The following is a 69,742-nucleotide window of genomic DNA, read 5'->3' as shown; positions in this document are numbered from 1 at the left end:
TTCCGCAGCACCTGCCTCATCAACGTCGACTTCTTCCCCTTCGACTGGCAGAACTGCACCCTCAGATTCAGGTGCCGGGCAGCTGGGTCAGGGCAGCAGGGTGGGCATCCCATCCCCCTGTGGTGCCTGCTGCTGCCAGCACCCTCCCCTTGCTGTTGGGGCACAGCAAGGTGGGGGTCTGCGGGTGACCCGGTGGCCTGAGTCCATCATGCTGGAGGTCAGGGTGGGTGGGTGGTGTGTGCCCAGTAGCAGCTGCAGCTCCTCACTGCCTGTGCCCTGTGGTCCAGGTCGCTGGCATACAGTGCCCTGGAGATCAACATGCACTTGAAGACAGACGCCGACCCGGACACAGGCAAGGATTATCCAGTGGAGTGGATCATCATCGACCCTGAAGGCTTCACAGGTAAGGCTTGTGCTCTCTGCCATGTCCATGTGGCAGTGGGACACCCTGTGCAGGGCTGGGGGACACTCTGGAATTGGGGCACCCTGTCATGGAGATACCCGTGTACCTGGGGCTTCTGCACCCTGGCACCCAACCCACCAGGCTTGGAGCTGCCCAGACCCTGGATGGGGAGACCAGTGCTGGTGAGGCTGGTGAGGATGGTCATGGCAGATGTCCCCCATGCCGTGTGCTGTCCCATGTGCCCTGGCAGAGAATGGGGAATGGGAAATCATCCACCGCCCAGCCCGTAAGAACATCTACCCTGACATTCCCCCTGACACCACTGAGCACCAGGACATCACCTTCTACCTCATCATCAAGCGCAAACCGCTCTTCTATGTCATCAACATCGTCATACCCTGTATCCTCATTGCCTTCATGGTCATCCTTGTCTTCTACCTGCCTGCCGACAGTGAGTGAGCCCTGTGGCATGGGAGTCACAGCTCTGGGGCACTCCATGTCCCACACCTGCACCAGGCCCTGGGACAGGGGGACACCCCAATGCTCAGCACGGGGATATCCTAGAACTGGGATATCCCCATGTAAGACACCATCATCTCAGCCAGACACCCTAGTAGAGGCATGCTTGGGGACAGGATACCCCATGTGGGATCCTGGGGTGCCCCCATAATAGAAAACCCTATACGGGGCATTGTACGGTGGGACACTGGAAGAGCAACCCTGGAACTGGGGACACTGGGAAAGGCACATGGGGCAGGGTTTTCTCTGAGCTCAACTGCTCTCCAGGTGGTGAGAAGATGACCCTGGTGATCTCAGTGCTCCTGGCCCAGTCTGTCTTCCTCCTGCTAATTTCCCAGCGCCTGCCTGCCACTTCCCACGCCGTCCCCCTCATCGGCAAGTGAGTCCTGGGCACCACTGGGTGCAGTGGGAACACTGTGGGGTCCTCGTGGTGCCAGAGGGCAGCTCTGCTGTGCCCAGCCCCTGTGGCAATGCCGGCTCCAAGTCCATGCTCCCTACCAGGTATCTGCTTTTTATCATGCTTCTGGTGACAGCTGTGGTGATCATCTCTGTTGTGGTCCTCAACTTCCACTTCCGCACCCCCAGCACCCACGTCATGTCAGACTGGGTCAAAGAGGTGAGCAGGGTGTAGGGGTACTAGCGGGTACAGGGGTGACCCCGTGCCCCACGGAGCACTCGGGACAGCACAGCCCTGGCATTGCAACAGGGTGTCCCACCTCTGCCACATGTAGTCTGTGGACAGAAAGTGGGGACAAGGTGGCATCTCACTGGGTAGGTGTCCAAGGGACCCAACAACCCCTCTTGTGTCCCAGGTCTTCCTGGAGAGCCTGCCCCGGCTGCTGCGCATGACGCAGCCGGACGAGAGCCCGGCGGGCGCCCCGTGCATCCGGCGCTGCAGCTCCGCTGGCTACATCGCCAAGGCAGAGGAGTATTACAGCGTCAAGTCCCGCAGCGAGCTCATGTTCGAGAAGCAGTCGGAGAGGCACGGGCTGGTCAGCCGCGTCACCCCTGCCCGTGAGCCACAGCCCCTCCACTGGGACAAGGGGCAGGGTGGCGGAGGGGGGATCTGCAGGGGTGGCAGCCCTTCGGAGCCCACCTCACCCTCCCCCTTGCCCCCAGGTTTGGCGCCGCAGGGCACGGTCACAGGCGACGAGCAGCTCTACGAGCACATAAAACCTGTCGTTGACAACGCCAATTACATTGTCAAGCACATGCGGGATGAAAACAGCTACAATGAGGTGGGACCATGGGCACTGGGAGGGCAGAGGGGCCTCCCTGTGCCCACTGTGCCCCCCACTGCCTGGCTCTCTGTTCTCTCCCCAGGAGATCGACAACTGGAATCGTGTGGCCCGGACCCTGGACCGCCTCTGCCTCTTCCTCATCACCCCCACGCTGGTGGTGGGCACCCTCTGGATCTTCCTCATGGGCATCTACAACCATCCACCACCACTGCCCTTCGCCGGAGACCCCTATGACTACCAGGAGGAGAACAAGCGCTTTGTCTAAGGGGTGTGTGTGGGGGTCCTATGTGCCTCTCCCCCACCTGCCTTGGCTTGGGAAAATAAAGCTGGGTGTTTCTTGCCACGGGGCACTGAACTTGTGACTTCTCTCAGTGTCCCCCGCTGGGCATGATGCCCACCCCGAGCACTGTGTGTGCTGGGGAGGGTGATGTCCACCCAGGGAATGGGTGCTGTGGGTGTCCTGAGCATGGAGAACCTCAGGTGTGGCTGGAAGGGGTGCTTTCCAGAGGAGTGTGGTGGTACCAGCCCTGCTACCCCTGTGGGCTGGGCACTGGGGGCAGGATGAGTTGGGGAAGGGGATGTATCCTTCCCTGGGGATAGTGGCACATACTGCAGTTATCAGAGACGCCATCAGTGCCCACATTACTCCCCCTGCCCTGTGATCCCCCAGCCAGACCCACAGTGTTCCCCCCCAGCACAGCCCATCCCACAGTGCAGAGCTGGGGGCCCAGAGGGCTCTCTCCTTCCGCAGCTCAGCAGTGGGATGCGAGGGCTCTGGTTTCAGGGGCACAGCTGACGTCCCCCCACCAGCCATGGCCCAGGACAGCTGTCATATCTTCTCCACTGAGCCAGGAATCTCACCACACCCCCATTCCCCCGCAGTGTGACCCCCCTAGATGTGGCTTGGCAGCATTTGAACCTCCAGGGTGGGCATTAATCTCCAGGCGTGGTGGGACTTGCCTGCCCCTTCCTCACCCTGTACCTTGCAGGCAGCCACTGCCGTGGTGGTGACAGGAGGTCCTGGCAGGGTGGCACCTGTTTTCCATAACCCATGGGTACCTGGATTTCCACTGCATGGGGATGCATCTCTCCATGGGAAACATGGGGGCACTGAGGCACAGAGCTTAATTTGTCCCCAGCCCCAATCCCAACCTCTCTGGCACAAAATGCCAGATGAGCTTCCCAGTAAACCGACATCAGTCCATCAGTGGGGGGAGGTGGGTGGTCACCCGTCCCTCCCCAGCCCCCGTGGCTGTTGGGAACAGCTGACAGTGGCAGGGGACAGCTGTCCCATCCCTCTGGGCGCCCAGCCCAGAACAGCGTCAGGCGGGCAGCGAAGCACAGCCCCAGCCCCGGCGCCCCACGGCACCGCCATGCGCTGCCACGGCCTCCTCCTCGTCCTCTGCGCCCTGGCAGGTAAGGGGTGCCTGCCCCAGGGAGAGGCCTGGGGAGGGACCTGGCCACCCCCCACCTTTGCACTGGAGGGTTTGTCCCCCCTGGGAGTACGGTGCCATGCACCCTCCCACCTGGCTGTCCTGCTAGCAGCCTGCTGTCCCTGTGTCCTGCCCTTGGAGAGGTCCCTGGAGTGAGGGGGGTGGGGGATATAGCGGGGGAAGCACCCTCCTTGCTTGCATGCGGGGCACTGACTCGACTGTCGGGCTCACAGAGCCGAGTGTGCGCACTCACAGTAACACACCTGGGCATCCCCTCCCCATGTGCACCCCCTGCCTCCCCCTCAGCATATCTGGTCTCGGGGGCATTGGTGGCCCCATTGTCCCCACCTCAGGATGTTCCCTTGGCATGTGCCCTATCCAGGAGTGGGCTGCAGGAACCAGGAGGAGAAGCTGCTCCAGGATCTCATGAGCAACTACAACCGGCAACTGCGCCCAGCCCTGCGAGGGGATGAGATCATCGATGTCTCCCTCAAGCTCACCCTCACCAACCTCATCTCCCTGGTGAGAGATGCCCCCTGGCACCCATAGTGGGAGAGGATTTGTTCCCACATGTGGGGCAGCAGGCAGGACACTAAACCCATCTCTCTCCTTCATTCCCTGCCAGAATGAGCGAGAGGAAACCCTCACCACCAACGTCTGGATCGAGATGGTGAGACCCCTCACCTCCAGGCAGGATCACCCCCTGCCATGTTTGCACCTCAGGTGGCACCCCATGGAGGGCTGGCACTGTAATCTGCATCCCCTTCTGTGGGTACCCCCAGCTGAGTCCATTTTGTGGGCAGCACAGGACAGCTCAGTCTCCCTCATCTTGGGGAGCACCATGACCCCTCCTCCTTTGCTCTCCTTCCCACAGCAATGGTCCGATTATCGCCTGCAGTGGGACCCTGAGAAATACGACAATATCCAGCAGCTGCGGGTGCCCTCCACCATGGTATGGCTGCCTGACATTGTTCTGGAGAACAAGTAGGTGACAGGGCAATGGGGACATAATCCCACACAAGGGGGGCAGCCGTCCCCCAGGCACAGTATGGGGCTGAACTCACCCTTTTCCCCCTCAGCATCGACGGGACATTTGAAATCACTCTCTACACCAATGTGCTGATATCTCCTGATGGCAGCATCTACTGGCTGCCCCCTGCCATCTACCGCAGTGTCTGCGTCATCCACGTCACCTACTTCCCCTTCGACTGGCAGAACTGCACCATGGTCTTCCAGTGAGCATGGGCTCCATGGCAGGTCCTCCTGGAACACAGGGGTTGGCATGGGATGCCCACCTTTGCCCTAGGGCATTGAGCCCAGATAAATGGCAGATAAATGCCACCTACCTGTCCCCTGCCACCTGGCAGTAGAACCACAGACAAGCCAAGCACCCCAAAGCAGAGCTGGAGGTGGTCAGCATGAGCTGGTGTCACACTGGCACCCTTTGCCCACCCAGGCTGTTGCATGCCAGCCTCTGCCACTGTCTTGTCCCTCTCCAGGTCCCAGACATACAGTGCAAATGAAATCAACCTGCTGCTGACGGTGGAGGAAGGCCAGACCGTGGAGTGGATCGTCATCGACCCCGAGGCTTTCACAGGTAACACTGCAGCCCCCCATGGCATAAGGGTGTCCCACCACGAGCGGCATCCAAGTAGCAGTCCGCTGCCGTGCTGGTGGCTGCCAAAAGCAGGGCTTCAGCGACTATTAGCAGCTCCCACCATTACATGGGCACTTAAGTTATTAGTGGAAGCGGGAGTGTAGGAGAGATTTGTTTTTCTAACCCCCCCCGGCTCAGGGCTCTTGCTGCCTGGCAGCCGCTCCTGGAGAGCAAGCTTGATTGATGCTGGGAACGTAGCTGTCATGGCCAAACAATGACGTTTTCCATCACATTTTAATTGCATATTGAAGGAACAAAATGCTTTTCGGGCAGCGAGATTTATTTTTTCATTACCGGCCTGAGTTGTGATCTTGACTGGGAAAAAATCTATCGCTCCTGTGGAGAGCAGGGGAGAGCAGTGTGCTATCACCCAGTGTCACATTCAGCTTCCCTCCGTGGCACCCTGGAGATGGGGGGACCCCAGCCCCACACTAAAGCCCTGAGAGCCCCTAGGGGACTCACGGTTCCCAGTATGTGCCCAGCTGCCCCATCCAACAGCTTTTTGGGGTATTTTGCACAGGCACCATGGCATGTTGCACAGTGCTCATCTCCCTTCCAAATGGCTCTAGCACTGTGCCCAGCCTGGTTGTCCTGTGGGGCTTGTGATAATCACCAGTCCTACCCTTCCTCCTGTACTCGGACTGGGGGGCTGGCAGCCCCAGCCCCCCCCCCCCCCCCAGGGCAATGGGGCTCACGTGGCACTGTGATGATGCAGAGAATGGCGAATGGGCCATCAAGCACCGCCCTGCTCGGAAGATCATCAACTCAGAGCACCTCACCCCAGATGACATCCAGTACCAGCAGATCGTCTTCTACCTCATCATCCAGCGCAAGCCGCTCTTCTACATCATCAATATCATCGTGCCCTGTGTCCTCATCTCTGCCATGGCCGTGCTCGTCTACTTTCTGCCTGCCAAAGGTACACACTGGTGCTGTGCCCACTGCGGGCACGGGGATGTGCAAGGGGACAGCAATACGCCAGGAAGGGCTCCTTGTCCCATCTGTGCTTGGGGACCATCAGTGTCATCTCTCACCTGCTCCTGTGATATTTGGGGGTGACCGTGTGAATTTCTGGGTACCCCTTGATTAAAGCCTCAAGGCAGGACTTGGCCAGTTCAGCTTTGGGGTGGGGGCTTTTTGCCTAAGGAGGGCAATGCCCACACCACTGTCCCATGCCAAACTCTGCCTTTCTCCCTCCTTGGCAGCGGGTGGGCAGAAATGCACCGTCTCCATCAACGTTCTTCTGGCCCAGACTGTCTTTCTCTTCCTCATTGCCCAGAAGGTGCCCGAGACCTCCCAGGCTGTGCCTCTCATTGGGAAGTAAGTGACACATGGGGACAGGGTTGCCAGCCCTGTTGTCACACTGTGCCAGCAGAGTCTCCAGGTGCTGTGCAGCAGCCAGTGCCCAGGGACAGGGACAATAAACCCCAGCCCAGGTAGGGCTATAACTTCCTAATGTCCTACTGCCAGTCCCCAACTTCCAGCCCAGAAGGGCACTGAGAAGGACCTTGCATGTCCATAGCTTGTGACCCAACATCCCCACATGAGGGTCTGTGCCCTCTCTCCAGGTACTTGACCTTCCTCATGGTGGTGACAGTGGTGATCGTGGTGAATGCTGTCATTGTCCTCAATGTCTCCCTGAGAACGCCCAACACTCACTCCATGTCCCCGAGAGTCCGCCAGGTATTTGCCATCATCCCTCTACTCTTTACACATGGGGAATGGGATGGGTATTTGCAGTTTGAGGCCAGGTCCTTCATGGAGCAGGGTGGCAGGAATGCCTTCATCTGAGTGCAAGTCCTGGCACAAAGAGGGGCCCCCCAGATGTCCCCCGTGGATCACAGAGTGCCTCCAAACCCCTCCAAGCCACTCCCAACACTGGGGAGAAGCAGGTGTCAACACACCCAACATCCCAGTAGCACAAGGGTACTCCATGGGGATGCTCCAGACAACGCCAGGGGACCCAATCGCACCCATTGGGTGTGAGTGGGTCACATCCCCACAGGGAACACTGTGTCCAGGTGTTCCTGCACCTCCTGCCTCGCTACCTGGGCATGTCCGTGTCAGAGGAGACACCAGGGCCACCACAAGCTGTCCGGAGATGCAGCTCCCTGGGGCTCATGGTGAAAGCCGACGAGTACATGCTCTGGAAAGCCCGGACTGAGCTGCTCTTCGAGAAGCAAAAGGAGAGGGATGGGCTGATGAAAACTGTGCTGGAGAAAATTGGTGAGTGCCCCCATGGGGTCAGTACCTTCCCATCAAGCTGGGAAATGTACCAGGGGGCTGAGCGCTCACAGGTGCCCGCTATGCTGCCTCTGCTGCTCGTAGGACGTGGCCTGGAGAGTGGCAGTCCCCAGGACTTCTGCCAGAGCCTGGAGGAGGCAGGTCCCGAGATCCGTGCGTGTGTGGATGCCTGCAACCACATCGCCAACGCCACGAGGGAGCAGAACGACTTCGGCAGTGTGAGTCAGGACCAGGGGGGAGAGGAACTCACGTGGGGGGCACTGGGGACAGCCCTCACCTTCCTTGTGCCACTGGCAGGAGAGCGAGGAGTGGATCATGGTAGGACAGGTTATTGACCGTGTCTGCTTCTTCATCATGGCCTCTCTCTTCGTGTGTGGCACTGTTGGCATCTTCCTCGTGGCTCACTTCAACCAGGCACCTGCCCTGCCCTTCCCTGGAGACTCCAAGCTGTACCAGCCACAGTGACGCCCGCAGGTGTCCACCAGTCCTCCTGCTGCCAGGACTGCTGGAGCCAGGGGCTGGGCACCCCTAAAGTCCCCCAGCTGGCCAAGATCCCTGTGGGCACAGCAGCTCCTGCTGCCAAGAGGGAGGGCTGGGAGTGGTGGGTCTGCCACACCCCAGCTGCGGGTGGAGATGGGGAAAATGAGAACACGAGGGGGGCAATGCTTGCTAACTGTGGAAATAAAGCCTGTGACAGTCTTGCAATCCTCAATGGGATCTTTTCTCCATGCCAAACCCTCTTGGGCAGGTTGGATGTGACACCTGTGTGGGCTGGCCACACACCTCTGGGCCACACAGTCCTGTGAGGTGAGACACAGGGGGCCCGGAGCAGAGACAGGCATCTAACGGGCAGGGCAGCAGCACTGGCAGCAAGAGCACATTTCCCCACTGCAAATTTGCAACTTCAAACCCACAGCAAATGGGGCCCTTGGAATCCCTTGCCATGGCAATGGGGCAGGAATGACAGCTACAGCCCCCCATTCTGGGGCAGCAGTGGAGCCAGGGATGGGATGAGGGGCAGCTAACTCCTCCCTCCATTTATGCCCTGGCTGTGGCTCTTGGGGACATCTGAAGTGCTGTCCTTGATCCCTAGCAAGCAGTTTGAGGTGAGAAGACCCTGGGCCCCCAGGCACTAAAACCTCCTCAGGGATGTGTACCCCTTGGCATCTATCCTGTTACGAGCATCAGCACATACCTCCCTCCCCCACCAGCCTTCCTTGCCCCATGGGATCAACTCTGTCAAGCACAGCCCCTTCCCCTCCTCCCAGCAATGCTGCATCTCCCCCAGACCCCTCAGTGACCTCTGGGGCCCCCTGGCTTTGTCCCTGCTGGTAGGGGAGATGAGAGAGGTCAGCTTGGGAATGGTGAGAAGCAGCATCTGCTCCTCTGCGATCCAGCTCATGCCACCTGTGCCTGGCTCTGGGACGTGCTGTGTCTCCATCCACCTCATGGTCCCAGTACCGGTTGTCTCTGCTGCTGCTGGGAGAAAACCAGTTGGTTACTGCCCACAACTGCTCCTGGCACTGCCTGCCAGAGGTGAGGGCACTGCAGGCATGGATGGAGGGAGGCAAATACCCAGTCGCTTTGAGATCACAAGGTGGCTTTTCCTGCCTATCCCTACAAGATGTAGTGCCCACAGCACCAAGACTGGGTGGATCCAGTGCTCCAGGCTGGCACCTTGAAGGAGGTGGGGATGGTGCTCACCAGTGTAGGCAGAGATGCCCAGAGGACCTTATCTGGATCCTGTTCCCAGCCTGGGTCACCTCCCATGGGAGCAGCCCTGTGGCCACGACCCAGGTGAGGTGACCAGTCCCGGGGCACTGTACTCCAAGCCACTGACCTTCTGCTGGTAAGTGATGGCACTGCACCGTACTCCTGTCCCACCACAGCTATGTCCTCTCAGTACCTAAAGGGACACTCTCCCAGCCAAGTGTTCCCAGCCCAGTGAGAGCCAGGAGCTGCTGTAAGCTGCCCAAACCAGAGCACCAGGCACGTCTGCAGCCCCTGGGCCCTCTGTCCCTGAGAAGGTGCAGAATTAATGAGCTCTGGTCTGTCTTTACCTGGCCATTTCCCATTGATTCCTGCATCCCCACTGCCCTTCTGCCAGTCTCTAGTTACCTAGTTCTCCCCACTCCACAGAGACGCTGCTTCTTCCAATGAGTTCAGCAAACAGCACAAGTGAAAGAGATGAGCTCTTCCAGCCTGCCAAGAGCACATGACTGAAACCACACTCTCTACCATTCCCAAGCAGCGGTTTTACCAGCCCTCAGGAGATTTCTGAGGTTTATCACCACACCAGAGATAAGAACAGAACAATAGCCAGCATGTCACAGGTCTCGAGCAGTAGATGTGCCTTGCAGGCCCCTTGGTGAGGGAATACCTTGCAGGTGCTGGGGTGAGTTGCAGTGAGAGAGGAAAAGCCTCCCCAGCCCCATATCAGCCTCACGTGCCCACACTCCATCAGGAAGCACTAAGACAACAGCATCCTCCAAGCGTTCCCCAGCTGTGCCCCTCCAAAACAGGAACTCGCTTTTCTCTGTGGGCTGGGAAGAGCCATCAGCCCCCACTTGATCAGTTGTAGCCAGAGACACCCAGGACCCGTAAGCCCACCCACAGCTCAGCATCCCCTTAGGAAAAAAGAGCCCAAGGGGATGTTCTTCTTTGGTCTCCAGGGCCTCAAGGGGTTCAAAGCCCTTCCAGTTTCCCCAAAGGCCACTTTGCAGGAATCTGAGGAAGTTTAAAGGTGTACAAAGCCTTCAGGATGAGGAAAGCAGGGAAGGTCCTGACTCACTGCAAATTTGGGGCGCCTGTGGCTAGAGGCTTCCTTCCTGAGTGAAGAGGACCTGAAATCTTTTTCTAGAGCTTGACAGAGGCTCCTTCCACTCCCAAACAACCCCATGCTTCTGTTTTCACCACTCTTATTAGCAGGACACAGCAGACCACAAACCAAAAGTCCTGCCCAAAAACCAGTTTGGCTCTCCAGGCCATAGGAGGCACCAGACCTGGTGCTTGGCACTAATCGAACACTGCTTTTCTCCTGACCTCTGGAAAAGTTGTAGCCTTAAAGAGGACAAACTCCACGCCCAGCCAGCTCTCTCCCTTCAAGGCTGAGCAACAGGAACCACTGCTGAGTTCCTCTAAGTCTCAACCACAGCGGCAGTGGGAGGAGAGGAACAGCCTCCCCGAGAAGGGCCCTTCCACAGCTCACTCGCAAAGCGTATTTGAGGGCGAGCACAGCAGGACCGCAGCACTTTCAGATTTAATAGCAAGCCTGCACTCATCAGCACCAGCTTAGATGCGGGGCATCAGAGGCGAGAAGTGGGCGAGTACATGAAATAGCAGAGGTGGATGTGACACGCAGCTGGGCACAACAACAGCACTAAAACCCCAAGTGATGTCATCTGCAAGAAGCTAAATGTGCTGTGAATAAAGGAGCCTGCAGCTAGTATTTCAGCCCTGTCTTGCAAGGCTATTTTTGCTTAGATTGCCAGAATGTAATTACAACTAAATCCCCCCTAACAAATACTGGAGAGCAGCAGGGGAGAGTTGTATTTAAAAGGAATCTTAAGTAGCAGCCATAGTAATACCTGATCACAGCAGGGAAAACAAATTGTGCCTGGAAAAGAGCATTTGGTTGAGAGCTGGTGACAAACATGTGGCAAGAGCAGGAACAGGACCGTGGGGTCTCAAGAAACACGGAGAGGGATGCCACCACAGGTTGGGGAACACAGCCAGATGCCAAGTGCCTGACCACAGGGAGCAGTTAGTTGTTGCTGTCAGAGCGCTGAACGTCTCTAGAGACAGCCTAGGACTGACACCCTCAATGCGGAAAACAAACCCTTCAGAAGACTGAATATTTTCAACTGCTTTCTCTGCCAGTCCTGGCTGTTTTCAGTCTAGACTTCAGTAGTAAGACAAGGAATTTGCAATTGGAGTCATGAGGCTGAAGGTCTCCCAGTCCCCAAGGCTGGTAATTGTCCCAGACACGGGCTGACAGTTCTGCGGTCACGACCAAATTGGCCCAAGCAGCCCCTTCTCCTGGGGGACTGTGCAGAGCACGTGGGGCAGGAGATGTGCCCCAGCACTGACTGCAGACTCCCCTCCTGGGCCCAATGCAAAGGCTCTATTAAAAATGAAAGGCAATTGTGCGATTCCCCAAGGAAAAGGGGAAAAGGCTGGAGCTGTTAATGAGTACAATTAGTGTTGTAGTCAAGCAGAATCAGAGGAAATAATTAGCTCCTATTGTTTCCGTGGCATCCAAATTGCAGCCATGCTGGCTTTCCAGGCAACAACCCCTCATTCCAACCTCACCCCAGAGGACAGGGGGTCACTCAGAGCCCCTGTTCTGGTCACAGCTGTCACGCAGCTATGAGCAGTGGCCTGGGCCATCCCCCTCTCCTGCTACACCCACTGGGGCCCAGTTTCCCAGGTGGCCAGAGACTTGGAAACCCCACTGCACCCTAGAAACAGCTTGGCCCAAATTCAGCCTTTCCTTGGATTCAACACAGGACAGCACTGCTGGCTCTCCACCACGACAGCCAGAGTCAAGGCAACTGACACCAAATGTCTGTCTTAGTTTAGGGAAGCTCAGATCCCTCTTCCCAACAAATAAGGCATTGTTAACCCAGCAGAGGCAAAGACAAAGCAAGCATCTCATTTTTTTAAGCAAGATGCTACATCTCTAATCCCTCTGCTCACAGAACTTCACAAATACAGCGAAGTTTGGCCACCACTTGCACTTGGGATGCTCTGCAGCTTCATGCAGGTGGGCAGCTGAGGGGAAGATGCTTTATGGAGCTGGCAGAAGCAGGCCTGTGTATCTGCCTACAGAAATATCACCCCACCAAATTTCAGACAGAGAAAAAAAAAAAGAGACTGAAAGAAACAAAGAGACCCAATAATTTATTGGCAGAACTGAAAAGGGGCATTTGAAAACCACAGGGCTGACTCTCAACTGGGATGCTCTGCCCAGCTGCAGAGAGATTTATAATACTGGTATCCCTCAGCAAAAGGCTCTGATGTTGAGGCAGAATCCCAGAGATCCTGCATGCCATGTAGAGAAAGAGAGGAAAGTGCTGCAAGATGCGGCCCCAAGGGCACGCTGCTAATTGAAAGGCTGGCCTCCCGCCCCACTGCTAAAAAAAGTTTGTGTAAGACAAAATCGGCCTCTATTGTCACCGCTGCTGGAGGGCTGCAGATGGATCCTTCCTCCAGGGAGGAGCGCGAGAGTGGCCCATGAGTCCCTTCAGAGGTCGAGGGCACCGGTAGAGACCCCTCAGTGCTTTCAACATGGAGAGAGGAGCTTAGTGCCAACTCTTGTTCTCACAATGTGATTTTTGTGTTTCGAAAGCTTGAATTATCCCTGGAAAACAGAGGGAAGAAAGAGGTTAGAGATGTGCATTCCTTCAGATCACAGCACCTCCCCATTCCACCCACCACAGCTACCAGTGTTGCCATCCCAGTTTGTCACTCAAATGCTTGTTAAACCTCCTGTGCAGATCTGCTTCCTAACTACAGACTTTTCACACAAGTCAACCTGTCACTCCAGAAGACTTGGAACAGCAGGAGATCCTGGTTCATCCCCACTCAATGACAAGAAAGAAGTGTCATCTCCTGTGAGCAAAGCATATAATAGAATCTGGCAACCTCCCTGATGGATTCTGTTGTTTAAACAACTTGCAAAGTCTCTTCCTTACCAAACATCTGATTTCAGGGATTCTGCTTGGAGCACAAAATACCATCAGACCGACCTCTTCCTGCCTCTGTCCCTTGTATTTTATCATACTGTCAACGAATTTAGTTCCCTGGTCTCTACTACCTTAAAAGAATATCTAATCTGACAAGGGCGTTTCTCTCAAGTTTAAATAAAAGAGTTTCTTCAGCAGCTTCTACTCACATGAGTACAGCCATGAGTCACAGGGGCTACTGACAAAGAAAGGACTGCTGGTCTACAGCCTTCCTCCGTACAGACCTGCAGCATGGGGCAGCAGTGGAAGGTGGGGTTACACAAACCTGTGTGAATGCTCACTGCCAGCCTCGGAGCAGCAGCAGCAGGCAAAGCCTATTTACACATTAACAGAGCGGTGGTGTGTTGGAAACAAAGGAGATTACAATTACTTTGAGACGATAGGTTTGGCAGCTATTCCCATAAACAGGGACAGGGCAGCAAGTTGCCCAAACCAAACACCCCTGGGATGTCCCAGCACAAACCAGACCAAACGGGCAGAGCTGGGTTGAAGAGCAAAGGCAGCAGCTTCAGTAGCAAGGTGCTCTGCAGGACTGTGCAATCCCTTAAACCCTTGAGCTAGCAGTGTGCGCTGCTGGGAGCTGCACGGCAGCTGTACCAGCACAGCACACTGCAGACTGGAACGCCTCCAGGAGTTGGGCTGGGGAGCTGGAAGTGCAGAAGGAAGTGAAAAGCACTTCGTAGAGTTAAAAAAGTTACTTTGCCATGACATGACAGCAAAAACCATGCTTAAGGTCATCTGCAGAAGACTAGGGTTCACCTTTGCACTTGCCAGCAAAGTAGGCTGTGCTGCCACTTGGGAACGTGATTCAGGATTCATTAACTGGATTCCAGTTAATTTGCAACAGTGGTTTGGCTTTCAATCCCATACTGGACTTTCACCCGTGACAGCACACTTTGGTCAGCTCTTTCTTGGACATTTCCTCTTCTTTTGCCTTAACTGGGGTGCTCCAGTCCCTCTGCTCATCCTTGCTCAGCACAGGCTACCCCATACAGCTGAGAGCTAAATCAACTTTACCACTGCTTTCCTACATCCTCGGCACATTCACTGCCTTCAGGGGCTGGTGTTTCATCAAGTGAGCTGGTTTCCTCCTCTGGAAGGTCACCTGAATGTCATCTAAGAATAGCAACACTACTAAGGGCCTGTATAACATTTTGTAACCACTGATCCTCACAAAAAGCCAAACCTGGGAAGAGAGAGATTATTTTCACCCATGACTTCGGAGCAAGCTATGGGAACACTGCTTGCCCAACACTGTTGGGGGAGGTTTTGGGATCCCAAGCGGCTCCTCAGAGCTCAGCTGTGTTGGAGCAGCTACGTACCACTGCCCAGGAATGTAAATGCTTCCTTCCAGCGGATTCCTCTGCTCTGGCACTCAGCAGTGCAATGATCCTACTTGGCTACTACCAAATGCAACTCTCATGGCCAGTCCTCTTGCTGTCCCTTTTTAAGGAAAGGGCCTGCCATTAGGGAGGTGGGCACTGGAGGGGAAAAATAATCTGAGCTGCAAGGCTCCCAACCACCCTGAGCTCACCTGGGCTATTTTCTCTGCACATCTTGGCTGCCGCTACCAGCAGTAGCTGGTGGTCTTCTCATTAGCCACAACCTTATTTCTACATATAATAGCTACTCTGTGTCCTTTCTAAACAAGCTTTTATTGACCAGCCAATTTATTCTGCTCCAGCCTACTGTTAAGAGCAAAGGCAGTATGTCAAGCTCTAGCTGTCTCTCTGTGTCCATCACCTGGATGTGCTTAGGATTCATTTACCACTCCACACCTGCTTACAATCAACCCTAGGCAACACACCCAAGCTGAAGACATACCTCTCAGCCTCCCGGGACCAGGTCTGGGATGCAAATGCCTCACACAGAGGAAGGACACATCAGCAAAATAGCACAACAGAAAATGCTGATGTCTGGTCAAAAAAAAATAAATTTAAAAAATCATTTTGACCTTTGAGAAAGAACAAATAGCAGAATGGGCCCACCATCAGGCCCATAAGGCAAGAGAACACGCAAGCCCACGGGAAGCAGGTTGGAAGCTGAGAGGTATGCCATGAAGTCACATAGGAAAAAAGATGAGGCCCTACCCTGGGTGTGACAGAGGGAGGGGGAGCGTTCGATCAGCGGCCACTGCTGTTCACCAGGCCATGAAACTCCTCCCAGGCCCTGGCAAGCCAGAGGGAAAAAAAATGAAACAAAAAACAAAAAATAGCACTTCAGATCAAAGGCTTCTTAACTTTTAAGGAGAGCAGAAACATTCAATGGCATTTGAAAGGCACTCGTCTTCAGAGAGCAAGGCAATATTCTCTGATAGCCCTAGTGGATAGAAGCATCCTTAAAACCCAGCCAAACATCTGACAGCGCGAGGCAGCTTTAGCGTTCTGCACAGACATGAAGCGTTCCCACTGGCTGCTGGTGATAAAGCCACATTAATACCCAGAGACAGGTATGACCTTCCTAGTCACAAATGGAATATCAATTTCCTATTGCTAATAAAATAGCCGACGTTACATCTTCCTGGAGGATTATCACATTCCTTGGCTGGTTAAACTCAGCCAGTTACTGGCCTCGTGCTTCACCACATACTGCATATGCAGGTAATCCCCCCAAAAGGGGCTTCTTTTAATGCCACACGGCTTAGTTATCACTAAATTCTTCAATCAGACAACAGAATTCAATTGTTATTAGAAAGTCTCATTTCCCATTGTAAACCTGCATTGTTAATGACAACCCAGTAAAAACATCACAGCCACCTGAAATGAAAACGTTTTCAGATAAAGTTGGAGGGACAGGCCTAACGCTGCATTCCCTGGTGGAGAACATTACTGATGGATGAAGTTAGTAGACTGAGAAATTGCTGTCGGTTTTACGAAGGCAGCATACTGAAAGCCCTCTCAGGGAAAGATGCTGAGGTTAATGTGAGCATGACTATTATCTTCCAGGATCAGACACATCAAAGAACCTCATAGTTCTCCATGCCCAGCAAAACAGTACTGGTGCCTACAGCACACGCCAAGGCATTTTCTGAATCCACAGAGTCCAGTGAAGCTGGAGGGACCTTCAAGGAAACCTAGGTTAACCATAAACTCGGCTCTGCAGATTTTGTTGCTGTTACTTACCTCACATTTTGTTTTGTGCATCAGGCCACTGCAACACAACAGGAGATTCCAGAAATGGAAACCCTGGGTTAGTCAGCATCTGTGCCAAAACCAGACCACCAGACTACCGGCTCTTCTCTGAGCCTCAGAATCAAGCTCCAAATCAGTATTTGCAAAAGCAGCTCAGTGTCTTATGCTCTTTCCCAGCAAACTCATAGCCCAAATAAACACAGAGACACTGTGGGTACAACCATCTCTCTCCAGAAGAAAGTTAGGGAGAAGAGAAATTCTGGATGTGAAGCTCTCTTAGCTGGAAAGCTTTGCACATCTCCAGCCTTGTCAAAAAGTCTCCACTTTCACGTCTTCCCTCCAATCTCCCAGGCTTTGTATTTCTACCACATTCCCATCATCCACAATCACATCTTCTCTTTTTCCTGTCCCACAGTCCTTCCCAAACCTGTAACTTCTGTTCTCAGCAGGACGGACACAAGGGCAGATTATCTGTCAGCATAATCGATAATTTATTACCCCTTTCAAACTGAGGAGTTCCCTGTTCCAACAACCCAATAACATCATGCACACAGCCCTTCATCTGCCAAGTCCTCACAGACACAGAGAAAAAGCTCTTCCAGTCAAGAATTTTTAAGCCAAGACCCTCATACACATTATAGTACTAATGACTATCTGCTGACTTGACTGAAAAAATCCACCAAGATGTGTCCGCCCTGATGTACCGAAGCTATGCTAGAGAGAGAACTGCTCTCCATCCCGCACCGAGCAAGGCTGTTCTGCCAGTTCATTCCGTCTGGCAGAATCTTTACGACCTGTGACATGCCAAAGGCACAGCGCCAGAGAAACTAAGAGGTTATTTTTATGTATAGACATTTTTAGTACCTTATTGCCATACTGTCTGCGCAGCGCACAGATACTCAGTGAATTATCCCCAACACTTAGATTATTCCCATTGAACAGATGGGAAACGGAAACATTAGCAGGCTAAATAAAGCCAGCCAGTGTTGTTCTTCCACACTCATTCCTGACCCACAACTGCTGAAACTTCTCACCGTCTTCCCCACCGCCAAGGGTCAGGACCCAGGCAAGGCTCCCTTTATCTTCAGCAAGTAAGTTGGAGGGGAAAAAAAAAAAAAAAAGGCAAAAAAGAGCTGCTATCTCCTCAAAAACCAAACCACCAAAAAAAAAAAAAAAAAAAAAAAAAAAAACCCCAAAAAAAAAAAAAAAAAAAAAAAGGAAGACCCCAGCAAAAAGAGGAAGAACAGAACAGTCAGAGCCACTTCAAGGGACTTTCCAAATCACTATTATGCAAGCAGCACTAGCTGTTTTCTCCAACTACCCTCAATCTGTACGTCATAGCAGTTTCCCTTCAGTATTTCCCTGTGCAGCCCTGCCCCTTACCATCTCTTTCCCCAGCTCAGAAAGGATTCAAAGAGTTCATAGTGCACTTATGCACCTCACAACAGGCACCAAGGTCTGGCCCTTCTGGCAGCCCACATGCAACTTCCCAGCACACTGACCACTCACTACGCTCCGCAGGTTTCCAGGGCAGCACAGCCTCTTCCCTGGGTGCTCCCCTTGGGATTTCTTCGCAGCCAGACAAAAACTTTGTGACTAACAGCTTTAAAAAAAAATAATCTAGGATAATCTCCTAGCCTGATATAATTCTTTCAACCTATCTGGCAGTACCTGTAGCAAAGGCAAATAGAGAAGCCATCATGACTCTCAAATGAACAAAACTGAACTGTCACTTCTTTGGTAAGAGACAGGCCCCCAAGATAAGAAAGCCTTTCTCAAAGTCATGGACACCTATAAATAAAGCATGCTATGGGTGATGGAGAACAAATCAATGAATCCATCAATTCAAAGCCCAGGTCTACGGAAGTGCTCTTAGACTTGCAGTACCTGGAAACATTACTGGAATTGGAGAATGGAGTGATAAATGAATTAAGCCAGAACTGTAGAGACTCAGGAGAAGAGGACAGCTATCAGATCTGGAACCTCATTGCTCTCCTCTAGATTTTATTCCTGCTCTCAGACTTGAAGGAACAAGGGAGTGATGCAGCTCTCCAGACTGTCATGACCCAAGGCAACCTGCCTTTCCCTGACAGGCATCAGACAGTGTGTAAGGGTCCCACTGGCCAACCACCTAACTTTAGACAAGACTAACCCTGAACACATCATTTAAGACACAGTCAAAGGCACAGGTTGACACAGGCTAAGACACAAGTAGGCCAGCAATATTCAGGAGTTCCCCCAAGGTTTTGGAAACTGGCAAGCAAATAGAAACCAGTGCTATAAACCATAATAGTTATAGAATTAGCTGTACTCTGCTGGGACAAGGGAGACCTCACAAGAACTCTACCACCAGCTGACTGTCTCACAAACACTGATCTTCTTGTCGAACACCTGCCACTTCCACGGGGATTTCTCTTTCTTCTTTGTCACCTTTTTTGTCATTTGTCACTTTTTTTGTCCTGAGAACCTCAACCTTGTGGTCTTCTTACAGACCATACCCTTACTACCTTCATAGGGTATCTGCTTGTTTATTAGCTAAAATAGTCTGAGGCCATTTCCTCCAGCTGCCTGCAGTGAAATGAACCCAGTGCCAGCTCTATTAAGATCAACTATTCTTCTCATTTACTCGAGCCATCCCATTAGTTATCAGTGGTGACTCTGAAAGGAAAGGATAGTTTTATACCCTGCTCAGCTCTCACTGCAGCAGGCACTTGCGAATAACTGAAGCTTTGTTTTCAGAAAAAGCAGCCTTGCTTTAGAGCTGACAGGACGATCCATAACGTCACACAGCAACCAACACATTTCCAGACCAGCCCTCTCAGTGGCAGCCTGCTGATGGCCACTGCTCTGCTCCCTCCTGGCACAGGAAGCAAGGCTGCTGAATTTGCCTGGGATTCCTGGATGGTACTGTGGGCGAGAGCTCTCACCACAGGAGATGCTCACTGACCACACAGTTATCAGTGTGGAAAAGAAAGGCTGATTACCCCAGGCTGGGCAAAGGTGTATGCCAGACAGGCAAGAACTTCATGCTGCAGTGCTCAAAAGTCAAATATTACAGTGTTCACTTCCCGTCCACCCCTCTCCCAACTACAGTTCACTGACTACAGATACCTGACTGTTTTCAGTGGCTTCACTGAGACATGGCCAGGCTGTGTCTGCAAATATCCTCCTTTCAAAAAAGCACAGTGTACCTCCTATGGCAGCAAAAGAGGTTGTTTTTTTTTTTTTCTTTAATTCCAAACCACAGGAAGTACCACTGTCCATTACCCACTGTCACTTCTGGACCATGTCGCCTTCAAGGTTAACAATGCTGATGAACAGAACCCATTAAGTGGTTCACTGCATCCGAGTGCACCTCTCTCAGTCCACCTCGGAGGGAACAAAGAGAAGTGATTTCTCTCCAGCTACTGAAACAATATGTTTATGAAACAAGGTAGCCCACAAAACACCACATATGTACTCTTCAGGTGCTTAGCACTGTAACGTCTAAGGTACTATAAATCCCTTGGAATTAAACAGAGTCCAAGAGATTGTTCTAGCTCTCCTAGCAAGATTGGAAATTCATACAGACTAAGCTGACCCTTCCACTCGCTGGGATTTAGGCACCTTGTCAATATCACAAGCAAGATAAAGGACAAACACAAGAAAATTGCAATGAAAGATCTGCTTATCTAGCTAAATGCACAAGCACCACCAGTGAAAGCAGGAAGGAGAGAATGCAGAACAGCTCCTTGGAATAGCTGGGATGCAACAGGTACTTTTCAGATGCTGCTTGGCAGCACTGCTGCTTTCTGAAACAAAAGGGGCTGCAGCCTCACTGACAATTCATGAAAAATGGTGTCTAAAAATGATTTAATATGAAATGCATCATCACAAAAGGAATACATAAAACCTGAAACACGGGGCTCAGGTTCCACAGTGAGGGGCATGCTAGTAATTTCTACAGAAGTGTTCATCTACAGTGTGTCAAAAGCTAATCCAGGTCAATTCACAACCTAAAAGTCAAGGTTTTGAGAAACGCCTGTTCTTTTCTTGCTAAGCGTGCTCCCTTCCCTGAAGCACAATCAATGCCAATCAAACCCCGCACATGAGCAGAGCTCTAGTGGAGAGATGCAGCCCATACAAATGAAAAATGCCACAAGCCCCCCCTCAAAAGGCAGCCCTGACAAAGCCTACAGCACAGCTCTTCCATTAGAGCTTTTCATGAAACACAGCCAGAGTGTGAATATAGAGTGCTGGCTAGAAAGCCCTCCCGAGTCATAAATCACATGGTACATGTGCAGCATAAGTGGAGTTTATTCATGACGGACAGTATTTCAACAGGGCTTGATAGATGGGTGAGGAAAAGGAGCCAGACTTCATGGAGGATAGAACTAGTTACACAAGAGATTCTTCATTAGTGAGAGAACCTTAATGATATGAAGCAAAGCTAAGCAGAGTCAGACTGAAAGCTGGGGCTGCCCTGCTCTCCTCTGTCACAAAGCAGCCACCGTCACCTCTCTGCAGCTGCTGCCCCTTTGCTGCCTGCTGGTACCAGGCAAGGGAGGCACAAGAGGTCAGTCTGTGCATTACTACACAGAAACTCCACTGACAGCAGTTCTGCTCTGAATTTACACCAGTGCCATTTGAAGGGGATGTTGGACAGCACTGCAATCAGACTGCTGCAGCTCAAGCGAGACAATGGGAAAAAAGGGGCTTTCTTGATGCCGTACATGGTAAAAGGTTAATTGCTTAAATCTACCTGACTAGGACACCATCAAACCAGCTTCTGTCTAACCTTCCTACGCACAGGAGAATGAGTGGGAGACAAGCCAGTCAGCCTCTGTTTAAGAACTGCTCCCAGCTGTAATCTGAACTACTAAACTTGATACCCCAAACACCTGTTATTCTCACACAAGCTCATTTCGCACCGTACGTCAGCAACACAAAACGAAACTTGGATGCTATGCAGGAAGAGAGGGCAGGAAGCACAACATGTTACACTGGTGTAGAGAAATAAGGCCACGCTACTGGATGCACCATCACTCAAGGCCTGACACCTGCCAGAGCAGGAACAGTTACAAACATTGCTACAGATGCATTTTCTGTGCTAGGAAGTGCTGGTGGCAATAGCGTAATTGGGAAGGCCACAACATTCCCATTCTATGCTTGCTACATGAACCCCCACCACAACTTAGGACAGCTGGCTCCATACACAGCTTTCCCTACAGAGACTGAGAGAAGTCAAACACCTCCTTCTTCTCACCACAAAGCCGCATCACCAGTCTGCAGTCTGCTGCTGCTGAACAAGAGTAAAATACTCCGCTGTGGGTCCAGGAGAGCACTTTGATATTTCCCAACACAGAGAGTCCATAGTGCCCTCTCCTGGCAGAAACTGCATGAGAAATGTTACTGACAAAGTCATGGAAAAAAATCTTCTCCTTCCTTTCTCTTTCCCATGCACTCCTGAGGGAGGGCAACATGGAACACTAGATGCCTACAGGCTGTTTCAACAAGATCTCTGCATAATTACTAATGACCCATACTCAAAACTGGCCACAACCAGAACCCAGCTGTCTACTAAAACCAAGACTGATGTCACCAAACTGTCTGACAGCACACTGATGACAGGGTGATTACGTGAAAACGACAAGCCAGCATAATGAAAGGAAGTCATGGAAAGTACTTGGCACCCTGATTACAGGCTAGATTAGAAAGCTCATTGCCCTATCAGTGTCTTATTAATTTGTTTCACTTCTTCCAGGTGCACATTCTCAAGCGTTAATTTAACCAGTATGACCTAATCAGTGTATCAGTTTATAAAACTTAAAAGAAAAAAAAAAGAAAAAAAAATAACTCACCTCTAACTACTACCTATATATGCAATTTTTCGTCACCTTGTGGGAAATAAAAGTCACCCTGAATGGCCTGGTATGGTAAGGTATAACATATTTATTTAAAAATACAGCTGTCCTCTCTGTGTACCGTGATCTTCTAGTCTTGTTAAAGAGCCTCTGTCACCAGAGCCTGGAAGACTTAATATACGACGTTTATTATGATTAGAAATCATTTGTACAGCACTGTAAATTCACACAGCACTTTCCCAAGAGCATTTATAAGTCTAATGGCACTATAAATCCCCGTTAGCTTCCGCACTTTATTCCCCAGAATCTCCATTTATTCAAATGATCTTGTCCCCCCCCACTGCAATCTTGTCTTTGAGTATATCAGGCCACAGTCCCACCCTGGGCCCAGGTGACAGGCTGGGTGGATCGCTGAAATACCCCTGGACTACACATTTAAAAAAAAAATAAGGTTTTCCTGTTAGACCCAGATGTCCCTAACAACAGCACCATAACAACACAGGTATTTGGCTTTCAAAGCGCGCTGGCAACAACTGCTGCTGTTTGCAGGGAACGGCCCTAACGCACACGAGCACTTCTTTCAGTCCCCACAGCCTGCACTGACGTGCTCAAGCAACACATGCAACCTGCAACACCCCCCCTGGCCCCACACGTACTTGATGCTATCGGTGTGGGTTTTGTATTCCATGATGGTGTTGGGAGGTAGGTTGAGCACTCTTCGTAACGTGTCGCGTATCCGCGCTGTCGTGGCCTGGTCGCTGGCTGTCTTGTTCCATATCGAGATGATGTCCTCCTGCGGAACAGCACGTGAGGGGTGAGCGGGCGGATGCACTTTCTGCAGCCCTGCCAAACGGAAGCACGTGCCAGCTCTCAAAAGCACCTACCTGGAATCGGACAGAGACGACCGCCCCGCAGATTTCTTCCCCCACCATAAACTGTTCTCCCAGCATGGCCAGAATGAGATTCTCCCAGCATCGTGACGCTAAGCCCTTCCGCAGACGGATAATCCATTTACCACCGTTTTTGTTGGCATCATCCTAGGAAGAGGGGCAAGAAATTGATTTGTTTTCTTGGAGCTGTTTTTCTGCTACCCATAAGACAGCAGAGCCACAAATAGGAGCAGTTATTGATTGGGTGGGGCAAGGGACAGAATGGAGGTATTTTCAAGCAAAAGCATTTCACTTCTCCCCCCATAGAAGCAGAGACAGAGGTGAAAGACTTACTTTGAATACAAATTATTTGAAACAGTGGCTCTCAGCATTCCAGATAAAGCTCTATACTCTGAAGACTTGAGCTCTAGTGTTTTGATCTCACTAGCAAAGACTAACACCAACCTACCAACCTACACACAGACCTGGAGGAAAAGACCTTAAAACTATTCCTAAACCTGATTCCCCATTTGTCTAATTCCCTCTATGTGTAGTTCTGCTTGTAAAACAGGAAAAATCCCTCATCATAGAATATGGAAGGCCAGGAAAGAGTTTGCAAAGTGATATTTAAAAGCAAGTAAAAAGGAGATAAACGTTTTCCTTCCACATTTCTAGGGCTTACAAGAAAGAACCAGTCTGTTCTCTGGGAACCACTGGCAGTATCACACATCATACACCTGAATGTTTGTTGCAGGCTGTGGTGAGTCAGGGAAATAACCAAAAATGAGGGGAGAGAGTAAAAGAAAAAATTTATGCTAAGCACTCAGTATATCACCTAAATATTGTCATTCTGTATTTTGCACCTGATAAACAGCTGGAAACTGCTACAGCCTCCCCTGCTTCCCAGAACATAGAGCCGTGTCAAAGAACAGCAGGACACTGTGGCATTGTCTTGTAAAACACCGTAGCTGAGAAATCTTACAAGATGAAGGGGGAACAAGTTCCATCCAAAGCTGAAGACAGAGAGTCAAAGAGGTGGCAGTTAGGAAGGGGAAGGGAAGACAGGTATAGAACAGAAACAGAGAAGAACAAAGGATGACTCAGGGAAGACTTCAGAAAACAGGACATCCCTGGTCAAATCACTAGCAATCCCTTCTGCCAAGTTGGGACACATCTCAAAGATGCCAGGCAAGGCAGCCCAACCCTTCTTAATGAAATAAAATTAACTTTATTTTAGCCTTAAAGCTTCTCTAGGGCTCAGATAAAACTAAACATTTGTGTGCTCTCTCAGAGACAGCAAGTGCTAACAAAGCAATCCTGAGGAAACATGGATGGGCCGAATAACGGCAGCATTCACCTGACTCCTAGTTTTCATGTATGTGCTAAAGCCTGCACTGAAAGGGGAAGGTGTCAGCTCCAGACAAACCTCAAAGTGCAACAGCAGCCATCCAAAACAACACATGTTCTGGGAATGTGGCATACTCCCGTGAGATGCAAACTACTTTCTGTTAAATGTCCTTGTTTTCCAAGTGATGAACATCACACTTTGGCCTTTAAGCTGGGTTTAACTCTTCAAGCTTTCCACAATGACTACTGGGCATCAGAAGAGACACCGACGTTGCTTGAAATATCTCAAAGGTGGCTTAAGCAGGTTCAAGGCTACAAAGAGAGCAGTGATTGGGAGGCAGATGCTGTATCATGTGCTTTATGGTTACTGTTAGTTTTCCTTCAGGTTAAACAAGCTTCAGTTCAGTCAAGCATTTGAATAACAATGATCTGCAGCCCAGTAAATCACCAGGGAACATTATGCTTAGTGCTTCTGACTTTACCAGAAATGGCTCAGATGGATGCAGAAAAAGAGATCAGCTACATACAGACACATATGTGCCTACAAGAATGAGAGCAACTGAGGATTGGTTTGGAAGGGAAAAAAGCATAAACAAAACCCTACAAACCATACAGCAAAGGGAAGGCCAGCAGTAAGAGCCCAGGTCCTTTTCTAGAACTAGAAGTGAGTGGGGCCACAGTAAAAAAACACAAAGAATCTCTCCACTTTCATGTTAAAATGGCTACAGGGAAATAGTTTATAGAAATTCTGGTATCATTAACTTGTGCACTCTCTGGTTGACACATTATCGGAGCAGCTGAATCACCAGGAGTCCAAAGAGGGTTAAACATTTTATATAAATTGTATTTGCAGTAACTGGCTATAAAACACCTTGCTTAAAATAATTGCCAACAAGGGTCACATATAAATTTCTCAGGACCAAGCAGTATAATTAGGTACTTCAGAGCAACACATAAAATCCTCATATTGTGAATGCTATTGGTCACTGCTGGGAGCAGGCCAGGAAATGGAAGAATGATTTGCTGGGCCAAGATTTTTTTAAATTTTTTAACAGAAATAGAAGCAAACTCAGTGCCCTGGGGGAAAAAAAAAAAAAAAGGCAAACAAAGGGCTAAGTTGTTTTTCCATTTCCAGCTCTATGTGCAGCTGTGGGCTTTTAACCACATGCACCTCTGTCTTCCTTGACTGAAAAAGGAGGGTTGGTTTTTATATGCATTGTTGAATTGCACTTACAGAGGTCCAGATCTAGAGGAAAGCCCTGCACTGGTGTCACTGGAAGCACTAAGGGACAAGTGTCTGTATTGGAAGGCACAGAGCTTAGCTGGGGTCCAGGCAACACTGCCCAGAGACCCTCTGGACCCCCAGGCAAAGGAAGTTCAGAAGCCTTTGTGGGGGTGCAACCACCAAATCTCACACGTTCCCTCTCTGGCAGCACGTCCCAGGACTGCCATGGGACAGACCTCTCAGGACAAGTTAACAGGAAACCCTGAAGAAAGGACTGCACCCAAAAGCAGCCAATGGAGTGCCATTTAACGACAAGAGTCCCTTTACTGCAGAGGGTTCCCTCCAAAATACTCTGGGAAAATATCCAGGCAGAAATGAGAGCTCCAACTCACCTCCCACATGGGTTTGATGCCCTCTTTGAAAAGATGGAAGTCACTATGGCCTGTCAGGTCCCCAGGACGTACCATGTGACTGTAAAACCGCCAAAACTGCTCCACCTGCAACAACAGGAACCACACAGTGAGGCTGCTCAAACTGTTCACAGTCCAGATTCCGACAGAAATAGGCTTCCATTTCTACATCAGCTGGCCAGAGTCACCTTCCCTTCTTCTGTTCTACTCTCCTGTCACAAGGGTGTTGATTAGGAAACACAGAAGGCAGCAGTAGGATCAGAGCTTAGGTGCTTGTTTCTCACTGGCTCTATTCCCAGATCACCACTTGAAATATTCAACAAGTGCCTCCAAAGTCACTCAGTGTTTGCCTGAAGAAATCCGTGCTAAGATAACAGCTGCTCTGGAGAACAGTTTCAAACATATCTTGTAAACCCTACTGCCCAAACTTCCAATGACTGGATATGTGTCAAATGCATCAGCTACAGCCAAGCCTCTCTACCCTGCATAACCACTGCTCTCTGTGACCATGGAGACTGCAGGAGCATCCAAATGAGACATTTTTTAAATTTAATTTTACTGTATCTAGATTTTAAGACAAAAATCATGCTCTGGTAGTAGTTTAAGATCTGTATACTTGGACCACTTCACTTTGACCAGTTCCATTCTGGCACCCCCGGGTCAGACAATCTGTCTGCAAGGAAAGGGAGTTATCTTTTACAGTTCTTAAAAATAACATATTTATCCTTCGAGAATCTCTGGGTAAGAAAGGATTATAGAGAGATAGATCTTTTAAACAACACAAGGCAATGGAAAACATTATACTAATTTCCATAGCTTAAGAGGACTCTACTCATTAAAGACAATAGCTATTAAGCAGATCAGCACTGCAGCTGGAGAGGTCAGACACCACCCCAAGTGCTTTTTCAGAGACCTTAATGACTCGGTCAGCAGTTGGAATTCCGCTCCAATCTGTGACCTTTGCCCTCCCTTTTATAGCCAATAAAATTATGAACCAAGGCTGAGGAAGGGTCAGAAGCAATCTGTTTTTGCCAGACACATCCAAATGCCGTGTCGAAATTGCACTCCAGAGTGGGGGAACATGCCCTCTAGTGGTTCACATTTCACAGCTTTTAGAGCTTTCTAAAGAAGCCAAGAATAAATCTGAACCCAGACTTAGCTCAGGTAATTCCTTCTGAAGCTTGCACTTCCTTCTCCTTAAACAGAATTTGGAACCAAACACATTATCAGATCTGCTGGCCAGTCTCTCTCCTTCCTGACAGAACTGCAGCACTTCCAGCATACAACAGCACCCACAAATTCTTTGCAGCAAAGAGCAAACAAAAGAATACATGACATTTTTCCTCTAAGGAGCTAAAAATCAGTGTTAAGTCTATACTGATTTAACAGACTGATAAGTTATTACCAGATCATCAAGCAGTGGCCACATTTTTCATTCACTGAACTGAAAGCACTTGCTCACACAGGGTAATAGAAGCAGTAACTATCCACAACAACAGGCTCTTCTTCTCACTCTCATCCCCTGTAGATGCAACAACACAACCCAGCTGCTCTGATGGGCAGACTTTCATGCAGCCTCCAGAAGGAATAAAGGGGTATTTTTACAAATTCTCAAATTACAGAAGACATGTACTGGGGGCAGAAATTAACAAGAGACCCTGAAAAAACTGGACAACTACCAGATTTAAAAACTGGACAGCTACCAGACTTCCTGGCTTTGAGAATGGTATTTTAATGGAGACATATTTTGCTTATATATCTTGGGCTCTTCATGACTGTTTTGCATTCCCAGTACCACACAACAAGCCAACACTGCCTTTCAAGGACACATTCAAATTCATTCCAGGAATAAACAACCACAAAGAATGTAAGAGGAAAGGGAGAGCAGTTTCCCTTTTAATGAACTTCACTGCAAAACCAAACTGCACCCTGTCCATCACTTCCAGACAGACAACACGCCTCCAGGTGCTTGCAAATACAGCAGGCCGATGCCTGATCCAAACACAGTCTTTGTGGTGGGAATACAGGAAGCATGTGTGGGAATGTGCAGTCTTCCCTTCACACATACACCCAAAAATGGTGTTCCTTTTTTCTCTTGCTGGCCTGTCCAGTCCTGCTCCAGCCAGCACATCTGAGCTATGTGGGAGCTCTCCTTTTTTTTTGCTATTATTATTCCAGCTGCCACCATTACCTGCAGACACAGAGGTCTAGCACGGAGCAGAACTGCTCAAGACACATCACCTGCTGCAGGCAATTCAAGAACTCATCTGTAAGTCCTGGCACACCACTCCCCCCTGCTCCTGACGGCAAGAGCACAGCCCGTGTGTGCACACAGGGACCGAGCCAGCCATGGCAGCAGGGCGTACTCACCGAGGCAAAGGTGCCGATCTGTTTGATGTTCTGCTCGTAGCTCTGGGAGCTCGTGGGCCGCCCGGGCGTGCGTCTGGAGTACCAGAAGGTGTAGTTGTACTGCAAGGGATGCTCAGCTGGCCCGGGGACAACAGCCTGCAAGACAGGAAGACCTGGGCTTACCCCTGATGCGCTCCTCTAAAAGGGGAATGGGAAAAATTGCATCCACAGCATCAGAAGTCCACGTATTCCTGTTCTATAAACAAAGTGACCCTCGTTCTTACAGAAAAGTTCTGTCTCTCTTAATTGCCCAAAACAGCCCAACGATTAGGCTGGTTCAGAAATATTGGAAATTTGCAGTGCAGGGAAGAACAAGGAAAGAATAACTTAACCAAGCAGATCATCACAACAAAAGCCATTGTTATAACTATTAGAGGCAGCACTACTGAGTTTTCCTTTAGCCCTTAACTGTGCCTGTCTCAAAGGTAGTTAAAGACAAACAAAAAAGGGCAATGCAAGAGCTTTTTCAAATTGAGAAAAAATAAAAAAGACACACTTCCCCTCTGGGAAGGACAAACCCCACTTACACTAACCCATGATTCAAAAGCAATTATAAGTCTTTGGTGACACCAACTGCCTTAAGGAACCAACACCCCAGTGCTCTGGGAGAATTAGTCCTAGAACTCGTTATGTCAGCTTTGGCAGAACCCATCACCAGCAGTGGGCAGCGATCGCTTTTCAATTTCCAAAACACTGATTAATGATTTAAAACACTTCTAATGAGCATAAAAGATGCTAATGAGAGCTCATTACCCAAGAGTCAAAACTTACAGAGAAAACCCAACCAAAGTCCTTATCTTGTATCAGTTGATACTGTTACAGGTTGCCAAGGCTTAAATCCTTCCTCTCGTCTATGGCACGTTTACAAGGATTGCATTAATTTAGACAGAGCAGGGTTCCTAAACACAAGATTAAAAACCCCCAAACCAGAACAGATACATGCCCTATGCCTTCTTGACGATGCTATACTACACACACAGACACATCTCATGAATTATTTCATCACTGCCTGGTAAACCAACTGCAAGCCTCCACTGCCCAGTCAATCAGTCCTCCCCCCTACACCCCCTTCCAAAATAAAGGTTTATTTCTCATTCCTGTTCAAAAGCCTGAAAGAGTACTAGCTGTGTTTGTGAAGGGAGCATTCACCCCTCAGATTACAGATCTCCAAATGCTACATCAAATTGTGAAAATGTGACACAGTCCCTCTGTCTTCATCACAGCAGTGACAGTGCATTCTAAGAGACCACAGCCCTCCAAGACACGTTTTCCTTATCCCTGAACTGAGGGCTGACTCTCTAGCACTCCCCCATCATGCCCTGGCAGAGGACTGATTGCAGATGGCAACACCATACCTTCCTCTTGGTAGTACTCTGTGGCTTCTCCCGATCATTCTTTTCCTTCTCACTGTCTTTCTGTGTGTTATTTTCCTCGTTCTGGTCATGGTCTCCACTATCATCATCTTTCAATCTGGTAAAGGAAAGGACAAAGAAAGCCAGTCTGGCACCACGCAGCTGGGAAGGTTCATACCAGTTTCTGCTTCAAGACTCCCCCGTGGGACAAGGGCCCCCAGCCTTTGGGAATCTGCACTTGACAGCCCACACAGTAAAAACTACTTCTACCTGGCATGGCCAGCGCCCACCACAGGCATCTTGAGCACACACTTTTTAGCTGAAGAGAGCAACAAAACAGCTTTTTAGAACAAACTCAAGTAATTTTGACTAATACTGACCTGGCAGAGAAAACCACGGCAACTTGTTAGGGAGGGACCGCACGAAGAGCTGTCACTGAAACTCTGTAACTCTGCTGACTCTCCCACCCCGCTCCCCACGCCCCTCGGCACAGCACAGGCGAGCACACACACCCGGCACCCACGAGTCTCTCCGCCCGCCCCATTCCCTGCCAAGCGCCGGCAAACACGAGCCCGCAGCGGGGCCACGAGGCGGCCCGCGGCTCCCCGGTGCGGGACTGCTGCCGTCCCACGACCCCAGCCCTCGGGCTCGCACCCCCTCGGGGCCGGGCCGGGCTGGGCCCCGGCTGCGGGGACGGGGCTGTGCGGCGCCCTGACTCATCGCGTCTGGCCCGAGGGGTGCCGGGGCAGCGGCGGGAGGCGCCGGCGGGGCGCAGAGCCGTGCAGGTCCCGCGCCGGGGACCGCCAGGGGGACGCGGGGGCGACACTCACGCGTCGAATTTGTTGTTCATCGTCGCTCGCTGCCGCCGCCACCCCCGTCCGCCTCAGCGACTTCCGCCCCGCCGAGTCCGCCCGCCAGAGCCTTCCGCCGCTTCCGCCAGCGCGGACACAGCCCACGTTTCCCTCCGGAGCCGTGAGTGCGGCACACGGCGGGACGGGGCGGGAACGCTCTGCCGGGACCTCCCTTGAGGGTCAGGGCCGCCATCTTGGGCGAGGCGTTGGGTAGAAGCCGCCATCTTGAGTGTGGCGGGGGGGAATGGAGCCGCCATATTGGGTGCGGCGTGGATGGCGATGGGCTGTCCCATCGTGGTTTGTAAAGTGGGTTCACAAATTATTCGTACAGTTCATTTGGCTTTGGTAAGCACAGTTACAAGTTAGAGGGTTTGCCCGACCTGCCTCCTGTCGTGACACGCAACCCCCGTCCCGGCCGCCATCCCCATCCCCTTCATGCACAGCGAGAGGGTGGCACAGAAAGTGGGAAAAACACTGTCCCTTGTAAAGAACCTGCAACGCTTGGAGTGTTAGAGAAGGATAGCGGACACCTTATATAGAGGACAAGGGAGATAGTCTCTCCTCCAGCGTGTCCGTGCACTTAATGAATCCATCCCCGGGTTACTTCATGAGCACAGCATCTTCTCACAGTACTTTGCAAATATCTGACCAATGATTTCTCCTATCTGGCAGAGTTAGTAAATGGACTTCTGACTGATTCTGTTTCTCCACCAAGTTTTGATGTGGAGAGAGTCATAGAAAATTCAGCATCTGTGTAATCCTTTACTCATGCTCAGCGAGTAAAGCAAAACAAAAAACCATAATAAATCACACAGTATTATAATGCTGTGTAACTCATTCTACTTTTACTTATTTATCCTAAACAACTAATATCTCTCAACACTCTCTCAGAAGTATGAAAAAAGTGTGTTCGACATATGTAAGGTCCTACATGTCCTTTGTTCTGTAGAGTCTGAGTGTATTCGCTCTTGCAAAGCACAGTAATGTGATGCTATTTTACTATTTGAAAGCAAAGGCAATGGATATCTCAGCAATATGACTGAAATCACAGAAGTACAGCAGAACAGGGGGAAAAAGGTCTCCTAAGTGCTAGGCCAAATATCCTTACCACTGGCACTCCCATCCTGTTGTTTTATGGGCTCAAAACTGTGTTCATAATCTTAGAAGACATAGAAAATTATTTATAAATACATAGTAGCAGAAATAGATTAAAAACTCACAAAGAATTCCCTGGTTGGTTGCAGTTACACATAAATGGGATCTTTGTGCTCTGAAGACTAGCAATTTACCAAAATATTTCAGAAAGAATGTGTTACACAAATTGCTATGGAGACCTAACACTGATGCTGTTTCCTTTCCTGTCCTCTCAGTCTCTGCTGATGTCAGTATTAGTATTATCCTTCCAAGAGCCAGTTCTTGATTAGCAAACAGGTTTGCATCCCCTGCCTTCTGAAGGGGCTTTAATCAGCCCTTGTTTTCCCCCAAGACAATCTACTTTCCCACCACAGTTGCATTTCCTTTTATTCAGATACCAGCTCATTTTAGCTGCTTTTCCTCGAGAAAGTGAAGCTGCAGCAGGTCTCCAAAATCACCACCTCTGTTTTCTTCCTACATAGACCTTATTATGGGAATGAATAAAGACACTCATGGCAGGAGATCAGACATTACAGAAGTTTTGGCCTGTGAAACAGTCACTGCAGGACAGCTGTATGCAATACTGAGGATCACTTTTATTTGCAGAAAACGGCATAAAAGCTTCTCTGTTCACAAAGTTTCCATCCTTGTCCGGGAAATGACCAGGGTTAAACTGTCAAGGACTCTCCCACTGCTCTTGATCACACCGGACAGAAAATATGCTGGGGAAAATTAAAGTGTCTTACTAAAATACAAAATGAAAATCTTTTTCACAGAATCAAAAACTAATGACTTAAATTGTCAGGGTATGAATGGCTCTCTTGAAATTCTTCAGTGCAAGTGCCAATTAATTATTATGGGCTGAGAAACAGGGTCACACTGTGCTATCTCCTACAGAATAGCTTATTTAGAAATTATTAGTCACTTGTCAAGATTTATTTTAGAGCACCAGAGGATGCAGTTATTACAGTAATCAAACTTTAAAAAAAACCCTCACCACTAAACCCCACTGAACTGAAAGCTTCACACTTATCAAGACCCCTAACTGGGATCTTGATTTTCCCAAAGACATATTCCCCCAAAGCCACACTGGTCTTATCTATTGGGAAGACCACCTACCTGATGTTGGATAGGGGTTTAAAGTATTCTGCTGATACCATAAATTGCATATATAGACAGTATTTTCCTAAAATTTCTGTGGTTTTTATACTTACCTTGTACCAGTTTAAAAGAATCCAAAGGTCATTATACCGGTACTTTTATACACTGATCTAACTCTTGTAATACTGTATAGAAAAGTGGTAAAAGTAACACCTGTGCAACAAGAGGGGGAAACTGAGTACTTTATAGGATGTAAATAACATCCAGGATCGTGTTCACAGTGAAGAGTTCCTCATGAGCTGTTCAAACTCACCTTTAGGTAGTTTTGCAGCCTGGGACCAAATGTAAACATAAGATGTGGCATTTAAGTCAGTGAGAGGGATGTAATGCTTGGCTTTGCTTTGTTGAAGTGTGTCCCCAAAGCTTAGTGGCATTAACAGACCTCAGTGACAGGGAAGCCTTGCAGTGTGATACCCCGGGTTCACATAAACGCTGTGGCACTAGTGCTGCTATGACACATAATCTCTTGTAGAATTGCATTTGCACGTGGCAGGATCATTCAGTCATTATATTCAATTCCACAGGATGGACCAATGACAGCATCCAACACTTCTTGGACTTTTTCTGCAGAACAAAAGTATTCAAGAAGGCAGTTGATGTGCAGACTCTGTGCAGAAACTCAAAATTCCCAAGACACCTTACAGTGCATGATTAGGGCAGCTGAACAACAGTGTTTTGCCTATTACCCTGCCATGTGCAAGAACACAGCACATGTAAGTGCAGCTACACACATTTCCCACCTTGCACTTCCAGATACACCCTCTTGGAGAGCTCAGCATAAAGGGAAAGTGGCAGTGTCTGAGCCCACTACAGAGAGATCTGTGGTCTCTTGTGCTATGAATGGAGAGAGTGGGCCATCCTTTGCTTGCGGTTACAAGACAGACAGTGAGATTTAAGACTGTTTTAATAGCATAGCAAATTTCCAGCAACAGTTCTGTTTTTCATCACAGACTTCATACTCCATGAAGCTGGTGAGACAGCAGCTATGTTGCTCTGTTAAAAAAATATGATCTTGCTGACTGAGGAAGACAGCACACAATAAGTTTTCTTTCAGTCTAGAGAAGAAAAACAGTGCTCTCTTAAATTTTTAGGTTAAATTCAAGGAAAGAAACAGTCCCACAGTCTCTCAGGAGGAAAAGAAGGAGAAGGAAGTAGGAGTGCAGCTGGAAACACCTTAACTGCAAGCATTTTAAATATGTTTCAGCTACATAAGAGAAAATTACTTGTTAGCTTTAACATCTGCATTAGGCATGCAGCAATGATGTCTTGTGGCTCTGCAGGCACCCAGCTCTTCTGGTGATTCCTAACCTTAGTAAGTGTTTATAGATCCTGCAAGTGTGTCAGTGCCGGCAGCTTCCTCATTAACAAAGTGCTTAAGGGCCTTAGCAGAGATGAGAAAGTGTGGTACAGCTGTGCCTGGAAACACAAGTGCAAGGAATGCCATGACATCTTGGTTTCATAGTGCATTTAAAGCCTGAATGTTCACAGCTGAACTGTGCCTAACCATTGTAATGACACGGATGTATTACTTGTCTGACCATAGAGAATGAATGACCACTTAATTTAAAAAAAAAAAAAATCTTGTAGAGAAGTGTGTGAAGGATAACCATTGTCATATACTTTTCAGATTGCCTGCTCTCTACTAGTAACTTTCAGGTTTGGGGATTTATATGCCCTCGAGTACAGTTTTTCTTATGCTTTCCAAGTGAGGTCTTTCCTAAATGACCTGCTCCTTCCTAAATTTCAAGTCAACACTTGTCTATAGTTCTCAAAGCCACGTTCATGTTACCTTGTCCTGTTGTTTCTGGATAGCTTTTGCAGCCCAGTCTAACACAGGAAATCAGGGCTATTACAAAGCCCTTCAAGGCACAAGCTAAGAGGAAAAACCTGATTCTGGCCTCATGGCAAACTTGATGCTGAATAACATCTATGTGGAGCTAGGTCAGCCTCTCTGAAGAGAGCTATTAGAGGAAATTCAAGGATCTGTGGACAAAGCAAGCCAGGACTGGTTGGAGAGGAATCATTATTGAGAAAGAAAGGGACAGCAGTAAGTGCTAGCTTTGGCAGAGTTCAGTGTTTATTTAAGAGCTCTTCTTCCTCTCTGTGCATTGGCAAAGAACAACCACTTCATGCCACAGCTCCCTGAGGAATGCAGTCAGGCTTTGATAAAATTACAGGGAAGCCCTCTCTCACCTGAGGCCAGGAGGTGCCATGGAATTCTGCCATGGCCTGGAAGCCTCTGAGCAGACTCTGGAGTGAAGCAATGTCCAAAATCTGCTTGATGGAAGAAGGGAGTGGAACAGAGACATCAGTGTCTACAAACAAAGCAAGCACTGACTTCCTTTATAGGCTCTGACCCTCTGTTATGATGAGCTCTTGATTTGCATGGGATTACACAAATAGTTGATCCTGCAGGAATCAAGATTCAGGAGTCTAACTGGGGGATCATTCTTCAGGCACCCTTGTAATGAACAGGGGAAAGAGTCCATCCTACAGAAAAAGGCAAAATCAGCACAATTTGGGAGCCTCTCATCTGTCACTTTCTCCCATAAAGGGTTAGCATGAGAGCAACGAGTCAGGTGTGATGTTCTAGGCTCTACTATGAATGCATCAGCTGTGTTAACCTCCCACTGAACCTGCTCCAGAAACTGAACTTCCAGCAGAAAAAGCAGGGTTGGAAATAAGGCAAATGAATCCATGTCGTGGTCATATATCTATATTTCACCTCCTTCTCTGGCAAAGACCTCATTCAACCAGCAAGCTTCATCCTGGAGCCAGGCTTCCAGGATTTTCTTCCTCAGTCCTAGGTTCCTCAGTCATCAGCCTGAGTTGTCTCTGCTGCTTCCAAACATGCTTGCTGGCAAAGATGATGCTGCTACAAAATGGAAGAGGACTGGGGAGAGGTATGGGATTGGTGTCTCCATTAGCAAGAACTGTAGTGGTTCCAAGATTTACCACCATAAGTTTGGAATGTATTTATATGGAGTATTTATACGGAGAACCAGAGGGGTTTATGCTGTTTTATTCACATCTACTCGATCCTTTTTGTGAGAAATAAGCTCCTTGCCTGTCTTTCTTTTTGTGCCACTCTATGTAGAACCATGCACTCAACACATGCTGGGTCCTGCTGGCTGACATCTTTACAGTTTTACATTTTTTACCGCAAAGACTTCTTCAGATAGCTTGGTAACATGCCCAGCAGCTAAGAATTGCCCAGGCTATGCAAGTCTATAAATAGAAAACACATTAGTTTTGTGTGCTGATGTGTCTTTGTGTGAGAAGGACATGCAGCAGTGGCGCTACAGCATCCATCTTACTGCCAAGAGCAGCTCCTCTTGAAAAGAGGCATCAGGAGCAGGGGAAGTCATTGTCCCAAATCCCATTTTCTGAAGAGCTTTCCCTGCTGACAACATATCAGTACACACAACAACAGAAAGTACCATAGGGGACTCCCACAAAATCCCTAAAAAAGGGTGCCAAGGATTTCTCACAAAATCATTCTGAATGCCAGTCAAGGCATCCTTCACCGCCTGAAATCCATCTTGCAAAACCACAGGTGTTTTTCCTAGACAGACTATGTATGTATTTCCATACATCCTGGCCACCTGGAGAGACAGTAAGACACATGTAGACAGAAAGATATGAGACATTTACAGAGAGGACCTTCCGCATCTTAGTGGTGCTCTTGGACTAGAGCTCAAACACTATTTCTATTATGCAGGGACTGTTTTGCAACCCTTGTCACTGGCCAAGAAAGGGGCGGGAGAAATTTCCTCCTGCTGTCAGGAAATAAAAGAGTTCAGAATCATGTTTCACTCTTAGAATCTTAAAAGGCTTTCACTGTTATTAATGCATTGCATTACTATTTATGGTGGTCATTATTCACGTGTCTGCAGCACGTTAAGCCAGCAGTGCAGCAACTGTGTCATGTTACCCAGAAAAGATTCAGCAGGATTTCTCCATTCAGGTTGCCCACTGGAGCTGATTGATGGATACTGCAAAATCATAAATACTGCCTTTATGACCTTTCCATGTTTCTTTGTTTTCCAATCATACAGCCTTTTCGGTGTATCAGTACTCAGACAAGGACCAGCCTTCATCGCTAAGTAGAAATTATAGTTGTAATTAACAGACACAGCCATTAGATGGTATTGTTTGCTCACCGCTGCACTGGGCTGTGCTTGCAGGGTCTGTCATGGTAAGGCCAAACTTTTCCAACAGCCACTGATCTGGAGTTTCTCGCTGGAGATGTGTTGAGTGTTCTGAGTGGCCTGGGAAGTACTTACCTCCTGCAGATCCTCCTGATTGCCAGTGGAGTTTGGGCTCTCAGTAGCTCTGCAAATCAAGTCTCTGGTATCTATTAGAGACTGGTTTTAAAGTCTTTGACCCTGGGTAATTGAGGAAGACCTAGTTGCACAGAGGGAGGGGAGATGAGGTAGTGTTACCTTACACAAAGATTTAGGATTTTAGATAGGAACAACATTAGTTAGCCTTTCACTGTATGGGATAGGAGATAAGGATTTCTTAACATCAGTTTCAGGGATTGTAAAATGTAAACCAGAGACATGAACAAAGATTATGTGCGCACCATAGGTAACTATATACATATTTATGTAGCTATATATATAAAGCGTGACCTTTTTCTGAGCAGTTGCATCACTTCAGTAATGTATGCTGGACACTTAAAAGATGAAAAGGCACATCTCTGCTCTAGGGATTTTCTGGGAACTGGTGAAAACATGGCATTTGTAAGCTGTTAAGAGTTTGATTGAGCACAGTTTTCACTTGTGTCCGTGCTTCTGCAGTTTGCTATTAGGAATCCACTGGTAATGTTGTATTGTTGAACTCGGGTTCATTGCTTAGAGCACCTATAAACAGGATTGCATCTCTCTGGAGGCACATGCATTGCTCCTTTGCAATTTTTGGAAACAAAAGATGTAACCAGGGATTCTAAAATATGCTGACCATACTGAAAATGCATGCAAATATGATCAGACACCTGGTTGCTGCCACTTGCTGTGAGCTATGGCTGTTTTCCGTAAGGGAAAGTAATTTGAAAAATGGTTTTCACAGCAGTTGGAGTCCAGCCTTTTACTTTAATAGCCCAAGTAAGGTGGAGAGGGAAGAAGAATTAAGTGTTTGAATCCCTGAGCAGTTTTTCATCTAGTACCCAAAGGAACTGCAGAACTTGGTTTTTCTTTTGTACACCCAGGAAGACAGGGTGCCTGAACTTTGTCTCACACATCTGTAAGTCATAGGCTTAGTGACTCCACTTTTTATCAATATAGCTGTATTTCCCAGGACAGCCAGAAATGGGGTCATGGCATGAATCCTGAGCATGAATCCCTCCTAGCTCATCTTGGCAGATGCAGTGTGTCTCTACACTGTCAAAAAAAAAAAAAAAAAAAAAAAAAAAAAAAAAAAAGCGACAGAAAACCAGTGTGTTGATACCCTACTGTACCAAATAGCGTATACAATGTCACCTGGCTGCAGCTCTGTGCGTTATGCAGTCAAGTGGATTGAGACTTTAATCTGCCCACTGGGTTGTTTTGCAGTGCACATTGGCTCTGATTATTACTGACATTTACAACATGCTTCCAAAACAAGCAGAACTCCAGGTAAGAGGAAATTTTGTCTCAGTACAGCCTTCAGTATTGTAACACCACAGGTGGCAACACTTTTCTTCATCCTTTCCCCTTTATTCTCATCCTCAACAGTAAGGACTAGCCTGGAGCAGTAACACCTTTAATGTGCTGCAGTCTCACCTGCTTTGCTGCTTCTGCACCAGGCAGGCCAGGCCTCTGTCCAAGGAAGCACTCCATGGCCTTTTTGTGACAAGAGGTAACCAGCAATATTGCCAAAATAAGTGCTACAGGATTCAGTCCTTAAGCAAAGAAACTTTTCTTTCTGCTTCTCTTTGAGAAGGTTTGATTATTCTTCCTGTTTCCCTTCCTTCTTCCTTGTAACTTGTGCTGTAATAACAGGATTCCTTAGACGTTATTTTTAGACAGGTGACTGTTTAGCAATTTATGTTATTTTCAACTGTTGCCACAAGGCCTTTCCACTCACTGTTTGTCCTCTCTAAAGTCCATCAGGGAGACAGAGGGCTTGAGGTTCTGCCTAGAAAGCTCACATTTCAGATTGAAGCCAAGAAGGAGCCGAAAGGTGCTTTTACATTCTAGCCAAAGATGCATTAGGAGTCTACACCTCAACTACTTGGGAAACTATAAGAAGCATCAGTAACTTCAAAAGTGTTTCATGGTGAATTTGGAAGTCCAGTGTCCACAGATTGTTAAGGAGAGAGGTGTAAGTCCTGGAGCCAGCATTCTTTTGGCCTTCTGGATGTTTAGGTATATCAGAGAACAGAGAAAGAGAAGAACACACATAAAAAGTTGACTTTTAGAAAACATTGCTGTTCTCATGTCTGTCCTCACTCAGCTGTGACCTGCTAGTCCCAGAGCCTCCAGCCCCTAGATCCACACTCTCACAGGCATTAGGCATGTTGGAGCACTTGAACAGCCCAGGAAAATAAAATATGTCTAGTCCCAAGTGAATGCAGCTGGACTGCAATGGAGTGTATCCCTTACACTGTGCACAGAGTGAGCAGGAGAATGGATCAGGTGAACTGAGGTGGGTCCCTTTTAGCCATCACAGTGAGAACAAGGCTGGTTCCCTGGTCTGGACATTGGCTTAGACTTTAAGGACCTGGTTCAATTCCCCACTGTGGTACACATCCTCCTCTGTGATTATGGGCGAGCTGCTTCATGTAGCTTCAAGTTACAGTCAGTCTGTAAACTACCTGTAAGCAAGATGCCTTGAAAACAGATAGTCCCATCCCCTCATTTTCCCTTTCACCAGGGTTGGATCCAGCAACCATAGAGCTATAAAATGCCTGGATTCATTTGGCTGATCTAGGGTAAAGCCTTTCAGTTTTAGTTGCAGCAATAGATTTCTGCTGGCTCAGCAATCTGAACACGCTCACCTGCTGGCTCTTGCCTCACTGAGCAGAGAGAACGTGGCCAAGGACAACAGGGGCAGGACGACCCCTTTTGGCAGACTCACTGATCATTTTAGCTAGCTCCTGGGGCTGCTGCTGTCACAAATACATTCCCAGTTAACCACTCCAGTGACAGTAGACAGAGAACTACCCTGTACAGAAATTATATTACACTCTCTGGTAATTGTTTCCTTCTAATGCACTAAAACATTCTCAGCTAATGCCCTAATAAGATTTTGCAGGTATTAAATGTATGGATGGCTCAGGGATAGAGAGACATTATAATGGGAGAACTTTATGAAAGACTGAAAACAAATCTAATAAATTTGATTTTTCTCAGAAACATAGTGAAAGACAATGACGCCTTGCAAAATACTTCAAAATGCTGCAAAAGAGCCTGGGAAACGCCAGCACTGTTTTCTCACCCAAATCAAACCTTTCTCTGAGACAATCTTTAGGATTAGGAATTTGTAGGACTTTCAGAGTATGTGCCACCGCTCAGAACAGGCTGTACTGGGGGAGGACCCTGGTGGTCTGTAAGAAAGAAATTACTTTGATCCCATGTTGCAGCTGTATGTCAAGATGGGAGTTTTCCTTTCTCTCATCAAATGTGCAACTCACAACGCTGCTGTCTCACAGGACCACCCTGGGAGAGACCTGGCGAACTGGTTGTGCTCAGCAGCACAGTTGCAGAGACCTTGTAGTCTCTGCTGTCATTTTACAGGCTTATTGCATGCTCAGCTCCCTCTGCTTTCATTCTCTCACGGAAAGGAAGAAAGAGTGACTACTTCTTGCCAAGGAGCAAGGCAGCAAGATGAAGCTAACAGGCCTGGGTGAGCCCATGATTCTCAATAAATCAGATGTGTTTGTCAGCTCACATAGACTATGAATTTTCAGTTGGATGCAGTTCTACAAGTGTTTATACTTTGTACTGTCCTTGGTGTGTTCCCTGAGAAAGCACAATCCAAGCAGTTTTGCATGTGACCTCATTAGTCTCCCCTGTTTTCTGGAATAAGTCAAAATATGGAGCAGTGCCCAGTGCGAAGTGGTTGCTGCAGTTTCTGTTCCTGCCAAAAAGAGGTTGTGGAGAACCCAGGCCAGGCTGTCTTTGTCATATTGCAGAGCTGGGATTGCCTTTAATCTTCAGGAAAGAGAGGGGCGAGTTCAGAGTAGAGCCAACATTACAACATGTGGTTATCAACTCCAGATGACTTCTGCAAACAATAGACAGCAGAATCTCTAATTTTCCAAACCAAATAAATGTGAAGAGCAGTATGAAATAGGAGTATCATCTCATAAGTCTCTGTCTTCTCATGTCTGAACAAAGCATCCTGTCTCCTAGACAGTGTTAAAAAGTGTTTTGAATGACAGCAAAAGATCAAGATGGAAGTTTTTCAGTGGTAGATGTTTCTTTCAGAAATCTGTTGATCTGCTGAATTCAGAACACTCCATGGAATTTTCTTATTTCAGTGAAAGATTTAGGACAAGTTTAGAGAGTCCCACTTCTCAAACATTGTCTCCTGTGTCATCATGCAGGGACAGAGCCCTCCAGTATCACTGGAAAATGCATCTGTTGTGTCTTCCTTCTTTATCAAAGAATGTGCAAAACATGCAAGCTCCTGAAAAGTGAAAACCTTCTTGTGAAGATCTAGGAGATGATTGGGGAGCCAGGGAAAAATGTCATAGACCAGTAACAAACACATAGCAGCTTTGCCTTCATTCTTTCTATTGAGAGCAGTGCTCTCAACATATTGAAGTATCCAAATTACATTTTGACTGTAAGAACTGCTATTTAATTTTACCAAGAGATATGTTTTGACACCATAATGGTGGTTCAGTTTCAGAACTCTGATTGGCAACATCTGAAAATATGTGGCTAAAGCACCAGTAGGAAACATCCAAAACACCTAACCTGAAAGACTACACACAAAAAAAGGACCTTGTCTATGTTTTTCTTGGACATTCACATCCCCTGTGGTATGTTGATTTCTTTCCCTGGGAATCATCTTCCTGATGAGAAAATCATTCAATACTGAGCAATCTGCTTTCTCCTCTCCCAGGATGATACGACCCCTCTCCCAGACCATATGACTTTCCCTCTAAGAGTCTTCATGGCTTTTTGCAAAATAGCAACATTTGCATTAGGGAACATGTGATCTGTGAAACACTTCTGATTGTCTGACTCAAGGTGCTGGATTGTGTCCTTGAAGCCAAAACACGTTTTAATTAATGCCAAAGTTGTCAGTCGTTTTCCCCTCCTCTAGAAGTTTGAGTATCCTGGTTGCTCCATGGAATGCTTAAGTCACGTCTCTCCTTGTTTCTCACTCTAGAGAGAATTTCTTATTCGTAAGATCACAGTGGACAGCAATAGATCTTAAGGAATAATGGGCTGGGGAAGAGTGAGACCTTCACTGAAATGTGCTGGTGACTATGGATTATCATCAAATATGGTAAAATAAAGGTAGGTAGGTTGGCATAATTTGGGCTAGTATTTTTTCAAAGAAAGAAGCTTAAATAAATCTGTATTTATTGTGTGGAGCACCACAGATTTCTTTTGGAAGTTTTTAAGTACTGCTAAATACCCCATCACTTTGTGACTTATTTTGAAATTGGAAATATCCTGGTTAGCCTGCCTCTGCTTGCAACAGTAAACTGAAGTTTTTCAAATTGACTTAACTGTTCCCCGAGGGGGAAAATGCTATTTTCTTAACTGACTTTTGCCTGAGTCACGAACACTGTATTTTCATTCCCTCTCAGGGCTCAGCAGGCTCCCCTAAATCCACGTTTTTTTCCATGGACTCTGGCAGTGACGTATGTTTTTGCAAGAGTAAACTACAGATATAGCATCACTCCATGTATAACACACCTTATTTACATGGTATCTTTAGATTACTTTATCATCTATCTACCAGCTACTTTAAAATATCTAAGTTGTATAACTTCCTGCAGATGTTGTGTTGGTTGTGGTATCTGAAGACAGCAGAGCCTGAAGCCTGTTTTCAGTGGTGGGGAGAGGAGCTGGCTCAGGAGGGCTGGTCTCCTTTTCTCAGCACAGCTCGGACACTGCTAATTAGGAAAGAAAAACTGGAGCTACTGAATCCTCCCTTGTCTCCTTGGTGCTCCCCATCTGTCCTCAGTGCTTATCAGGAAAAAAGCTGAACTCCTTTTACTCCAACAGTAGGAAAGATGTTTTTCTCCTTCCCACCACTTCACTAAGCTCCTTGTAAATTTTCTTTTCTGGAACCTTCAGCGGGGAAGGGGCTGCTGAGCTGAAATTTGTTTAATGGATGACACTTTTCCACCAGCTATTTCTCACCCAGTGCACTTTAGTCTCTCAGCTCCTACTGAGACTTCCCTCTTCTCCCCAGGGAAGAATTGTAAAAGCTATTTTGAATGGAAATTTCATTTAAATTATTATTCCCCTCAGTACATGGAGGGAGAAAATAATTTAAATCCTTTTGATTTGGTCTAAAAGATAGGGTTCATAGCTGCTGTGTTTTTTAAATTTGATTGCTTTATTTCCTGTGGATGCCTCTGGAGCAAGGAGAAATCTACAGTGAAACCCACAATTTTTTTATTCATTTCTGTAAGATACATTTCCATACACATATAAAGTCATTCATTTGTTCCAGCTAATATGAGCTCTTTGGAACCACCTTAACAGATCATTCATACAGATTTACAGTGGCTCCTCAGAGCATCCTGGAGAATGACCCACATTATTTAGGAGTATTTTCCTGTGTTTTTGTACGTTGTGTCTTCATTTTTATCTTCAACCAGACCCAAAACCCCCTTTTTCCTTTAAGAGTTCTGCAAGGAGTTTAGAATAATTTAAAAATGTCATATTGCAAAACATTTTCTGCTCTTCAACTCTTCCTAATCACCAGAGAGGATGGTAAATCAAGTCAAACCTAATTCTATATACCTTTGTACCATCCCTTCATATAGACCTTATCTGGTTCAGTGAGTATCCAGCCATAGCTGTGAGTTTTTACTGAGACTAATTGAAATGAATCTTTCCATGCACCTACAGAACATTACAAAATAGCCAAAACAAAACTGGCCACGGCACTGAACACACCAGAGTGGATGTATCTAAATGCTGAAGGGTATTGATAGCAGACAATGCTCTGAAAGCACCTGCTGCCAACAATACGAGCACCAACGCAGGTTTTCAAGCACTTGCCCGTCTTTGAAGCCCTGGCGCTGTGTACTCCAAAGGAATCACAGGGTGGAAGCTGCCTTGTGGAGGATACCCACAGAGGCATCTCAAAGGTAGACAAATATTACCAGTGCTCAGGGGTGCAGGTTCAAACTCAGTTTTACGGAAACTAGAATAAGTAAAATGCTTACAAAAAATATAAATCAAATTAAAACTGTTCTGAGATTTGCAGTCACTGTGTAAAGCTGCCTCAAGACTAAAGTACCCTCAAACCTTATGGAGGGCCAGAAATTTGCCCTCTAAGTGCAGTGGAGTGGAGACTGGAGAGAAGTTGGACAGCAGACCTGCCAAGGCTGCTTCTTGGGCTTGAAAAACTAACATCACTACAGCCGGTGGCAGTGGGGCAGAGCGCTGGACATGGGACTGACTGAAGGGAACTGAGGCACCAGCTATTGAAGTGGAGGCTGGGAACTGTCAAACTCTTCTAACAGGTGCCAAATTTCAATGAGCAGGCACCAGCTTTCTACCAGTCATGGTCACTTCTCTCTCTCTTCCATTGGCATATCTTTGTTTTCTTCCTTTCCTCCTTTTTTTCAAGCATTGTTTTTTGCTCACCTGCCATCTCCCCCAGATTCCGAACAAATTCCTTCTTTACAAACCATGTTGCTCTCTCCCTCCAACACGTCTTTCTCTGGAAAGTCTTTCAGGCTTAGGCCCTGAGCCCCAACATGTCTCTCCGGATTTAGGAATCCATTTTTTCCCCAGTACTTTTAGTCCCAGTTCAGACATCTTTCCTCCCCTTTTCTGCTCACAGTATTTTATAAAGCTCAGCTATTGCCAGTCCAGCCCAAGCTCACCATCAGGTTTCACAAACAGAAAGAGTGTTTTGCTCTTCCGCTGCTTCCAGCTTGGCCACAAAGCCACAGCTCATGCCTTGGCACTGTCCAGATTAGGCTCTGCCCTCCTGCAAGCTGTAAGGAATTACTGCATTGCAGGGACCACTCAAAACTTTGGAGCCAGGCAGGGGTCTTGTTCATCCACTTCTTATATCCAAACTGGTCAGTTCTCCCTCAGGCTGTGGTGTAACACCTTTTTGAGAATCAGCTACCCCCATCTCCCTTCTCAGGGCAAACATACATTTAAACACCTAAACTTGAGGTCTCTGATTCCCCCATTGGGTAGTAGAAGCAGGTTAATAGATGGGATCAGAAAATTAAAGCTCTCCTATTGGAAAGATAAATGAAGATTTTAAAATTACTGGTTTGTTGATAAGGACACTCATAACTGAGTTACATGAACCTCACCTCTTACAAAGTTCCCTGGTGGGGTACCCAAATCCTGTATGGTGTCTCATCACTAGTCTATAATCAGTCAAGAACTTTGTATACCATGCAGTCAAGAATGTAAGTGATGTTTTGGGGGACTTGCACTGCTAAATAAAGCTGTACTCCAGCTCCTGACTGGTGTCTGTTTCCCTGAACAAGCTACTTGTGACTGGCTACCTGCCTCCGCTATACCCTTTTAATACCCACAGAATGATAAACTCATCCTTTACTGTTCTTTTATATATCATGACTGTGAACTGGTTTGAACTCACTCGAGCTAAAAAAAACCAAAACACTCCAACAAGCAAAAACTCTTGGTTTAGTAAGATTTAGTTCTCAGAGAAGGCACCTTCATGGTAGAGCTGATTAGACCAGACCCCTGGTTATGAATTTCTGTTAAAAGTAAGGTGTAATTCACCTCAACAAATGAGGACAATTTCTAACAGCATGATTTCAATCTAGAGAGATATCTCAAAGGATTGGGAGACAAGGATGAAATGAAATTTGCCTATGTGTGTTGGAAAAAGGTTGAAGAGTTGACCTTTTCCAGGTACAGTTTTTATCCACAAATCTAAAATAACAAAGGGACTTGCTGATTCAAATTGCAGTGCCCATATCTCCCACCATTTGATTTACAGCTGCCTTAGCTGTAATGTTTTCAGTGAAATGGCAAAGCTTTTCTTCAGATCCCATGTTTGCTGTTGCTTGTGCTGCAGTCACTGTGTGGTGTGGTTTATCTCATCTCTCTGGCCCTTGCTTTATTCTGCAGCGCATACACAGTTCCCTCCTCTCTCTCTGCCACTGAATATTTGAGTTTGTGATGATTTTTGCAAGTACATAAACTATATTTTTTACATGTTGAAACTCAACTGTCTTCAAATCTCCATAAATCTCTTTTTATGTGACACTGAGGTTTGTTGTTACTTTCAATTTAATTTGGCTGCAAACATTAATGTAGTAATGATAAATATAATGGAGATATTGAAGATAAAAAAGAAGTGGGCAGATAACATTTATGGCACAAGGATTTTATGGGGAGGGATTTCCTCGTCTTGGGTTACCCCTGTTCCCAGTTCAAGGCAGCCCTGAGAGCATGAAGTTGGATGCAGATCTCATATCCGATGGCAAATGGCTCCTTAACAATGTGTTAAAGGAAGTGTGTGTAGCCTTAATTCAATTAGCATATTCTCTCTTTTTTTACCATGAAATTTTGTTCTAGTACTAAAGAAAATCTGATTCCCTGTTCACAGTGCTTTTTTTCTTACCTGAAGACATTTGGCAAATGAATAAATTAAGCTTTGAAAAATTGCAGGGGCAAACCTTTTAATCAGAGACAAATGAATAACATTAATGCATTTTGGCTCATACTCCGGGATTACAATTGCTTAGATGAGCATCTAGTCTCCCAAGTTAAGTCTCAGCAGGCGCTTGGTCAGGGCACTCTCTGAAAGAAGAGCAAATTGTTCAAATGGAAAATGTAAGATTATGACAATAAATGTTCTTGATGAAGATAAATGTGAAGCTATTTTAATTCTGAGTTTTACAAAACTTTCACACAGCCATAGTGTGTCAGGTGAAAGTTTAGATGGTCTCTTGTTCCATTTCTGACAGCTTGTGATAGCAGATGCGTTAGAAAAGTTTGTGAGAGCAGGACAAACCAGAAACAATGTACTGGTATCAAACAACCCTAAAGTAATTTTCCTGCTGAAAATCTATCCAACTGCTGAAAATAAATAAATAAATACATTACATCCCCTTATGAGGCACAGCTTACCAACAAGGCATGTGCAGTGCAACCCCTTCTGGCTCTTCTGACCCATCTCCCTTTTAGTTGATTTTGATACACGCCAGCCTTTCCACTGCAGAGACAACAAACATCTCCTGTTGTCTCACCTCCTGCTTGTCCAAGGCTTTCTAGACTTCCTGAAAAGTACAGAAATAGTTTCCCCAAATGTGTATGTTGGTGCAGCAGATAATATTATTTTTTTCCAAATCTAATCCCATAAATGTCAGATTCCCCTACTGTGTGCTGTAGATTCACAGGGTCCTACCCTGAAGCATCAACAGGGGTGGTTTAGCCTGCTTCTTTGGTGCAAACCAGTTTCCCAAACAACTTTTTTGAACAGAAAAGAAAAAAATCAACTCTTGCTTTTAGTCTTTGGATGGATGCAAAATCTATAAACTTTTGCACAAGGTCTTCTTTGTCTCCAGTGTCTGCTTTTTCCTTTTGCCAGGGTAAATAGCTTCCCTAGAGTTTGGCACATAGCCTGCTTATGGTTGTGGCACTAATATTGCTACCCAGGAGAGCTCCACCATGAAACAGAAAGAAAAACACAAGAAAAAAATTAGCAGAGGATCAGACAACGTGCCAATATTTTCCTTAACTGTAATTTAGCAGAGCTGAGTGTAATGCTAGGCAGCTCTCTCCTATCCACCAACATTGAATAGTTTAGATTTTCTGGATTGACACACTCCTGCTATCCTGCAAATATGAAACAAAGCAACACTTCTGCAGATCTGTGACATGAACTGACTTTTCCCCAAAGGAATCACAGTGCTTTAAAAAGCAATATGCCCATTTGCACATCTTTCTCTGGAATAGACTCATGCAACCCAATTTCAAAACCTTCCAAATGATATTATTAAGGATGACAGTTCTACCTCAACTCAGAGACCTGAGGCTGTGGTTGACACTGGTTATAAAATAAAAAAAAAGATGGGGTGGGAGAGTTAATCTCTGTAATTAAAAGAGGTGTTACACCACTGCAGCCATCAGCAGCGGGGTGTACACCTTTCAACCTGGCAGCCCTTTGATGGCCTAAGGCAGACACGTGCCATGGGGCTGTAACAGTGGGTAGCCAAGTGATGACAGATGATGGACAGGAGGGAAAGCAGCACTTGGAGGGGCCAGAAGGGAATGGGAAGGGCTGTGGACAGAGAATTAGGGAAGTCAGTTGAGTAATTGACCATCTGGGCCAACCCGAAGTAACTGCTGTCATCAAACCAGTGCCCTGGGATCACTTCAGCTCTTTCCCTATAACTTGCAAATTTCTCCACTGCCAAAGTTCAGTCAGTGCAGGAGCTGGAGGTCTGTAACCCTGGACAGTTACTGAGAGGAGGAGAAACAGTGTGGTTTTCCATATCAGAAGCACTCCCAAGCTTGCCAAAGGAGGAAGTGCAAAGTTAATTTTATCACATTTCCTGAGTTTGTTTGCCTTCCTCCATCATCTCTCTTCACATCTTTACAGGAATACATAAGTTGATGCTGCAGGTCGCTAGCCCAGAAAACTCTCTCACTGCTTGACCCATGTGGACTAATCCATATAGGAGGCTACACACACCACACTGGCTCCACTGCTCAGGAATAGCTAAACTACTGTGTCAGTCTGGAAACTCAGCAGGCCAAAGGTAAAGCTGGGGGTCTCTGCTCTTCAGCCAGATTTTGTAATAGATTTTTCAAAAGCAAATGTGCTTCTTTTTACTGCCTGGTAGGAGGCTGGTGGACGGGGTCCTGGAGTGGCTGAAATGGGCAGTACATTCCCAGTACTTCCACCTTGTGCCACTCCTGAGCCCTGCCTAGTTATGGGGAAGCCATCTACCAACAGGAGTGAGCACAGCCTCAGCGGATTTACTGTTTCAGCCCTTGAGCACAACCAGTTTCACACACATCTTATGATTAAGCTTCTTCAGCGAGTGGCAAGATGACAAGTGGAGCAGGCCAAGGCAGTGAGAGGCACCACCTCTAGCAGGGTTAGTGGAGAGGAGCAGGTGTGGGAGGGCAGGGTGGAGGATAAGCACAGACAATGGTGGAAAGGAGGCTGAGCAGAAGTGTGTAGGCCCTGGAACACTATTTGATACGCTGTGTGGAGTAACAGGCTGGATTATTTATTACAGCTATTGCTTTTGTGAAACCTATTGCTGCCCTAATTTCCCTTCTAGCCCAGCAAGCCTGCCAAAACTGGATTGTGCTGGAGCAGACCACAGCCAGAGCTACAAGGCACGCCAGGATCTGGTCAGGCTCAGCCTGATTTTCAGTAGTTCTCACTTTTTTGTAGCAGCATTCTCCTCCGTTATTAAAGTCAGAGAGTTCAGGTGTACCACAGTGATTTAATTACAAATAGTTTCTATTCCAACATAAAATCAATTTTGGTCCTCAATACAAATTCAATGCTAAGTTTACAGCAGTGTTTACGGGCAGCTCTACTCAACTCCAACATTTGAATCCTTTCCAAAAGTGATTTTTTATTCGAGAATTCTGCAGAATTTTGACTTAACAAAGCTACAGTTGAACTTGGCTGTCACCTCCAGCTGTATGCTCAAACTGTCTTGGTCTTGAGTTGAATCAGTGCCAATGAACAGCTACTTGAAGTAACAGATATTTTAGAATTCCTGCATCACATTGTCATTTATGCCTTTTCTCACACTAGGTCACTTATAGTGTGCCCTCCATAGTTACTGTGCTCTTCTTTCCATGATCTGGAGCCATAAAGAACAAATATATCAGATTTTCCAAACTCCCTCCTGAAAACACACTGGTGATGGTTTTCAGCTCATCGTGGATTCCTCGACTAATACTAATGCAGAAAAAAGGAGACAGAAGCTTGATGTCATCATATCAAGGTGAATCCTGAAATAGAGTTTATGAGGATAAAGGGTAGGTGGGAGCAGGAACTGAAACTGGGGAAGGATGATTAGAAAGAAATTGAATGGAGAGCAGGAAATGTGGTGTGGGTTGTAATGAAAGAAGAAAAGGGTCCAGAGAAAATGAGGAGTATCAGGTGTTTAAATATCCTCTAGAGGCTGCCTTCCAAAGTCTCTGTGTTCCTCTGCTGTGGAGTTACCAGTGAAGCCCGCTGGCAAAGTGACTCTCTCATCTTACATTTATACTTCTTCTGAGCAGAATTGATTATGAGCGTGTTTCTACATCCTTAAAATTAAAGCAAACAACTAACAAATAATTTGGCAATATGTTATAACTATGATCAGGCTGCGAAGTCACACATTTACACTGCTAGTTAACACCAAATTTAAGTTTTTTTCTTCAACTTTAAGATGACTCTTTTTACCTTGTATGTGGAAGATACTTAACATCAAATTCAGACACAAATTACCCACATTCTAATGTGTTTCCTGGAATTTAGATGTTGGTTTGTGGTTTTGTTTGGTTTTGTTTGTTTGTTTGTTTTGTTTTTTTATTTGCAACATGTCAACAAATTAAAGTGTCTAAGTTCAGGACACTAAAACCAAAACAGGGCTTTAAAAGGGTGTTTTTCAGATTCAAATTACATGAGGTTATCAGGCCAGTCATAGGAATGGCACCTACTCAGCTCTTGCTGAAATCCTCTGTTGAATTTTACTGAGGTTTGCTCAGGACTGAGCATGAGGATGGTTTTGCTTGGCCAGGACAAGAGAATACAGTATGTTGGCTTCATCTGGGAACCATAGCATCTGGCATCACTTGCTCTCCGAGAGGAGAAATTGGTTAAGATCCTTGCGAGAATATCTGTGACTTTCACAAAGAACAGAACAAAAGTACTGACAGTCTGGATCTTGGCTTGCATCCACTTTCTGAATAGCTCTGGGATAGACTGATATCAATATCCTGGCTAGTAGAAGGAGGTTCATACACTGAGAGGAAATTCACAGAGATAAAGGTGGCTGTCTCGTGCTGGTCTGTGACTGCTGCAGCCTAGCGTGGAATGGCACAAACCCTGTACGGGTGGGGCTGCAGGGTACCCCCCAAAATGGGCTCTGTGTTGATCTCTGTCACTCCCTCGGGGAGCTGGAAGGTGAAAGCCCGCAGCAGGTTGGCAAAGAAAAGAAAGAGCTCGGTCCTCGCTAGGTGCTCCCCCAAACACACACGGTGCCCTGCAGAGGGAAGAGGGGAGGAGAGTGAGTATCTAGGAATTTTTCAGCTTCACAGTCACTTAGTTCATTCTTGTTGCAAGCAGAGGGTGTTTTTTTTGTTGTTGTTGACAGGATCATGAAAGCCACAGAATTAAAACTATGTGAATTCCTTCTCAAAAAGATCTGATCCAATGTCACAGTTTAGGAGACACCAAATGAAAATTTCAATGAAAATCCCTAATGTACAAACATAATTTCTTTCTAGACCTGATAGAAAATTATTTTCCTTTTTCAAGAGATGTTGAGCTGCAGGGTCATACACAAAGAATCTGCCAGCTGCTTGCACATGCTTTCTTAGTGAGTTAACATCAGTGGATCAAAATTAGTAATGGCATTTGCAGTTGAGCAGAGGCTTGGTCACCTCATAGGCAAAGCATGAAGCCTACTGTTCATTTCCCAGAGTTCTCCATTGGCACCAATGATGTGAGCAGAACAGGTGAATAATACATTCATATCTCCAGACTAGCAGATAAATAAAAGGAAAGAAAAAGCCATTTTCGTTAAGAAACCACTGCTGAATGGACATCTAGGTGACTGGTCTGTTATATCAATGGAGAAACTAAAACAAAAAAATCAGTAGGAACCTTACTGCTATGTGTGATTGCTAACTGTGCATACACTGCTATCTTATTTCCTTCTTTTGCAACTGGATTTCCAGTTCTGTAAACAAGAACTTAATCTTTTGTTTAGCAGGATGCATTCTGCTTTTCTTTCAGCTTGATCCTTTAAAAGGGATTGCAAGTAACTCCAGTACAAACAAGACACATTTATTCTCAGGAACTTAAGTATGTATAAAGAATACTACAGACAAAACCTGTATATGACTGCAGCCTGCAACTAGCCCAGTTTGAGTGAGATTACCACCACAGGGTCCTAAGGACAGTTTGGGATATGATGGCACAGAAGCCTCTCCCTTGGCAGAAACAAGCCAGTACTGTTCTTTAAAAGCAGCAAACAGCAGAGATAGAAGATGTTATCTGAAGAAATACCATAATCTCTCTCTTCTGTATTTTATCTATTGGGTCAGTTCAAACTACCAGTGCATTTACCTGCTGAGAATGGTAAGAAAGCTTCTCGAGGGATAAAGTTTCCTTCTTTATCCAGAAAATGGCCCGGGTTGAACTGTCGAGGTGTCTCCCATTCCTCAGGGTCATACAGAACAGATCCTATATTTGGTATAACAACGGTGCCCTGCAAAGAAGAATCTGTTGATTCCCTTCCAGATACTGGTCTGTCACCCATCAGTTTCTGCCTGACAGAAAAAACTGTTGCTTGTTGCCATTTGCACAAGTGCCAAGTTGAGCAGAGGAACCTTAACCAATGCTTTGGCAAACAAGTTTATCCTCCCAGTCCATCCCCAGCCAAGCAGAGCTGGTCTCTGCAGTTGTGATGATGGGCAGGAGCTCAAGGCTTCCCTGGTAGGGGCCTTATCAGCTGTCTGAGCACCTACACATTAAGTAAAGGACTAATTTGTGTGGCCACAAAAAGTGACCTTTTCCCAGGCACCACATTCCTGAGTTAAATGGCGAAGAGCTTATAGACTGAAAATGGATTACAAAACTGAAAGGAAAGCTAAATAAGTGTCTCTCTGCTGAAGAAAGAACAGAAGCTGAAAATGTGTCTGTACCCTTTTGACAGGGAATCCTAGCAGTGTTGTGTTCCTCACACACACCCTGGGCATGCCCACAAAGACAATGTTGCTGAAGCGTTGAATCTCATGGACCACAGCATTTGTGTAGGGCAGTTTTCTCCGGTCCTCATAGCAAATTAACTGGGAAGGACCCAGAACAGCATCCAGCTCCTTCTGCACTTTCTCTGTGGAGAAATATTCACCACTTCAGATGAGGAAATGTATAAAATATTTTAACTGGTCTCTTTTCTTAGAGCAACAGGAAAATTTATTATTTCAACATAGTGCATTAGGTCTATAATCTGCAATTTAATATTATTTAATACCTGAGTTTAATATAGGACAATTAAAATGCATAGGAAAAACCCACCAATAGTGTGGTCCAGGGACACACTGGAGGGTTGCAAGGGGTCCAGTAGTTTGTGAAGAGCACTGGTGTGCTCAGCAAGGAGAGTTGGGCTCACTGCTTCACAGGAGGGGCAGTGAACATAGGCTGCTATAAGTGTGAGATGACACTGTATGGCAAACACCACAAAGTTATGTTAGCATTCCTCATACCTGAACGGTGTCAGGTACAAACAGGACTCAGAGCTTTGATCTCTGTTCCTGCTGCCATCAGTCACCTGCAAACTCTCCACACAGAGCATCTCACTGACTTGTCACTGCCAAGAACTAACTTTGATCTCACTGCAAGTGCCTTCAGCCACTTGGCTTGGTCAGGTCACAGAATGGGTCTGTGTTTTTTTCTCTGCTGCCATTCTTTGTGTTTTCAGAGAGTGAGAGCCAGGCTGCAACTCTTTCTATTCAGCCATCATTAACATTTGCAGTACCCACAGCATTTCACAAGAATCTCTCTCACCTTGGATATCTGGATTCACGACCATATAGAGCAGTCCCCAGTACAGTGTTGTGCTTGAGGTCTCCGATCCACCAAGGAAAAGATCATTTATGACATAGACCAAATTGTCTTCATCATACTTGGGCTTGACCCCCTCTTGAGACTGCAGATGATGATAAAAAGTTGAAGTTAAGGCATAAAAATTAGGTTATCTTATACGGCCTCTGTGTGAGAGTCCTTATTTCCACAGCTGGCATGTGCACAAAGAATAGTCAAAATTACAGTTTTGATTAATTCTGAGAGTTCAGTAATTTCCCAAATAGACATGGTAAGTCTGCCTTGCTGTCTTTCATGAAGTGGAATATTCTTTCATTTAAAAAAAGCAATTCTATGTCTGATGACCTAATCATGAAAACTTTAAAGCACACTACAAGTTTTGCAGCTAGATTAGAGTGTGCTTCTATACAAGTGCCCTATAGTGTGCCACTCTTCAGGCCTTGGTCTGCAAATGGTGCTAGAAAATATCAAAGGAAATCCCGTCTGAATAAAAGAATCTCCAGAGAACACCTTGGAAGTAATTTCTTTTCTCAGTTCAGGTTAAATGTGAACTGGGGGAGGGGAAATATTTTCTTTTGAATAATAAGGGAGTAAAGTAAAAATATATTAGAGAAAAAGGCAAAACATTTTAAAATAATGCAATAAATACTGCAATAAATCGCACCCTTGACACCAGAAATCTTTGCCTCTAAAATGCTTATTTTAACAAATCTTGTCATACTCAATTAAGATATAAAATGTAAGATGATGTATCAGCTCCTTTCAGAGCCCCTGAGCCAACACTGTAAGGGTGTGGCAGCCTGATTAGCTGAAAACTTATGATCAGATGTAGAAGCTACATAAACTTCATCTACCCCAGGAAAGAGATGCTTCTTTTACTTCCCAAAAGTACCCCAAAAAGGTAAAGTTTGAAGCAGAAACTCTGGTGCTCTTAGACAGCCTCTCTGGCTCATGAGCCACTTCCTACTATGGAAAATAATAGCTTGGGCAGGGAAGAAGATTAGTGCTTATTATAGCCCTGTCCTAGGCCATTCAATTAGAATATAGGCGCCAAGCCAACCAGGTCTCAAACTGTGGGGTAATTAGAGGTAAAACAGGGATAATGATTTCCTGCCAAGGGAGGAACCATACAGTTATGTGGCACAAGGACAGCCAGTGTTAGAGCACACACTGAATCCCAAAGAAGCACAGTCCTCTGTTTCAGGGAAATTACCTGTTTATGCATATTTAAACCCATTGTACCTATGAGGTGTACAATGTGTACACCTCCTTGCTGTAGAAGGTGAGGTGGTTTCTACCAAAGTTATGTAACTTACAGGAATAAACTCTCATATTTACTACAGGATTGAAGTATGCACATGAATATTTGTGGAAAGCACATGATAGCTCATGAGTTCACCCCCTGACATACTCCATAAAGGTGTGATCACACAGAACAAACACTTACTTTCTCCATCTCAGCCAGGTAAAAGTCAATGAAATCCTGTGGCTCAGCTGGTATCCCTCTCTCCACGTGTCTTCTGACCTCCTTTCTTGCAAAAGAACTCAGGACATCATAGCAAGCCAGTGCCTTCTTATGAGGCCCAGGGAGACGGCACATCAGCCAAGGGAAGATTTCGTACATCTGCAGAAGTGACACAGAAGAGGTAGTGTGAATTCTCTGTCACTAACAAAGCTGCTTTTAGAGACACCAAAAGGCTGAATTGTCCTGTCTGGAAATGTTGATAGTGGAATAAACAAATTAGTATTGCTTTGAGGAGGTTTTTGCCATCATGTGGCAAAACTTTACTAGTAATTTGACACAATTCCAGGGGTCAAGGCAGTTCTGACAACACTCTGCTCATGCCCCAAAGATTTGCTGAAAAGCTTTACTACCACAACAGCATTTTAGTTTGCCTTTTCCTGTAAAATTCAACTGTCAATGGAATTTGCCTGACCATCCATATTCCCCATTACACACAGCTTGATGCTCTTTAAGGGTCTAAACCACAAAGTCTAATTCATGGGGAAACTTCAAGTGCACTTCAAGACCCTTCAAGTGCAAAGTTGTCCTTTACGGTATGTCGTGGGAAGTACCTACCAAAAACTCTCTGACAGAACTAGAATTGTGAGACTGTCAGAGAATGTTTGTATTGATTTTGCAATGTGTGAATTGAGAGCTATTATGAAGTAAGGAAAAAATTCATAATTAATATTTTATTATTTGTGAAGGAGGAAAAAGCAAAGAAAGTGTTCAGCATACAATTTGCAGAGTAGAAAAAAACAGAACAGTGAATTCAATGATACCAATTTTTGGAGGAGAGAAGTAAATAGAGGTGGGAGGAGCAGAACTTCAGAGTTCAGATTTATTACAAACTCCAGTCTCAAATTAAATTTAAAGGTTTCTGTTAATAGTCTTAGAAATGCTGAAGGACTTAAAAACCAGGAGTCAACAGAGAGAGATACCCCCTAAACTTGCAAAGAAACAAGAAAGTTTTAAAAAATGTCCTCATAGCCAAAGAGGCAGTAATAAGGTTCCCAGGACACTTCTTCTCTCCCAACTTGCATTTGCCTCTTGCTCTGTATTTAGTAAAGGTGCATTTTTGTATTTGCTCTTTCATTTTCTACGTATTTCAGAAAAAAAACCAGCATATGATGTACTCACCTGATGAAAAAAACTGCCTGCAAACCTGAATAAATTCTCTGTGGCATGGATCATTTCATGGAAGGTTTTATCTTCATCAGAGAAGTGATATCCAAAAACTACAGCACAAATCACATTTGAAATAGAATGGAAAAGAGGGAAAGAAGGATCCACAGGTCTTCCTGCAAACACAGTAACAGATATTCACTCTCAGGGTTTTCTTAAAGTGTTCCTTATACAGATAGGACAAAGTGTTGTTAGAGACTGCATAAAATGTTCCTTTTATCCAGCTGGAGCATGAATGGGGACAGAAATGTGCCACTAACATGAATTAATGAAAATAAAACATAGCCTTAGAGCAAAGGACACTGTTAAAAGGACACTGTTTCCTCATAGCTCTAAAACAATCTAAAACCCCTTTCTGTGAAATAATGTTGTCCAACTAAGATCTGTTGCAGGATATCATATGAAATCTGCTGTCCTCAGTTGTCTGGAGGAAGACAAATCACAGTATAAAAAGGAAAAAATGTCACTAGAGATGAACTAAGGGAATTCAGTTACAGACATTCAAAAACGTAAAGACTGGATGAACTTGGGAAGGTTTAAGAAGAAGAATAGATGGACAGGAACTGCAAAATATACATAATAAAACTATTACAGCCTCAGCTGTGAGCAGTAGATCATCATATCTCTGCCTGATAATTTTTTTTTAAAGTTATGAGACAGACATCCATAAAAAATGTTTTGGGTAGAAATGATCCTGGCTTGGACTCTAGGATTAACCTGATAATCCACTGAAGTTCCCTCCCACCTCCTACTTTCTTTGATTCTCTTGCCAGTAGTTACTAAGCCAGACAGATTTTAAAATATCAGTGGCACCCAATGTCATTGAAATTACCAAGCTCTGCAATACTCTTCAGTTACCTGTTGCAGGCAGCCTGAGAACTGCTTGGCTGTGCAATTCAGTGGCACCATGTCACTGTAAAATCATGTTACAGACAAACAATCAGCCCATGGAGGTAGAATCTCAGAAGTTCACAACTTCATTAGGTTTATGAACAGCTATTTTAGAAAGAAATTCCCACTTGTGATTCTGTGCTCTATCTGCTCTTAGGCTTTAGCAAGTCTGGATACACCGCTGTGGATCTGACCCTGACCCTAAAAGGGGTAAGTAAGTTTGCATACTGAAGATATGGATCCAGATTGAAAAGTGCTTGGTTTCTTAGCAGGCAGTTACCTTTTAGGTTCACAAAAAACTCCACCAGGTGAGAGGCCTCCTCTTGCACTCGATGCTCCAGGCCTTTTTTTCCCATTCCCAAATTGCGTAGAGTCATTATTCCAAAGCGTCTCTGCTGCTTCCAGGAGCGACCAGTTGCCAACATAATACCTGAGGGTATTCCCTGGCGTATCAATATTTGCCACAGACATGAATGATTCATTTAAATATGTATTATAAAATAAATGGAATAAATCAGGGAATATACTGTGATACAAATATCTTTAGGTGAAATTATCGATAACCAGAAATCATAGCCGAACATACCCAAACTATAACTAGGCCACATCGTCTTAATATTGATTGTAGTTCACAATTGAAAAGAACAGTCTAAGGATTTTCTGACTGCTCCATTTCTTGATGTCTTGAAATAAAAAAAAGAATACCTTAAGGTGCCTTTTTAGGAAATCTGCTTTAGCCATAGTCAAGTGATCATGCTCAGGACAGGAGTAACTGGATGAATTTCCACAGAGTGGAGTACAGGGCAGGGTATGTTTATGGAGGTATAGATCAATTAATGTGATGGTTGTAAGTTGAGGTGATGAAGGTGAAGGATAAGTGACATTTGGTCTCTGTTTCTCCTGTGGAAGAGAGAACACTCCACTGATTATTAAATTGAACCAGTGGTTGCCTGAAGAGCTGTGATGGTGAGGCTTTACCTACCTTTAAACAACCTGTGTCTGCTTTGGTATAGCAAATGCAGGGAAGGGAAAAGAAAAGACTGCAAACTGTTGGAATACACTAAGAAGAAGTGAGTTTTCCTGTGTCAGAGGCACTCTCACAGTCAAAGGATATTCAAAAAAATTTTAAGAGTGTCTGCAAATACAGCAATGCAAATTCTGAAGGAGGGTTTCATGGGTCTCTTGCTCATGATGGAAAGTATTTGGCAACTATTATATATAGTTACCAAACAAGCTTTGCATTCACATGATGTACAGCAAAATCATGTGCAGCACAATGGATTAGTCTGTGATGAGAGCAAGATCACTGAGTTCTGAGCTGGTTCACATACATACATCTTGAAAACAGCAAAAAGATCACCTAGAAACAACCTGGAGCGTTTCCCAGGCTTGGGAAAACTCAGTACGAAAAGCACCACAGCAAATTGTGAGTTATTCTCAAGAGGTAATTGAGGACTTGGACTGTATCTGATGGGAAATCAGGAGGGCAGAATAGTTTGCCAAGTCAACATTCCTGTGCTATATTTGTGGCGGGAAAATCTCACCTTTTCCTTTGGCCATTGCCCTGAAGAAAGGTGACACCATCCGCCCAGAAACATTCTCAGGGTGCATGGTCATGCCATCCTTCACTGCTTGAAATCCATTCAGTATGATCACTGGGTTCCACCCGAACCACAATGTGTATATGTTACCGTGAGTTTTTGCCAGCTGTAAGTGGAAAAGGTGCCAGGAAAGAACAGATTAAGTCCCATATATACATTTTGAACAGGCACTGCACCTGCTATTCACCAATGGACAGTTTTGTGCTGAAAACATCATCCCCGGGCATATAATTGTAGATAGAAGCAGAGAGGGACTGTTGTTTTGCTGAGAATACTGCTTTCAGCAGCCAATTTTATTTACCCTGGGGAAACTGATTTTCTTTTCAAAGCGCAGCCAGCAGCAACACCGCATGCAAAAGAAAGAAAACTTTGTGCTTTATGTGACGTCACATCCAACCCCAACATTTGTACTTTGTTGATCTGAACAGCCACGCTCTGCAAGGCTCTGGGGCTCTGTGCCTCCAGTGAGCCTGTTCTTTGCAAAAGGAAACCAGCTGACTAAACCTACACCATCTGTGCTCCAGGAGAGGATGTGGAGCCAGAAATTAGTCAACAGCTATGAAATGCCAGTAGGCTGCAGCCGAGTCCAGGGTTTCCTCAGAGCACTGAGGAGAGCATTGGACACAGCAGAGCTATCCAAGCAGAGATGGGTGTATGACAGAGGAAATCCAATCATTCATGGGAGAACCTTTGTACAAGTATGGGATTCTGCTCCAACACACCCACAATGATACAAAAGAGATGGTACACAGTGTCTAAGGTGCCACTAGAATTACATCCAACTGCTCACACCAGTCACTTGCTTCTCCTAATACTTCTTCAGTTTTCCTCTCCCTGTTGGAGCATCACTGCCTAAGTCTGCTGTGCACTCAGTGATCCATGTGTGCTGTCCTAGGCATATACACCTGAATTAGAGGTCATCTGTAAACCATTAGAAGACTTACTGCAGCTATCATTAAAAACAAGTGACAAACAGATAGCTATCAGGAGGTGTAGGACGATGGGGAATGAATGCCCTTCCTGTGCTATAAGCATACATACACATTCAACATATTGTCCCTTAGTGATTAAATTAGGTAATGCCAGTCAGAATTTTCAGAAGTATCACATGGGGACTTAGCAGCAGTACAGAAACATATTTTATATTATTAGTGTTTTCCAAGTCAGAAACCCTGTCCCCAAGTTTACTTGATTCTTAAGGACATTAGGATTTTCATGAAGATGACAAATTCTACATAAGAAAGTGACCTGAATATAGGAACCAAGTTGATCTTTGTATGTCCATACCTTGTCTGTAACTTTCTAAGACTTAAAAGCTTCAATCTGGTTAATAACATACCAGGCTTTTTTAATCTGTGACTAAAAATGACCAATTAAGAGCATCTTAGAAGAAATACCTCCATCAGAAGATCCCGGTGAAACTGAAAGTTCAGGTGCACCAAGTTTCCAAGCAATGGGAGAGGAGCTGGTCCAGGAGGGAACTGCTTGCAAGCTTTTCGCAGTTTGAAAAACTGAACAATTAACAAAAAAATTATCAGGACTACAAAAGCTTGAGTTATTGTCAGCATTTCTGAGCTGATTTATTGGCTTGTCTATCAAAAAGAAGGTACTGGAGCTTGGAAAAGGTGCTCTTCTTTGTTGTTCCACCAGTTCTGTCTGCAGACTGAGCTATATAAAGTCTCAATTCCTTTCCCTCCCTCTGTCCCTCCCTCCTCATCACTGCCTGCCCTTTTGCTGCACCCCATATATTTGCCATACTGAGATATATCGAACTGATCCTCGTCCAAAAGCACACCTGTCTGCTTATAGCAAGCCTTAGAACGGAAATGTGAAATCCCTTGTACCCAAAGTATTTGTCCTGAAGCTTGTGCTAGGGAACTTCTGGAGTCTATTGGGAGATCTGGATCAGAGAGACACCATTTGAAAGCCCTTGTTGACCACTGAAACAAGTGAAACTCGGTTTCATCTGCCTCAGATACTTTAAGAACATATGTAAGGGTTCATCTCAGAATCACTGAATTCAGATTGTGAGTGTTACACCTTGGTTAGATTATATAGTTACATAGAACACAGTTACAATAGTGCATAGTACATACTTACAATAGGTTGGATTTTCCAGATGCTTTAGTCACAAACATTATTAAATTTGTGGTTGTAAATTCAGATTTGCTGGCCAGCACAAACATGTCCCCACAGGCAAAGACAAGAGTACTTGAAGACCAAGGATGCAGTTAGAAGACAAAATTGCTACATGTGATTTCTGAAAAATTTGCCTTGAGTGTTCAATCAAACTTTTTTTCCAGTAAATGGAAAAAATAAGTGTTTTACCAAGTGAATGATATGGTGATAGTACTTAAAAACTCATATTACAATTAAATAATTCAAAAAATCAGAATGTTTAATTTCTTTAAATTGTAAGATTAATTAAAAATGTAATTAATTTTTTTTTAATATTGCTTTTTTTGTAGTATGCAACCAAACTGAAAGCTTCATGTGCCTTAGTTAGTTTTCTACATTTTGTAACAATTTCAGAATCTGGGATATTATTACCAGTTATCAGTAAGTTTACAGGAGACATAAAAACAATCTGTGCTCTGATAATGAAGGGATTCACACTGAGTTTGAAGCACAGACAGGGGGAAAGCACTGTGTGCCAATTACCAGAGGATTTGGTCTAGCATTGCAAAGACAAAGCGTCTTCGCTAAAATTGAAGTACAAGTCTGAACAAGACACTGCTGTGCCCTCCAACGCAGACATAAATGTGCTGTTTTGCAAACCTGGCAACATGAGAAAGTAATGTGACTCAGTGATAGCAATCCATCTCCTTCGTTTGGCCAAACTTTGCAGCTATTGTGGGTGTATACTTGTCTGCATGATACAGTGAGGACAGCATGGGAGTGCAGTCTTTCATGGCCTGATCTGTGCCTGTGGTGGACAGCATGGTGGGATGCAAGATGAGGTGGGCTCCAGTGCAAGTCAGGTACCATTGCCCGTTATGAGGCTGAAATAAGCAAAACATAACATCAGAAAAAAATTGTTTCTTCAAACCAAAACATTAAGTTTAAAATTTGGAAAAAAGGAAAGAATGTTAGTTTTGTGCAGACAACTTAAGTCAGAATAAATGCTGAATGACATAAATTTCATGAATTGACTAAATACAATCATGTTTATCTCTTGTCTGTTTGGTCCGTATTCCATTGTTTAATATTAGATGTTTCATGTTGGTGTAGTATTTTGACATCAGTAAATAAATTCACCTCTTTCAGAACATGGGTCAGGTTTAACTGGAATCAAAGCACCAGTGTCAGAAGCAGAACAAAACCAAATGAGCCAGCCAGGAATTTATCCTGCCGGGTGTTATCATTATCTTTCCTTTTGCAGTGTTTTCAGAATGTTCTGTCTGAAATCCGCATGAACGAATAGTTATTTACACCAGTGTCACCTCATGCCACTGGTTAAACTCTGCTCAAAACCAGGTTGAGGGATCTTGTGTTGGCCTGGACCTCTTACTGTCTGGTGCCTCCTCTTGTGGATTGACTATCAGTGATATTTTCTGGGTTTGTATTTTTGGCAGAAAATTCAGCTTTCCTAAAAGATAGTAACCCAAGCAAAGAGCAGCCCAAAGAATTGGACTCAGAGGCAAACCCAGCAAGGTTTAATGAAAATTATCAGGAAGCCAAAGTTTCAATAAGATTTTTAGTGAAAATAAAAGCACACTGTGAAATAAATCTCAGCAAGGTTAGTGCAATGCTTGCAAAAGTAAAGCTGTGCAGGTGATGCGACAATCAAACAAGCGTGGTCCTGAAATCCTTGAGCAAGCAAATGTTTAATTTCAGCTCTGGGACATTGATACTTAAATATGAAGAATAAACTGTAATACATTTGGCAAGAGAGAATGTCAGGAATTAGTATCTCCAAAGCACAGGAACTTTTCGTACATTGGGCACACAGTAGCAGCCAATTGCCTTGAGTGTGGCTTCAAATAAATAATATTTAGAAGTGGAAATTGCGCAATATATTACTATACTTTCCAACTCCTTGCACACAATTACCTTCAGAAACTTGCAAAATTCACAAGCTGGAATAAGCCTAGAAACTGGGAACGTTAAGGCAGGACTTGAGGTGGCACAAAGAGTGAGAAGAAAAAAATGTAAGATACATTAATATCCAAAATAAAAATGGAAAAAGCAACATAAACGAGACTGGCATCCCAGATCCTAATTGCTGCAAGAATTTTCTTGCAGAGAGTTTGCCAAAAAGAAGAGTAACTTGATGTTCTCTGGGTGAATTACTGGGAACTGCATGATACTTCTATGTGAGTAATAGTTGGATGAATTTTTCAAGATGAAAGAAAATACAAAGGACCTAAGATCATCTCCACAATTTCTGCATGACAAGCTTGAGGATGCAAACAAAATCCCTGGAAGGGTAAAGAAAATCAACAGGAAAAGACAAGCAAAAATATGTAAGAGGATATATTCTGAAGGCTAATAGAAAAAAAAAAAGGTTTCTGTTTTCACAAAAGAGGCTGAAATCAATATTCTGACATTGGAATTCCTCTTCGTAGGCCAACAGCACTGTGCTATTGCTGCTAGAGAGTAAGTGAGGATGTACAGGCTGTGGGGTAAAAATTGAAGTTCAAAGTCCATAAATACATCTTTTCAGAAATATCTAAGAGAAGCACCAGTAAAAATATGGCAAAAAACCTGTAAAATGCAATGCTGATGTTATGAGCTGGAGCAGTCTATCATCTCAGTTTCTATCAGTGGTTTCTTCACAGCATGACTAATGACTGCCAGGGAAAAGCACAATGACAAGGCAGTGATGGCAGAGCACTTTTAAGTTAAGCTAAATAAACAAGCTCCATAAGAGACTCCCACAAAACCTGACAGAAATTAAGCACCCACAAATGCATGTCATAACAGTTTGCCACAAAAAATACACGGAAGCTAAAATCCTGGAGAACTGCAATTGGAGAGTGAATGGCTGAGAAAACACTGAAAGCTTGTACTGACCACAGGTAAAAATTATTTTTATTGACATAGGAATAGGGAAAAGCCAATAAAACAAGGAAAAAATAAGTGTTTAGATACAAAACCAAAAATACTTCAAAGCTTATATTAATTAGCAAAACTCACATGTTAAAAAACTCTAGGGTGTTGCTGTACAGGGGATAAAGGAACTGGTGGAGACAAAGTTAAAGCAAGACCAGTAGCTGACTGTTTATGTTTTTCATCCCAAGAATGCCCAGAGAAAGCATTATGTGATGAAAGATACTCATTATACAGTCTTAAAATATCAGAATAGAGAAAACAATCTCTATCATAGAACAAATGAAAGTTACTTGGTTTTTTTTGTATTTATTTGAAAATATTACAAACGTGGTTGATAAAGCAATAGCATTGAAATTACATTACTGATAATGTTTTCTTGATTACTTTAAACCATTAATTTAAAAAAGAATCTAAAATTATTGTTTACAAAGCTTGCAAATTTCATGACTGAGAGAACAGTGAAACTCAGGAAGCCAGATCACTGACAGGGGTGGCAACCATTGCGTCAGCTGCAGTGCAGGGAGATGTAAAGCCACACAACATGAACTAGTTTGTCCCAATGGAAGTAGGAAGACAGAGAGTTGGATACAATCTCCTGGAGCTCTGCACTGAGAAGTGCAGAAGTCTTGGCACCAAACCTGCCTCATTTACAAACTGGCCAAGGCCTCACAAGGGCCGTGGTCAATCCTGGTGAGTGAAGGAGTAAAAGAAGATTTGGAGGACACGTACCTTGGTTACCTGACCAAGAGATCATAAGCATGTCCAGACACACTGGGGACAGCCAAACTCTGAGACACGACCATGGGCATGTTCTATTTCCTCCAGGTTAAAGATACTGACCTCGAAATAGCCCCAAATACAAAGCATGACTCTGAGAATAATGTTCCCCTTCCACTCAGGTCTGAGCAGTCTGAAATGACCTGGTCAATCTGATTTTGTGTTCAGAATAAACACAGTGAGGAGAGAGTCATTCTCAACTGAAAGCACCAGCTCCAGAAACTGACTCAATATACTTACATCTTTTCTGCACAAAAAAAAGAGAAAATATTTGAGATAGATCTTGGTTTTCTTAGGATGGTTAGGTCCAGCTTACTCAGCAGGGAACACTGCAGATGAGTTTTTCGCTCTTGCTGTGTTCATCAGGTTGGCTGCAGAGCATAAGCTTGGCCATTATGTGCCCAGAAGAACAGAGTTAGGAACATTGCCCTGAACTCAAACAACAAAGCATTAAAAAACCCCACAGTTCCAGAAAAGTCATATGCAAGAGAAAGTTCAGAGGGAATAAGGACATGGAGAATAAACACTGTTTTAAAGGGGTGCAGGTGTATGTACCAGTGGTTGCAAAATGAGAAGTAGCTTTTAAAATAGGAGAAGGCTTGGTAACAAAGAAAGGCTGAGAAGGTTGCAGTAATGTACAACAGTGACCAAACAAGGTAATGCATAAAGATTGAAAGACCGATATGACCTCCACCCTGTTTTTGTCTTCAAACAATTCATAGGATCAAAATTATCATAACCAGGAGCTTACAATGTGTATTCTATGAAACCAGTGTTTAAAAACATCAAGATACTAGCACTGACCTAGAACTCTAACATACTTTATGCAGTACTAAAAATAAGCAATGTTTTCCCTTCTTTAGATCCAACTCCAGCAAGTATCTCAGGGTGCTCTATCATTATTAAATACATTTTAGGTCTGTCAAGGCAAAGATATCTATTCCTACATAAGAAGGCAAGAAATTAGATAGCACTACAGGATTTTTTATAATTAAAATGTGTAACAGAGCAGACTTTCTAATCAGACAAGTATTAATACCCCTAAATTTACATGGTAGGAATTTAAATGCCAAGCATGAAAGGAAGAATCAGCGCAACTCAATAATGTATTCTAATTACTACACTCAAAGTGTAGCAATATATTATCCCAGATTGGTATAAATGGGGTTGTACCAACTCCATTACCTCCCTCCACCTCATACTTCCCATTGTAATCCTTTGCAGCCAAGTATTTTCAACTCTTCGAAGTCTTTAATTAAGGTGTGGCAAAGAGTCAAGCAACAGGAGGCAGAAACCAAGGAAAGACCGAGATAGAAGCAGCCATAAGGGCATAATAAAGGGTCAGGATGGGTCATAACCCAGAGAAAGTAGCACATTCTCTGACCAAAACTAAAATTGTGTCTGGAAGTATTCTGTATTTGATTTTCCATGTCTTAAGCGGGAGGGTTGGGGGGTGAGGGAGTGGTGTGGAAATTAGGCAGTAGCACAGAATCTTAGTAACCCTCCATCACACACTCCTAAATCTCCAGCATGGTAGCAGGGACAGCAGCCCTTTTAAGTATTTCATTAATTGCATTAAGCTTCTAACAGAGGACATCTGTTTTCTTACAGTGGCAAAGTAACAATCAGCCTTGCATAAAGTAAAGTGCAGGGGCCAGAAGTCTGACTTGTGCCTTTTTTCCCTGTCCAGAGAAGCTTTTTCTTCTTGCTTCCAAGGAGAGCTGAACTATGAGGACTTGCACTGCAATAGTGCTAATATTAAGGGAATGGGGATTTAGAGTTACACACTGTGTGTGGCAAGAAATTCCCTTCAGCAACTGATCATTGCCCCAACATGCCCTGTTAATTTGCCCTCTCTCACATCTGCCTCTGTGATGGTTCTTTGTTCCTTTTCTACCAGTTCCCTGAGGCAGGGAGGGAGAAAGGGAGGAAGGGATGAAGGGAGGAAGGGAGGGAGGGAGAGAGGGAAGGAGGGAGGGACACGACTAACCAATACCCCTCCACATTTTATCTGAATCTCCTATGGAAGAAAGCAGTCAGACAACGCTGCTTACAGCTTTACCATCCAGCACCTGCCTCCAGGAAAGAACTCCCTGCACCTATGGCAACTCTGCTGGTGTGACTTTCCAGAAATATGGCAAGCACACTCAGCAGCTTTTGGTATTTGACAGTTGCTTATGGATCAAAGGGCAAGGTGGGTGGCTGTGATTGCATATTGATTTGTAATACGGTATCTTGAGATTAGCAGTTGGTAAGGCAATGACAATGCAGTCCTTTAGACACAAGTTTCTCAGTCGATTGCACATGAGATAACTGCAGTATGTGGACACATCCCTGAAATTAAGCAAGAAAAAATATGGAAAAAAGGACCTATTGTTTTAAATTGTTCTAATTATGGTATTACTGCTTGTGCAATACAGTAGCAATGTCTGAAAAAGTTCTTTTTCCTGAAAAATATTCCATTGGTGTTGAGTTAAAATGGATTGAGAAATAACACTTGAAGTCAAAACTGTTATTCCTTCTATAGACACTGTGCTGCAAGAAATTTTATTGCTTGTACTGATGCTGCTAAGAGAGACCTCATACAAACCAGGAGAGACATCTTCTACCACAGAAAACAATCTGTATCCTCCTAAACATCCATCAGTTTTATGTATTGTCCCCGTCATCTTCTCTGCAGCCTCCAGTTACATGTGACAGCTGGAGTGAGAATTTATGGAAGAGAGTGGGGATGTCAAACATGCATGGGACAGCACAAGGTCACAGTTCTGGACCTGGGGACAGGGGTGAACAGAAGCACCCTCAGAGGCTGCAGAACTATTGTACAATTGTCAAGACAGACATTGAGGCACAAGTCTGATGAGGAGGAGTGTTTAGCCTGGAGAAAAGAAGGCTCAGGGGGTACCTCATTGCTCTCTACAACTGCCTGAAAGGAGGTCATAGCCAGGAGGGAGTCGGTCTCCTCTCCCAAGTAACAAGTGAAAGGACAAGAGCAAATAGCCTCAAGCTGTACAAGGGAAGGTTTAAATTGGACATTGGGAAAAATTTCTTCACTAAAATGTTTCCAAGCCCCTGCACAGGCCGCCCGTGGAAGTGGTGGAGTCACCATCCTGCAGGTATTTAAAAGATGTGTAGATGTAGCACTTTTACGCATGGTTTAGTGGCGGACTTGGCAGTGCTGGGTAAGACTGGGACCTCTTAGAGGTCCTTTCCAACTGAAACAAATCTGTAAGTCCATAATTAGAGAAAAGTAGGGGAGCAGAAAAAGTGACTTCTTCCATTCTTATTTGCTTCAGGAAAGATTTTTCTTCAGAACATCATCTAAACTGATCCACCACCTGGAAAATCCACTCAGCTTGCAGAGATTCTCAGAATATGTATTTGAAAGATAGTTACCCCTCCTCAAAACCTTTGTGAAGCCTTCAAATTCACTCCCCAGATCTCATCCTCTTCCATCAGGTATTTACCCTCACTATCATTTTTCTTGCTTTCCACACCCCTCTTTCCTTGTCAGAACAGCGACATACACAAAGTAGCTCTCCACTGCCCCAAGAGACTGATAGCGTTCACACAGGAGTGCTGGAAACTGCAGGGACAGGTGCATCAAAGGGCAGTTTCGACGTTAAAGTGATCCCACTCTTTTCATATGCTGTGACTTTCCAGAAACAGGCACAGCTTACATGGCAGCACGTTTGGGTTGGGTAGCCAGGCGTCTTCTCTTGGCACAAACTTCACTCTCTGGGACCTCTCCAAAGGGAAGATATCCTGCAGATTTACAACTAGTTTGAGGTGAATCAGCTCCCAGAATACACAAGTTAGAAAAAAAATCCAGGAATAAATAGGAAGAACAAGATCTCTTCACTGACCTACGAGCCTCACAGGTGTTACCAAGGAATATGTCTCTCTCTCCTATTAAACATTTAGAAAAACAGTAGGATAATTTCTTATGCTATTGCATTTGGTATTTCCTGTCCACTTGCATGAGATTACACCGAGCACTTTGTTCCTTCAGAAACCAGGAGACAAAACAGCATGAGAGCTTTTATTTGCACACATGCACATTATAACTCCAGAAACCGTAAAATTAGCAGACACAAAGCAAGGCCAGAGAATGGTGTTTGTCCACATTTCACAGCTGGTTTTCTCCACTTGTCTGTATTTTAAAAAATAAAAATAAGTGTCTTCAGCAATACGAAGGCCAATTTTTTCCTTCCTGCAAGTCCTTCTTACGGATTTTTAGCCTAGTAAATACATGCATCACATGTATCCCTCTTTTACTGCTCACCATTTCCTCACTCATTTTAATACTGCTTTCCAGACTGCAGAGAATGTCATTAATTCTGTCACAAGCAAGTTTCTCCAGAACAGCAGACGTTGTTCCTGAAATATGCCTTGTCTGCATTATGAAAGAATCTTCTTATCAATGTGGTCACAATTGGATGATGTGTTTGCAACTGCTTTTAATGAATTCATGTTTTACCCCCAGAAATCCTTGTGGTGTTCAGTTTGTGGATGCAAAAGAGAGAACTGCATGACAAAAGGAGAAGTAGAATCACAGATGGATAGTGCAAACACTGGATTTTGAAAAAAATTGCCTTAGATTCAGGAAAATCTCATCTACAGTTGGAAACAATAATGAAACTGCTTTTTATAAACAGAATGAACTTTTAACTGTTCAAAACAACATTCTGAAGTCTTAAAACAATTGAAAAGCTTTTTGTCCTTTTTTCAAAAATGGGTTTTGGTTTTTTAACTTAAGCTTTCAAAAACTTGGTACTTCAAATGGTGATTAAACAGGAGCGTAGAAATGGTGGATCATAAGGCTGAAACAGGAAGA

At 45.5% G+C, this 69,742-nt stretch overlaps 4 protein-coding genes across 7 annotated transcripts in view; 2 read left to right on the top strand and 2 right to left on the bottom strand.

The window, feature by feature from the left end:
* The window catches only part of CHRND (cholinergic receptor nicotinic delta subunit), a 3,982-nt gene extending 1,470 nt beyond the window's left edge, over positions 1–2,512 (top strand). The window contains exons 5-12 of one of the 2 annotated variants that reach the window (XR_003571959.1): positions 1–71; positions 288–403; positions 654–854; positions 1,261–1,301; positions 1,424–1,538; positions 1,735–1,936; positions 2,042–2,160; positions 2,246–2,334. The exon at positions 1–71 is cut by the window's left edge and continues 85 nt beyond it. Coding sequence is in view for 1 of the 2 variants with exons in the window: in XM_027890605.1 (XP_027746406.1) it covers positions 1–71; positions 288–403; positions 654–854; positions 1,190–1,301; positions 1,424–1,538; positions 1,735–1,936; positions 2,042–2,160; positions 2,246–2,428 (1,119 nt within the window). In the remaining variant the exon portion in view is untranslated. Of the gene's footprint in view, positions 72–287; positions 404–653; positions 855–1,189; positions 1,302–1,423; positions 1,539–1,734; positions 1,937–2,041; positions 2,161–2,245 lie in introns of both variants that reach the window. The other variant, XM_027890605.1, reaches the window with a different exon arrangement.
* Positions 2,513–3,507: 995 nt separating this feature from the next.
* CHRNG (cholinergic receptor nicotinic gamma subunit) lies at positions 3,508–8,151 on the top strand. Its single transcript, XM_027890602.1, has 12 exons — positions 3,508–3,579; positions 3,979–4,118; positions 4,222–4,266; positions 4,471–4,580; positions 4,676–4,831; positions 5,096–5,193; positions 5,969–6,172; positions 6,459–6,573; positions 6,822–6,936; positions 7,275–7,479; positions 7,582–7,715; positions 7,795–8,151. Exons 1-12 carry the CDS (start codon positions 3,537–3,539, stop codon positions 7,960–7,962), a joined length of 1,533 nt encoding a protein of 510 aa, XP_027746403.1. The 5' UTR covers positions 3,508–3,536; the 3' UTR covers positions 7,963–8,151.
* A 4,227-nt stretch (positions 8,152–12,378) lies between these two features.
* Positions 12,379–30,754, bottom strand: EIF4E2 (eukaryotic translation initiation factor 4E family member 2). 2 transcript variants are annotated; one of them, XM_027890593.1, is made up of 8 exons: positions 30,661–30,754; positions 29,834–29,948; positions 28,440–28,574; positions 26,052–26,156; positions 23,103–23,255; positions 22,875–23,011; positions 15,335–15,413; positions 12,379–12,859 (listed from the first exon to the last, which is right to left on the bottom strand). In XM_027890593.1, the coding sequence occupies exons 1-7, from the start codon at positions 30,678–30,680 to the stop codon at positions 15,368–15,370; spliced, it is 711 nt and encodes a 236-aa protein (XP_027746394.1). In that variant the 5' UTR covers positions 30,681–30,754; the 3' UTR covers positions 12,379–12,859; positions 15,335–15,367. The 2 variants fall into 2 exon arrangements, with proteins under 2 accessions (XP_027746394.1, XP_027746395.1); XM_027890594.1 differs by lacking the exon at positions 15,335–15,413.
* Positions 30,755–50,517: 19,763 nt separating this feature from the next.
* On the bottom strand, positions 50,518–60,641 carry LOC114060779 (cytochrome P450 2J6-like). Of its 2 annotated transcripts, XM_027890561.1 has the most exons (9): positions 60,471–60,641; positions 59,017–59,179; positions 57,753–57,902; positions 56,537–56,697; positions 55,340–55,516; positions 53,857–53,998; positions 52,995–53,182; positions 52,417–52,558; positions 50,518–51,328 (listed from the first exon to the last, which is right to left on the bottom strand). In XM_027890561.1, the coding sequence occupies exons 1-9, from the start codon at positions 60,639–60,641 to the stop codon at positions 51,150–51,152; spliced, it is 1,473 nt and encodes a 490-aa protein (XP_027746362.1). In that variant the 3' UTR covers positions 50,518–51,149. The 2 variants fall into 2 exon arrangements, with proteins under 2 accessions (XP_027746362.1, XP_027746361.1); XM_027890560.1 differs by lacking the exons at positions 59,017–59,179; positions 60,471–60,641 and adding an exon at positions 58,178–58,289.
* Positions 60,642–69,742: the final 9,101 nt, after the last annotated feature.

This window comes from Empidonax traillii, unplaced genomic scaffold (genome assembly GCF_003031625.1).
Source record: "Empidonax traillii isolate 1590-97213 ecotype Southwest subspecies unplaced genomic scaffold, ASM303162v1 scaffold292:size1342341, whole genome shotgun sequence".
Classification (NCBI taxonomy): domain Eukaryota; kingdom Metazoa; phylum Chordata; class Aves; order Passeriformes; family Tyrannidae; genus Empidonax; species Empidonax traillii.
This window is presented reverse-complemented; position numbering and strand designations above follow the sequence as displayed.

Excerpts from the sequence above, each read along its gene's own strand:
- CHRNG (XM_027890602.1), top strand. The coding sequence starts at position 3,537 with ATGCGCTGCCACGGCCTCCTCCTCGTCCTCTGCGCCCTGGCAG. Across the intron at positions 6,173-6,458 it reads CTACTTTCTGCCTGCCAAAG|CGGGTGGGCAGAAATGCACC; the intron begins GTACACACTGGT and ends CCTCCTTGGCAG. Across the intron at positions 6,937-7,274 it reads TGTCCCCGAGAGTCCGCCAG|GTGTTCCTGCACCTCCTGCC; the intron begins GTATTTGCCATC and ends CACTGTGTCCAG.
- EIF4E2 (XM_027890593.1), bottom strand. The coding sequence starts at position 30,680 with ATGAACAACAAATTCGACGC. Across the intron at positions 23,012-23,102 it reads TCGTCTCTGTCCGATTCCAG|GAGGACATCATCTCGATATG; the intron begins GTAGGTGCTTTT and ends GCTGTTCCGCAG. Across the intron at positions 15,414-22,874 it reads ACCCACACCGATAGCATCAA|GGCCTGGGAGGAGTTTCATG; the intron begins GTACGTGTGGGG and ends CTGGCTTGCCAG.
- LOC114060779 (XM_027890561.1), bottom strand. The coding sequence starts at position 60,641 with ATGCTGACAATAACTCAAGCTTTTGTAGTCCTGATAATTTTTTTGTTA. Across the intron at positions 59,180-60,470 it reads ACCGGGATCTTCTGATGGAG|CTGGCAAAAACTCACGGTAA; the intron begins GTATTTCTTCTA and ends TTCCACTTACAG. Across the intron at positions 52,559-52,994 it reads TAGGATTCCCTGTCAAAAGG|GGCACCGTTGTTATACCAAA; the intron begins GTACAGACACAT and ends TCTTCTTTGCAG.